Source organism: Cyprinodon tularosa, unplaced genomic scaffold, assembly GCF_016077235.1.
Source record: "Cyprinodon tularosa strain WSP-4 unplaced genomic scaffold, ASM1607723v1 ctg284, whole genome shotgun sequence".
NCBI lineage: Eukaryota > Metazoa > Chordata > Actinopteri > Cyprinodontiformes > Cyprinodontidae > Cyprinodon > Cyprinodon tularosa.
Window position 1 is genome coordinate 174,679 of NW_024038990.1, and position 72,089 is coordinate 246,767.

General features: G+C 40.3%; 1 protein-coding gene across 1 annotated transcript; it reads right to left on the reverse strand.

Moving 5' to 3' along the window:
- Window positions 1-9,296: 9,296 nt before the first annotated feature.
- kpna6 (karyopherin alpha 6 (importin alpha 7)) lies at window positions 9,297-30,811 on the reverse strand. Its single transcript, XM_038290586.1, has 14 exons — window positions 30,661-30,811; window positions 27,210-27,343; window positions 27,016-27,108; window positions 26,784-26,883; window positions 25,743-25,837; window positions 25,497-25,628; window positions 25,296-25,384; window positions 25,099-25,198; window positions 23,594-23,757; window positions 23,436-23,514; window positions 23,127-23,252; window positions 21,661-21,788; window positions 15,507-15,691; window positions 9,297-11,002 (listed from the first exon to the last, which is right to left on the reverse strand). The coding sequence occupies exons 1-14, from the start codon at window positions 30,662-30,664 to the stop codon at window positions 10,815-10,817; spliced, it is 1,617 nt and encodes a 538-aa protein (XP_038146514.1). The 5' UTR covers window positions 30,665-30,811; the 3' UTR covers window positions 9,297-10,814.
- Between the last annotated feature and the right edge of the window lie 41,278 nt (window positions 30,812-72,089).

Consider the following 72,089-nt stretch of genomic DNA (forward strand, 5'->3'; position numbering starts at 1 on the left):
TTGTCATGGGCCAGACTGCATGTATATGCCAGATGTGTCGGCTGTGTGACCCGCAGCAGTGCATCCCTCACTTTATCACAGACTTCATGTACGGCCAAGCTGAGCGGCTCGGGGGAAATACTGACTGTGCAGATGTCCATCAAGTATCCAGTGATGCAGATGATGAATTCATCAACTTTCCTGCATGGCCACTTTCCTGAACTCTGGAATTCTATGCAAATTCATATTCATCAAATTATGAAAATCATATATATATATATATATACTAAATATAAAAAGTTCTGATCCTGATTACAATTGTTGTGGATTGATTAAACTGTCTGGAAATAATCCCGATAGGTTGAGCTGGCTTCGTGGTACGAGCCTCAGACCTCTATAACATAGGTGGTATGATGTGAGGTTAACCATCAAATCTATGAGATCTATAATACATTTTGTAAACCTTCAAGTTTAGAAGATTCCTCTTGGATTTTGGGGTCTGAGTGTTTATGATTTTGTCCAACACAAATCTGGACTCCAATGATACCCAACATGAATGTTTATGAACTATCAGAGGTGGACCCAAAATACCCAAAGAAAACCTAAATTGTGGAGGATTAAATATCTAAAATGTCCAAAGAAACCCTTGAAGACAGTATTTAAATCCAAGTGAGTGCACTCCTCATATTACTGAAAATTTTTTTTATCATATCTTATAAGTATATGATAGATACAATGTCAAATAATAATGTGGTGACCTCTGTCTCTTATTGTCTATATGAGTCTTAAACAATGACCATCACACCGCCATGCTTGACTGCAGCAAAGACGTTCTGCTCTTTACCAAAACGTCGCATCTTTAGTGTTGTCTAACAGAAGCATAATGATTAGAAACATGTTTTTGGTGTGCTCGCTTTAGTGAGACACAGTACCTGCTATAACATTGAACACGCTGTGAAACTATGTATAAACAACACAAAGTAGCACTGTGAGGTAAAAGAATAAAATATGCAGAATTATATTTTTTTTTGTGCAAAAAAAATCTTAAAGAAAGCCTTGTATGTTTTAGATTTCCACAATTATAGCTGCTGTGGTCCCTGAGGTATACTGCGGTATGAAGGTGCAAAATATGCCATGAAATACATAAATGTACCATGAAATATCCAGATGTAAAATGTATTTATTAATGTAAACATTGAATGTACTGTTAAATTGTAAAATGCACAATAAAATAAATAAAATAATATTTAAATTGATGGATTCAATAAATAAATGTCAATAAAATGGTACATTTGTTCCAAAATGAATATAATCACTTTTGTATTTATAAAGACTGAAGTAATTAGCAATGTAACGTCGGTCAGTTGCATTGTTATTTCTTGGGTCACAGGGTTTTGGATCTAGAGAATAAAATAATCTACAAATCTCTTTTGCAAAACATCTCAGTAGCGACACCTGATGGAAAGAGTCAGTTTTCAGCTTTTCACTGCATTCCAATCCATCTTTCTAACAGAGAAGAACTGCATACTCTGATCTGATCTTTAGTGCTCCGAAATCCTCGACCGATCATCTTTTTCAGCCTCTTGCAAACATCAGAGGCTGCAGTGTAAACAGCTCCATCCATCTTTCCTTCAGCTCTGACCAGCTGTCCTGTAACATCTGTGTGACATCCAGCCTTCACACTCTAAAGGTGATGAGGGATGGAAACTGGCTTATATTTTTATTTAGTTTACATATAGATTTCAATTCATATTTTCATTAGCCCGACTCTTTACTAGCTATTTGCAATGCACACATTTCGTTAAGTACATTTGTCAGTTTGCAAACTTTTGGTTAAAATGCAGTGGATTCATTTCTTTTTCTTTAGGTTGCCAGTTTCCTTTTGAGCTCCAGCTTTCCTCTCCTTATATGGTCAATGCAGCTTCATCAGCGAATCACACCACTTGTTGTAATGGAAAGGGGAATTTGTTTATTTGTTTATTTATTCCTTGTTTTGGATGTTTGTGTTATATTCGTTCAATTTAAGGGAAAAAGTCCTTAGTATCTGTCCAGTATTTGTCTGTTTAATTAAGTTTTTATGTTAGTTTGTCAATAAGCAATGGTAGACGAATTACTCAACTATAGTACTTGATTAAAAGCATTGATACTTCATAATCAAATCTTACTCAGCTACAAGTAAAAGTTACCTGGTTAAACATCTACTCAAGTTAAAGTACTACCTTTTGAAAAATACTTAAGTATTCAAAAGTACAGTACTACAGAGAGGAGGTGGAGCAGCTGGGGGGCTGATGCAGAGACAACAACCTGATCCTGAATGTGGAGATGAAGGAGATCATGGTCGACTTCAGGAAGAACCGGCCTAACCACGCTGCACAGCCAATCAACAGCTGTAGATCTGTGGTTAGCAGCACCGAACTCAGAGGAGTGATCATAGCGATCTGCAGCGCTGCGTCTGTCTCCCTGCCAGCTCCCAGATCAGCTTCTCTGATTGGTTGATGTGGCGCGTCGAGCAGCAAAAGTTCAATTTTCCCTACTTTATTAGCTGCTGCTTCTGAAATGCCTCAGATGCTCACAAGCTCATGAGGCTCTGCTTTAAATGAGCTGCAGGACCTTTTCCTGTGCCAGGGTGTGCGTCAAACATTGACTTTGCATGTAAACTAGCAACTTCTGCTGCTTTAGGTGTGAACGTAGCATTAGAAGTTGCTGGATCAGTTTCAATCAAAGAGTGCCCTTAATATGGAGCCAACATTCAAACTGGTAAGAATTCATAACCTGCGTAGGTGACATCACGAAATTTTAATGAATTGTTCCTGGGGATGAGATACACCTCCAGTAAAAATATCCTTAAAATCCAATGATAACGTGTCAAGTAATCCTAATAGCAAACAAACCAACATGCTTCTGTAAGCTGCCCTGAGATTCACAGCTTGTCTGCAGCCTCTGGTGTCTGTTCTGCTCACATTCTGCTTTCTTCTTTGATCAGCAAGCAGGAATCTGAGGAAGGATGGCTCCTGGACCTATCCGAACAATTAGCTCATATGAGCATGTGCAAGTAAATATATTCATCCAGGTCGCCATAAATAATGTGATTGTGGTACTACACACACTTATTTTTATCTTTAAGTCACTTAGAAAAATCATAGAAATTAATTTTTACAGATGTGTATGAGCATTCTTGAGTCAATTTTGATGCTATTTACATTTTTTTTTACATTTTCTGCATCTAATACTGCCAACATAATCGGCCATGCTCAGCGTAGCCCGGCAAAATATGATTAAACCATGTTTATCTGAATTTTAATTGTTTCTTTCTTTAGATTTCGTGCTATATATCACAAGGTTAACAAGAAAGGAAAACATAAAACTAAAAAAAAATAGATTTATATTTGAATCCAAGGATCTAAAAAATTAGCTCCCGGAAGGAGCATAGGATCCAATTTCCAGTGAGATCAGACACCGACGAGTGAAAAAAGAAAAAAAAAAAAGATTTTAAGATATTTATTTTCTCAGGAAATACAATATTAACATTTAACACAATATAGTTTTGTATACTTCCTTAATTCAGGTATTTTTTTTTACGAAGTAAAATGGAGAATGAGCCGGATGGATATCTGGTAGTGCATGCACAAATGAGCTGATTGTACGGATCGGATGGTGACAGCTCCTTTTTTCCATTTTTTTTGCATTTACAATAATACATTCTGGACTTAAGCTCTCAATAGTCTCTGCTGCCACCCTCTGGTTTAGGGTCGAACTGCTTGATCCCCTAAATGTCCTTATCTCACAATATAAGCAAATCTTTTAAAAAAGGTCTTGTATCCAGATTATGATCTGGATCATCACCAAATGGTTAGTTGGCATGAGGTGCACCCCTGGTAAAAATGTCATTAAAATCTATTCCGAACTTTTTAATTAATCCTGCTAACAGACAAACAAACACGACAGAAAAACATAACCTCCTTGGTGTGGGTAATTAGGTAAGAAGTTGTGGCTCTGGATATTATTTTAGGGTGTTGGAGAATTCAAAAATTAAATTCAATAATTTTTTACCTAAAACAATGAGAAAATGGGCAACCCCCCAAACACCAGACGTCATTTAGACGATTTTTACACTTAATCTGGTCGGTCCATCATATTCTTGATTTAGTCCAGAAATGGTTGAAAATCAGGCTGTTTGGTCAGTCTGATTTTGTCCCACTTTAGTCCAATAAAAGACGTTACAAAACCAGTTTTCAACGTCTTTTCAACAATCTGAAGATTACGGCTTTTGACCTTTCACCCAAATGTAGATGTCTTTTGGATGTAAATTGACGTCTTTCCAACCAATTTTTGCTCAATGCACCGCCACTCTGGTAGCCTGACGTAGTCCTACTCAATTCTAGTCAGAATATGAGTCTGATACTGCTCCATAGAGCTGTGATTATTGTTTTCGAACGAACCAGAAAAAAAATGCCTCTGCACTCAATTGGATAGACCTACAACCAATAAGAGCAACGGAATGCGTGACATACGTTAAGCAACGCATAATTGTTGTCAACAAAAATCAAAGTGTGCAGTATAGAATAAGAAGATGAGCCTTGATCGCGTTTCTCTGTTCCTCTTTTAAAATTAATTTGCTGTCGATATCTTGTAGAACAATAATAATACATTTTATTTAAAAAGGCGCCTTTCTGGACACTCAAGGTCACCGTACAAAAGCATAAAAAAGTGTCAGAAAAAATAAAAATAAAGACATTTAAAAACATTTAAAAAATACAGAGGCTGTGACAGTGAAATTGAAATTTAAAGAGAATAAGCAATCTTGAACAGATGGGTTTTGAGTTGCATTTTAAAATGGAGAATTGAGTCTGTGTTTCTAAGTTGGGGTGGTAGAGACTTCCAGAGGCGGGGGGCAGAGCGGCTGAATGCTCTGCTCCTCATGGTGGTGAGACGGGCAGAGCGGACAGACAGGTGCAAAGCAGATGAGGATCTAAGAGCACGGGAGGGGGTGGGAACATGCAGGAGGTCTGACAGATATGGGGGGGCAAGGTGGTGAAGTGCCTTGAATGTCACCATGATAATTTTATATTGAATGCGGAACTGTACGGGGAGCCAGTGGAGCTGTCGGAGGAATGGAGTGATGTGGTGGATAGAGCGAGTTCTTGTTATGATGCGAGCAGCTGAGTTCTGGACCAGTTGTAGTTTGTTGAGTGATTTCTGAGGAAGTCCAAAGTGGAGGGAGTTGCAGTAATCCAGTCGGGAGGTGACAAGGCTGTGCACAAGTATGGCAGTAGTGTGTGGGGTAAGGGAGGGATGGAGGTGGTTGATGTTTCTTAAGTGGAAGTAGGCAGACCGGGTAATGTTATTTATATGGGATTGGAAAAAAAGTGTGCTATCGAGGATGACACCCAGACTCTTAACCTGGGGGGAGGGGGAGATGGAGGAACTATCAATAGTGACTTGGAAACTGTCGGTTTTGGAAAGAGTTGATTTGGTGCCAATGAGGAGAACCTCGGTTTTACTACTGTTTAATTGAAGGAAGTTGTTGGTTAACCAGGCCTTTAATTCACAGATGCAATTTGTGAGGGAGGTGGGCGGAAGAGAGGACGATGGTTGCGTGGTGAGGTAGAGCTGGGTGTCATCGGCATAGCAGTGGAAGTGGATGTTGAATTTACGGAAGATATTGCCAAGGGGAAGGAGGTAGATGATGAAGAGCAGGGGCCCCAGAACAGACCTGATAGCAGAATCTACACACCTCAACTCTCCAGCGGCAGCCATTGTTGTCGTCACCCATGGGTGCTTTGGTCCATCATCATATAAAGCCCGCCCTGACAATTTGATTGGCCCGCCAGATATTGTGCGAGCATACTCACGCTACTATTAAGCAATGCCAGGCCGAACTTCCCGACCTCAAACGTTGTGGGCGGGACTTAGTTCGGAATGGCACCCAGGCTACCACTCTGGCAGATACCGCTGTGGCGCCCTATCTGTAATTGAGGCAATCACAGTGGAAGACAGACCGACTCAAACCCCACATAACATGGATACCAGTATCTGCAGATGAACATTTGCAGACGTGCTTTTTTATCCATACATTTAATTTTGATACCTTGTAAAATACAATAATATATAGTGATATTGTTATATCGTGTCGTGACACGTATCGTATCGCAACACCAATGCCAATACTCACCCCTAATGCCGACTTATCAGATTTGGTCTCCAATGGTTCTATTGGCCTAACCAATTTTGGCCTTTAGTCAGCAAAAATGAAAAACAAAAATCAAAGGGTTGAAACATAACTTTATTTTTTTGTTGGTTTTTCTTACAGTATTTCATCTGAACAATTTTTAAATCCAATACAGTTTCTTTACATCTTTAATATCGTTGCAGTTTCCTGTATGAGTTTTTTTTCTTCCCCCCCTCTCTCCATGTTTATGTTTGTGTGTCATGTTCAGCTGAAGTGTGTAAAGTTTCTCGTCACTCATTCATACCGTCGGTAAAGTCCAGTCGGGTCACAGTACGGCGTTTTATTCGGAGCAACAGAAAAGCATTGATATGGACAAGAGAAAATAAATACGAAGAAAAGTAAAAAGATGCGAGGACCAGAGCAGAGGATGCGTCTGGACCGGTTAGTGATGCTATATAAAGAGGAATTAACAAAAAAATTGTAAACATTTGGAGCAGACGTGATTTGAATGAGCCGAGTTAGGCTTTATATTTCCATTAAAGACACCCACAGCGCTCCGGACGGAAGACAAGTTAGATATGAGACTTTTGCTCACTTATGATAAACAAGACTACTGATCATGCAGCCTGATTAGACATAAGCAAATATCCCTAAAAAAAAATCAGAAGAGAAGCAGAAATGCTTGGGTACTCACCTATTCTTTTCTTTTTTTGCGTTATTCATCCTGTTAAGAGTTCTACCGAGGTTCTTTTTTTTCCCCTCCACTTCTCAGAAGTGATTAGAATTGTGTTTAAATCCCTGTCAATGTATCAGAACATACATAGTTTAAATAACACTTTTTAATGTAAATCGATGCACTTTTTTCTGAATCCTAAACGTTTCAACTCAGAAAAAAATTAAACAAAAAAATAAAAATTAAATCGGAGAATATTTTTTAATCTGAATTTAATTTCCGGACAGAGAAAAAAAAAGAAATAAGAGGGACTGAAATTGAACTTTGGTGGATTAAATTGGCAGTGAGGTTGGTGCCGGTCTCTGAACTGAGACCGCTAAAAGGGGAAAAAATAAAAAAATAAGATTCGTGCCGTCAAGTCAGTCCTCCCACCCCTCCCAGATAATTAGACATCATTGTTAAAGAATGCCACTTATAGAAATAAAAAATGGCAAACGATGTAAATTGAAAGATAAGGAAAATAGAGCAGCAATGGTTTGCACTGAAACATGCGCACATTCAAGTAAATAAAGATATAAAGAAATAATCTACAAGTCAAAGACAGAAACGTAAGATCCTCCAGTCTTTGTTGGTCGGATTGGCACTTTAGTGAGCAGGAGTGCATTTTTCGTGTTAAGAAATATAAACATTTTTTTCCTTGTTGATGCAATGATTTTTTTTATACATCTATTTATATATATATATATTTATATATTGCAATTCTGGCATTATTTTTGTAGGCCAAGCACAGAATTGGCCAAAAAAACCAAAGACTTCTGCTCTACACTTCTGTCAGGTAGAGGTAAGATGTTGCTTTATTCATGGTTTGACTTCTCCTGTCGGCCGGGGCTGCTGGCGCTCTGTGGATAAAGCTCAGGAAATCATCTGCTATTCATTCCTCTGGCAGATATGGTGCAGAACTGGGCTTCATGATAAACCCCGCCGCGGTTGGTCGTCCCACCGTCCGAACGGCGTTAATAATATGGAGCTTTTAATGCCTTTGAAGTCTTTGTTTTTCAGCCTGGATTATTCATAGAAAAAATTTCCTACGTATTTTAAGAGGAACTAGGTGACCAGTTTGGATTCCCTGTGGATTTTCTGTTCATAATTATTCCTACAGACTCACATATACATACACCCTTAAGTGTCTGAAGAACTAGCATATTTCAGCAGGAAATGGTTTAAAAATATGTGATTTTCTCCAACATTAACCTATAAACTAAACTTTAACAGGCAGGATCGTTTTAGATTCCCAGGAGTTGTTTTGAAGAACGTTTAAAGTCATTACTAGGTTTGAAGGTCCCCACTGTGACTGCCTAAATGAAAGGTTAGCGAAGAAAAAAAGGTCCTGATCCAACCTGGATCATCTCAAGCTAGATGGAAGGTGTGCAGCTGGCCAGACTGGAATGAGGGAACCAACCAGCCTCACTTTTTAACTAGTGCTCTCGGAAAACTTTACATCCCCCCGAAAAAAACAAAACAAAAACATGATAATCGCCTTTTAAACATGGCAGTACTGAGGTACTGACCAGGAATACATACCAAAAAAGGGTTTTGGAAGACGTTAAGCTTCAATGTATGGAGTAACATTCTTCCAACCAATTTGCATAAATCTGAACAGTTCAGGTATAAAAAAAAAAAAAAAGGATTTCTACCACTCTGAGTGGGGAGGGGATGTATGGATCTATCTGAGCCTTTAGGTTAATTAGATTCCCCCAAAATTGGCAATAAACTGAAACTTATATTCATGTTTTGAAAGAATCCATAAATCATTTCATCATTTAGTATCTCAAAGGCATTAAAAGCACCAGATTAGTTTGACACCTGCTAGATGGACCTCTACATTTACTGCTTTTTTCCCCCCAAAATAATAACACTACTAATAATGATAAAGTCTAAACGCTCCAAGGCAGGTTTTTTTTTTCCTTTAGAGAAACCCTGATTGTGTTCCACGCCATAGTAATCCACAGACCAGCAGCTCCCCGACTCTGATTGGGACATTTTCTGATAGATTCAATCAGCCTCCTCCCTCACACAGCGCCTGTCAGTCAAAACTCACACAAACACACCTCGGCTTCATCTAGAGGCTCAGCGCTGACCGGCCTGATCAGAAGCCCCGCCCATTCGTGGTCACACGTCCCATGGCTAGAAACAACTACAAGTTTCCATAACACGATTTTTGCTTTAAGCAACATTTTTTCAATTTAGTTCAAATAATTACTGCAAAAAGAAAAAGGAGGAAGAAGAACATTTCCTCTCTTTAAAGGGAAGCTGGTTTTTGCTTCTAGCCACTCATCCATGTGAGGTGTGTTTCAGCTGGTGTTGTATGCAAGTGTGCATGAAGTGTAAGTAAAGATATACATTAATGCAAAAAACCCCAGCAAAATCAAAATATACTTCTATTAGTTACTTGTCATTTTGATGCAGTTAGGCTAGTTACCTCCAGCTGTTTTTTTTTGTTTTTTTTCTTAGTTTTGTTTTTTTTTTTTTTAGACCCACACAGAAGAAGCAGATTGTTCCAAGCTTGGGCGCAGGAGAGGCTATTTACATGAACGACACCCACACGCAGCACGACTGTCTCATGCAAAGTCATCTCCGTTTTCTCAAAGGTATAGTGATGTCGAATGCCGGAGGCTAATTTTAATCAAGTCTACCGCTAAAGAAAACACCACCGTGGTCACTAAACTATCACTATTCACACCACCGAAAGTTACCGTGTTTTAATCCGGCTTCTTTATCCGACCCAAAATGTTCACATGAACGATCCACAGTGATTTGCCGCCACCTCCCTGTACCAGCTGCGTCTGGACAGGGGTCCTATGAGACTGCAGAGGCCCTGCCCTACTGGGCGCCGAGCAGCAAACCCCGCCTCCTCCAGGGGCTCTCTGGAACCGCTAAGCTATGAAACTTTCACTACTTCAAAGAATAGTTTAATGATTCCTTTTTTTTTCTTCACGTTTACAATCCGTTAAACACAGCCGGACATGAAAATAAGTTAGGTTTGCTGCTGCAGAGGGCTCTCAATAATCCTAAACTATGCCTTGCTTAATAGATCACTTCATAATTCAAATGTTATTAACACAGCACACAATGAAAATTTGGATATTCCAATATTCCCGTCATGGAAAAAACTTGGATTTCATTTTAATGGTTAAAGAAAAAAAATGAAACGTCCTTTCCCTAAACTCCAATCGTAGTCCTTCCTTTGTTTACGTTCATCTGTTATAAACATCTTCCCTCCCCTTTAAACTTAAAAGTCCTCCCTTTGCTTCGCTGGAAGCTTTTTAACCAACCCTAAGCTGAACAACCAGGGCATCTTTTTGTAAAAAAACAAAAAAAAAAATTCTATTTCCATTTACAGAAAAGGAAAAACACCTATAAAGAAAAAGATAAATAAGGGTTAGAGGTAAATAACATAAAAAAAAGGGGGGGGGAGTTGTGCCTACAGTGAACTGCACAAACTGGGCGTTTTATGCCTCAAACTCCCCCGTTGGTGGACTGCAAAGGGGCCGGGATAATCCAGACAACAGGAATGTCCCATCGCTAAAGAAATTTAGATAAATGGTTACTGCCGGCAACAGGATCTAAGAGCTATCAAACGGCAGAAACAAGTCCAGGTGTGCACGTTTCAAACCACTTCAGGTTTTTAGGTGATCAGTTCCCCCACTTGGGTATTGAGTTTGTGAGAAATGCCCCAAATGGCCAGAAAAAAAACCCAACTAAGCAAAAAACAGGAAAGAAAAATCAGCCCTGTGAGAATATTTGTCCTCTGCTAGGAAAGCTTGGATGAAGGAGCCACGGTTTCAGCTTTCCTCCATTAGGGCAGGTTGGTTTGTGTGCTTGCAGAGATCAGGCAAGAGAACACAGTGGCATGACTCCGGCGTCATGGGCTGGGTGCCAGGGGGAGGGGGGCGTATACAAATGGACAGGGGTGAGTGGTTCACTGATGAGGACTTAGAGCTGGAAGCCCTCCATTGGAGCTTCTTGCTGAGGGAAAAGGAACTGCTGGTTGGCCTGGTCCACCTGAGGAGCGAGGCTGCTGTCCTCATCCTCCACGCCGAAGTAACGCTCGATGAGGTCAAACGCCTTCTGGTAGATCTCCTGGTTGTCGTGGCTCTGGAGGAACTCAATCTTGTCCAGTCCTGTAAAAAAAACAAATCAATATAAGAACACAGCGAGGAGCTTAAAACCCTTTCCTTAAAACAATAAATGAGGTATTTCTCCCATAAGTTGGGAGTGTCGTTATCTTTGCTTTTTTGTGAAGGGATTTTTTAAAGAACTGCTTCAAAGGCCACCATCTGACTTTCTGGTAGTTCAGCTATAAAACAGTAGGTGGCGCCTTGTCTGTTCATGTCAGCTGTAGGCCTGTAAATTCATTTAACTCTAAGTGGGTTTTTCTCCTAAAGCCGGGCGTATACTGTATGTAGTGTTCAGGAGGTAACGAGGGGCGATCAGCCTCTCACCACCACCTTCCGATCAGGAATCGTGAGGTCGGGAGAGAATCAAACACGTTTGATTTTCAGTCAGCTGCCGTGGGCAAATCGCTCGGTGAGCAAACAAGGATTCTTTTACCTTTTAGACAAAAACACAGAAGCATGGCGGAACTGCAATGAGTGAAATAGAGTTCTTTCTGTAAAATTGACAGACCATAGTAGCCACGTTGGCTCAGCCATGCCTTTGTCCAAGTACGTCCTCGCCTTAACTTTTTAGGGTTTTCAGCACAAAATTGCACAAATTGCCGAGGCAGCACGTTTCTCTCTAGTGAGGTTTGACTTGCGGATAGACTAGTCAGAGTAGCACCACCTCACTGCAGAGCTGAGTCCAAAGTGGTTTTTAGAAACCCTGCGGTTTCCTCGTACAGTGTAAGCTGTAGCTGTCTGCAACGAGTGAACCAATCACACAATGTACAGGTGCTGGTCATAAAATTAGAATATCATGAAAAAGTAGATTGATTTCAGTAATTCCATTTAAAAAGTGAAACTTGTATATTATATTCATACATTACATACAAACTCATATATTTCAGATGTTTATTTTGTTTAATTTTGATGATTACAAATGACAACAAATGAAAATCTCAAATTCATCATATCAGAAAATTAGAATATTGTGAAAAGGTTCAAAATTGATGGCCCCTGGTGCCACACTCTAATCAGCTAATTAACTCAAACCACCTGCAAAAGCCTTTAAATGGTCTTTCAGTCTAGTTCTATAGGCTACACAATCATGGGGAAGACTGCTGACTTGACAGTTGTCCAAAAGACGACCATCGACACCTTGCACAAGGAGGGCAAGACACAAAAGGTCATCGCTAAAGAGGCTGGCTGTTCACAGAGCTCAGTGTCCAAGCACATTAATAGAGAGGCGAAGGGAAGGAAAAGATGTGGTCGAAAAAAGTGTACAAGCAAGAGAGATAACCGCACCCTGGAGAGGATTGTGAAACAATACTCATTCAAAAATGTGGGGGAGATTCACAAAGAGTGGACTGCAGCTGGAGTGAGTGCTTCAAGAACCACCACACACAGACGTATGAAAGACATGGGTTTCTGCTGTCGCATTCCTTGTGTCAAGCCACTCTTGAACCACAGACAGCGTCAGAAGCGTCTTGCCTGGGCTAAAGAGAAACAGGACTGGACTGCTGGTGAGTGGTCCAAAGTCATGTTCTCTGATGAAAGTAAATTTTGCATTTCCTTTGGAAATCAAGGTCCCAGAGTCTGGAGGAAAAGAAGAGAGGCACTTCATCCATGTTGCTTGAAGTCCAGTGTAAAGTTTCCACAGTCAGTGATGGTTTGGGGTGCCATGTCATCTGCTGGTGTTGGTCCATTGTGTTTTCTGAGGTCCAGGGTCAACGCAGCCACATACCAGGAAGTTTTAGAGCACTTCATGCTTCCTGCAGCTGACCAACTTTTTGGAGATGCAGATTTCATTTTCCAACAGGACTTGGCACCTGCACACAGTGCCAAAGCTACCAGTACCTGGTTGAAGGACCATGGTATCCCTGTTCTTAATTGGCCAGCAAACTCTCCTGACCTTAACCCCATAGAAAATCTATGGGGTATTGTGAAGAAGAAGATGCAATACACCAGACCCAACAATTCAGAAGAGCTAAAAGCCACTATTAGAGCAACCTGGGCTATCATAACACCTGAGCAGTGCCACAGACTGATCGACTCCATGCCACGCCGCATTGCTGCAGTAATACAGGCCAAAGGAGGCCCAACTAAATACTGAGTGCTGTACATGCTCATACTTTTCATGTTCATACTTTTCAGTTGGCCAACATTTCTATAAATCCTTTGTTTTTATTGGTCTTCAGTAATATTCTAATTTTCTGATATGATGAATTTGAGATTTTCATTTGTTGTCATTTGTAATCATCAAAATTAAACAAAATAAACATCTGAAATATATGAGTTTGTATGTAATGTATGAATATAATATACAAGTTTCACTTTTTAAATGGAATTACTGAAATCAATCTACTTTTTCATGATATTCTAATTTTATGACCAGCACCTGTATGCCTGGCTTTAGATACAAACCTTTTATACTTATACATAATCAGGGTTCTCGCCAACGTATTTCAACATAGCAGTCCGTTGCGTTAAAAATAAGTCACCTTGGGACCAGGGGTTGCATAGGGGTTGAGCATGTGGCCCATGATATGAGGCTTTGGTCCTCGACATGGGTCGTCACAGGCTCTAGACTCCGCCTGGTGACCTTTGCTGCATTCTTTCTTTCCAATCCCATTTTGCTTACCATCAAAAATGAAAAATAAAGGCCACTAGTGCCTGATAAATAAAAATAAAGTTGCTGTTTTACTGAAAATCAGGCTAATGTACTCATTTTAATATAATGTCCCTTTGACTGATATCTGTGCTTCCACAATGGGCAGAAGTGATCAACCCTTTACTTATGCCCTCTTTAAATCTTATATTTTCAGATTCAAATCAATTTCTTTCGATTTCTTTTTTAATTTCAAAATCCTTTTTCAGTTTCAGGATTTTTTTCTTTTTTTTTTTACATTCAAATTTTGACCCCAATGTGACAGGAGTGGGCAGGGAAACATGATTGACAGCTAGTAGCAGCGCTGGAGAGAAGTCCCTTTCCATGTTGCATTCATGTACTGTTGGTAAGCTGAGGGGAAGAATTTAGATTCAATTCTTATCATTTTATGTTTGCTTTTTAGTTTCTCAGATTATAAGGCAAAAATCTGACATTCAATATAAACTTCTATTTTTCTTCTTTTCTAAATTTTAATTTTTCAGTTTCAACTAAGATTTATTATTAACATTTTGCCCCATTTCTGACTCCATAAAGGACCCTCAGCTGACCAACAATGTAAAGAAAAACGTCCTGGAATACTTGAAAAAGAAGTATTCAGATCTAAACACTGAAAAAGTGGAATTCCTCCCAATGAAAGCAGCCAAAGAAATAAGGGCCGTTTCTTGATTCACAAGAACATGAGTACGGACTCGTGTCCTCACCAAGTAAGGAAAGTATGGACTCAAGGAGAATGGGAGTACATTAAATTATAAATCTGGGTCAGTAACAGAAGTGTACACGTGGCGTCACCATTTTAGAAGCTAGTCTGTAGCTGCATTTCACCTCCGGTTATTAATATTCCTTAAGATAATAATATATTCTTACTTTTTCATTTAGTGGGGGAATTATAATGAACACAGTCAGATAAACACAAATCAAATGAGCATTTTCCCAAACAATCGCCATCAGAGCCAGCGGTACTTCAAACACAGCTATGCGAAGAGAGTGCTGCTGCAGACGGGCTAACGTTAGCCTTGGCGGTCCACTGGTTGCCACAGTCCTTTCAACATCTGAACTTTTGTTTCAAATTAAGCAAAAACGGACTAGTCTGCTCTGATGTGTGCTCAAGCAAAGAGGGAGGGGTGAGAACAACATCCAAGGATTTTGTTCATTATCGGTCTTGTGAATTGGAACAGTGCTGAGGCTAATGTTAGCAGAGAACGCACAAGCATGCATACTGAGGAATGGCCAAGGAGTAAGTCACTGACATGGCAGCAGCAGCAGGAAGTCAATCAGCGGGGATAGTCTCTTTCAGAAGAGGGGAAAAAAAGAAAAAGGTCCTGGTTCAGCTTTTTATTTTTAAGAGACAAAGCAACAACAGCACAGGGTCTGTTAAGACACTGTCAGAGGAGCTTAGAGGTGGACAGCCCTGTCCTGGGGATTTCCTTTTCCTCGTGTTGCTAAACTGGCACAGCAATATTTGAACATCGTCATGGTCCACAGGGCGGCCCTTAAAACTCATGTCTAGAAGGAGTGAAACTCAACATTACCAAGTTTTTCCAAGCTGATGGCCGATTCATTATTTAGGTATCAAAACCCCCTTCACTTAGTATCCATTATTTACGATTTGTAGTTAAACTTGCGTATTATTTTAATTTTAATTTCTAAATGGAAGAAGAGAAAGCAAATATCAGCAGCACATATCATGAATCAGATAGACTGATTTTAAAATATGACCCGCTTTAAAAGAAAATTTCATGACTTGCCTAAAAGAGAATTTACTCTTTTTTCCCCCCCAAAAAGTAAAATAAAACTTTGTTTCTTAATCCAAATCTGTTCAAATGAATGTCAGCAGCTTAGAGGTGATAAACGAGTGAGTACCGTAGGCCTCTTCGATGAGGCTGCAGTAAGGGTTGACGCCGGTGCCGTTGTTCTCCTGCTTGGCCTCCTGCTCGCCGAGCCTCAGGATGTTCTCCAGACCGTTGAGAGCCACCTGGACAATCTTAGAGTCCATCACGGTCAGCAGGTCACACAGAGGCTTGATGCAGCCCAGGTTCACCAGATACCTGAATACAAACAGGAGGAAACATAATAAACTAAAAATAAGCTCTTTTGGGCTTCTGGTTTGGACCACCATCACAATGGCCGCATAGTGAGAGCGCTCCTGGTTGAACCGGAGTAATTAGAGAAATTTCCCCCATATAACCCAAGTAAACATCTCAATATAATAACTTTAAAAGGGGGCAAGTCTGTACCACCACTTCGAGACATAAACGCCGACTAAAGTCGAGAAGGTGAGAGAGAAGAGACGCAGCAACAAATAGCCGCTAACGAGTGAAGCTAGCAAGCCTCGAGAAGCAGCGCCTAAAAATGACCGACACCGAGTTGATCTTGCAGGAACTAAAAGGGTTTCGCCAAGAAAATAAAGAACAATTAGAGACGATAAAAGAAGAAATTGCTAAGATAAACACAAGAATGGAGGAGGTGGAGGGGCGTATGGAGAAGGCAGAAGAAAGGATTCAAAATACGGAGGAGGTCATCACGGCTATGCTAAAGCTACACGCTAAGATGGAGGACAAACTGACGGATCTAGAGAGTAGATCCAGACGCGAAAATATAAGGATGTATGGGGTACCGGAGGGATCCGAGAAGGAATCGACCATGATCTCATTCGTCGAAACCCTGCTACGCCAAGGTCTTGAGTTAAATGAGGACACCCCTGAACTTCACATTGAAAGAGCTCATCGGTCAATGGGACCGCAGCCACCAGCCGACGCGCAACCGCGCTCCATCATTATTAAGTTCTTAAGCTTCAAAACTAAAGAGATGATACTCCGCAAGGCCTGGCAGAGGAAGGGGTTTGAATGGCACGAAAACCACATAAACCTGGACCATGACTATCCACCACTCATACTTAAAAGAAGAAGAGAATATACAGAGATCCGCAAAGTTTTGAAGGAAAACAACATCCACTTCCAGACCCTCTTCCCCGCGAAGCTGCACGTTCGATATGAAGAGGGAACCAAAACTTACGATACGGCAGAGGAGGCATCAGAGGACCTGCTGAGACGAGGCTTCACTGTGTCAATCATCAAACCTCCGGAGACGCTCATGGAGAGGGTGCAGCAACTGTCCTGCACGAGAGTGGAGAGACGAGCGGCGAGAGGCGCATTCAAAGCCGGCCGCGGTGCCGGCTACAAGGAGAAGCTGCGAGCCTTCAGGAGAACGTCTGCGGCTCCCTCCGGGACCTAGCGGATCCTCTCCAAACTAACGACGGCGGGACGAACTGTGAAACATCTTCAACCAGATCCGTAGCTAGTGGTGGAAACTAATTATAGAATAATCCGGTTTGATCGGGACTTTTTCTTTTTTTCCCGACACGCGACTGTGGCAGGTAAGGGCCCCTCCCTCCGGTCGGAGGAGGGGGAGTTTTCCCTTCGAACCCCTTGTGGGGAATCAACAGGGTCAGGTTAATAGACCCCTACCTAGGAAGTTATATGGACACACACTGTTCAGTTTTATGTTTATTATGTTCATTGTTTGTTCCCTGCTGGTTCTCGCGGGGAGGGGGAAATGCACCAGATTTCTGAGTGAGATGGAGGGGAATTCACATAGATGCAAAATGGATCTTTAAAAGTAGCATCTTTTAATATAAATGGAGTACTCAATCCAGTTAAGAGGGAAAGAATCTTATCAAAATTAAAAAAAGATAAAATACAAATTGCTTTTTTGCAAGAGACGCACCTAAACGAATCAGAACATGTTAAACTAAATAAACGAGGATTTAAGCATGTTTACTTCTCCTCACATGGATCAGGGAGGCGAAGAGGAGTGGCGACCCTCATATCCAAAGCTGTAAATTACGAGCACATCTCAGAATATAACGACAATGAAGGAAGATTTGTAATGGTTATAGGAAAAATAGAAGGAATGGTGATAACTCTCCTTAACGTGTATATTCCACCTGGAAGTGACTGGTCCTTTTTATAAAAAAATAGTCGATGTAATGACAACAAAAAGCAAGGGGATTCTGATATGTGGTGGAGATTTTAACATCAGACTAAATCCAAAAGTTGATTCATCAAATGGGAAACCCGATACAAAAAACATTAGCAGGAGATTAAATACCTGGATGAGTGAGCTGGGGCTCGTGGACGTTTGGAGAGAAAGAAACCCAAATAAACGAGATTATTCACACTACTCACACGCTCACAATGTCTACTCCCGCATAGATTACTTCTTTATGTTCAAGGGAGATCTTTTTAGGGTAAACAGCTGTGAAATAGGACCTAACACTCTTTCAGATCATGGGCCTATATACATCTCAATCCAGCTGAATAACAGGAGAAGGTCCACTCTGTGGAGACTGAACTCTAACATTATGAACAAAACTGAAATCAAGGATAAACTAAAACGTGAAATTAACTTATATTTAGAAAAAAACGATAACGATGAAGTGACTCCTCCTATAGTCTGGGATGCTTTAAAAGCAGTGATTAGGGGTAAAATCATATCCATAACATCACATGAGAAAAGAATCAGAGAAAATAAACCGCAGGAGTTAGAAGAGGATCTGAAAAGACTACAGAGAGAACATGCAAAGTCTCCCAAAGGTGACAATACCAAACATAAAATTAAAAAACTAAAAAAAGAAATAGAAGAAATAAACACTCATGAAATCCAAAAAAAGCTTACTTTTATAAATCACCAATACTATGAGACAAATGGAAAATCCCTGAAACTTTTATCATATAGGTTAAGAAAACAACAAGCCAACAGAACAATACACAAAATAAGAAACAATGTAACAAAGAAAATAGAAACTAATCCAGAAGAGATCAAAAACTGCTTCCAAAAATACTATAAAACACTATATACCCAACCAAATACAAGCAGCAACAGCCAGATCAATACCTTTCTGGAAAAGATCAATCTTCCAACGATCACTGACGAACAAAATAAGAAATTAATATCCAAAATTACAAAAGAGGAAATTCAATCAGCAATCAAGAGAACCAAGAAGGGAAAATCTCCAGGGACAGATGGATTCACTACAGAATGGTATAAAGTTATGCAAGACCAATTAATTCCTATATTAGAGAAAACATTCAACTGGGTTTTAGAAAATAAAAACATTCCCCCCTCATGGCGAGAGGCAGTGATTTCAATCATACCAAAGGAAGGGAAAGACAAGTTGGATTGCGGGAGTTATCGCCCTGTAAGTCTCCTAAACAATGACTATAAACTTTTCACCTCCATATTATCAAAAAGAATAGAAGTCATATTACCAGCTCTAATACACAAAGACCAGACTGGCTTTGTCAGAAAAAGACAGACCCAAGATAATATCAGGAAAACATTGCACATTATGAGAGAAATCACACAGCAAAAACTAGAGGCGTTGATATTAAGCCTAGACGCAGAGAAAGCATTTGATTCGGTGGGATGGTCGTTTTTATATAAAGTGCTCTCAAAATTTGGATTTCATACAACAATAATTGACACATTTAAATCATTGTATAGTAAACCAACGGCTAGAATTAAAATTAACGGAGACCTGACAAATTCATTCATCTTGGAAAGGGGAACGAGACAGGGGTGTTGTGCGTCGCCACTTCTCTTCGCCTTGTTTATTGAGCCCATGAGCCAACTGATCAGGCAGAGGCCGGATATAAAAGGGGTTACAATGACATCTGGGGAGCAAAAACTATCCTTGTTTGCTGACGATCTATTGATAAGTATAACACAGCCCACACAGACTATACCAAAACTGATGATGTTGCTCGAAGAGTTCAGTTTAATTTCTGGTTATAGAATAAATATAAATAAAACTCAGGTATTAATATTTAACTATGATCCACCACCTTCAATTAAAACTGTGTACAATTGGAATTGGGAGGCTGAATCTATCAAATATTTGGGTGTTTCACTACCGAAAGACCTCTCAAAACTGTTTGATAAAAATTATGGACCACTAAATTTGAAAATAAAATCAGACTTACATAGATGGAACGTTATTCCTTTTTTAAGTTTAAGCTCCCGGATAGAATCCATCAGGATGAACATCCTTCCACAGATGCTCTACTTATTTCAATGTCTACCAGTCAAAATCCCACCTCAACAGTTTTTAGAATGGGATAGATTAATAGCGAGGTATTTATGGCAGGGTAAAAAGGCCAGAATTAAGTTTAGAACTTTGCAATTAAAAAAAGAAAAGGGTGGGATGGGCCTTCCCTGTTTACAGGAATACTATCATGCAGCCCAGCTGAGACCTTTAGTCTGTCTCTGTTCACCATCATACACCGCAGCCTGGAAAGAAATAGAAGGCACGACAATAACAGGAATCCCAATAACAGCCCTTCTTTATGATTATAAATTACAGGAAGAACAGCAGATCCCAGATGACTCCATAACAGGTAGTTTTTTCAAGTCCTGGCAGGAGTTGGCTAAAATTTGCAGAATAGGAGACGCGTCTAAAATCATGAGGTGGTGTGCCTATGATTCGGATTTTGCACCAAATAGACTGGATGACAGATTCAAACTATGGATCTCTAAAGGATTAACTTCCTACTATTCATTTGTCCACAAAGGGATATTTCAAAGTTTTGAAACCTTACAGAAAGATCATAAACTGGGAAAAGAGGATTTCTTTAGGTACTTGCAGGTGAGACACTATTTCAACAGTAACCTTAAAGAGGTGCTGAAAAAGAGCGAGTCAATTTTCATGGAGGCATTTTTATCACTAATTAAACCCGGATCAGACGGCAAAATCATCTCCAAATTATATAAGGCCATACAGCTGTCTAAACAAGAGAATACAGAATACATTAAGAGGAAGTGGGAAAAAGAAATTAAGGTTAAAATCTCACAAGAGAGCTGGGAGGATGTTTGTCAATTGCAGTGGGTCTCGACCAGATCAAACACATGGCGGGAGTTCGGCTGGAAAAACATTATGCGATTTTTTGTTACACCCACTCAGAAACGATATCAAAACAATGGGGACGCCTACTGGAGACTCTGTGGGTCTGAAGGAGCGAACCACTTTCACATTTTTTGGGACTGTCAGGTAATAAAACCATATTGGGAAGAGTTCCACAAACATATTGAAAATATATTCAATGTAAGTATTCCATTAAAATGTGAAACATTGTACCTGGGAAATCTACAATTGGACACATGGACTAACAAAGACAAAAAACTTCTGGCTACACTACTGGTTGCCAGTAAGAAGGCCATCACGAGGAAATGGATGAAACCAGACCCACCCACTACTGATGAATGGATTGAAATTGTTTACCAGATTTATGTGATGGAAAAGATCTGTTTTTCCCTCCAATTAGAAAAAGAAAAGTTTTATAAGATTTGGTCCAAATGGACTGAGTACGTGAAACCAGTTAGATCCGACTTCATTTGATTGTTATTCTGAAATATGTCTTGCCCTCTAATGTCTTTGTGGTTTTTATTACTCAAGGTGGTGCAATCCCCATTACTGTTTAATTCTGTTCATTTTTTGTTATCTTTACAACTACGTTAGTGATATTCTGTTAAAAATACCAGAAAGGCAACATGGACAAAATCACTTGGACTTTCTGCTTATATCTTTAGTTATAATCTTGAATGCTTGAAGCTGTGATTACTGATGTAATGGAAATCTGTCTTTCTAAATAAAAAATTATAAAAAAAATAAGCTCTTTTAACTTCACTTATAGGACCCCCCCTTTATTTACCATTTTTTATCTGTGAACTAATCATGTAATACCCATGAACCTAGCAGTGCTAAATCAGCATTTAAATTTGAACCTTTTTATTAATTATGGAAATAAATCCTTTAAATCTGGAGTATGATCAAACTTAATTGAATTTTATCAGGTTTTTTAAGAGACTATTTTTATTTTGGTTCTGATCTACATTTAAAACTTGAAATATGGAGATCTTGGTTTGGAGCCTCATTTATTTCTAACCAACTTGTTCATAAATAAAGAACAAAGAGCATTTCCCTTCCTGAACCATGGATTGTTTTTAATCTCAGTCCTACCTGATCTGCTCCGGTGTTCCTCCAGATGTAGCGTTGGTGATAGCCCAGGCTGCTTCTTTCCTGGTTCTGAATTCTGCTTTCTGCAAGATTTCAATCAGCACTGGAAAGATGTTGGCATCAATCACCGTCTAGAAAGGAACAGAAAATCTGGGTTAGGGGTCATGAAGCAGCATCTCAAACCGGTTAACTTTATGTTCTTCAGTCATAAATCAGACAGGAATCATATTGAACAGATAAATTTAGAATATTTAAATTAATTAGTTATATGACTCCCGTTAATGATTTCCTTCACCTGGACTAAAAACGGTCATTCTAAGAGTTTACAAATTATGTGAAAATTCATTTTATTAAAGGTGTGCAGCTGTAGTCGGTCACACCACTACATCTGTAGCTCCTGGAACAAATTGTGAGTCTTTTGGGGCGTATTTACTTCGTCCTGAGACTTGAGTTTTTAACCCTATTAAAAATTCCTATTTGCAGAAACGTTCATGGGTGGAAAAACATCAGGATGGATGGAGCATCCTGTAAGTTCTGCCACTGATTGTTAACTGGATTCTGGGCTGTAGGCCCTTCTGACATGCTGCCAAACTGCGAGCTCATTCTCAATCTGACTTATTTTTAGGATTTGGTATCATTTCAAATTACAATAATCGACTTAGATCCTACTTTCTAGATCCAATCCTTTCTGAAATTGGATTTGTGTTATTAACTATATTTGTTTGTATAGTTAGACAACATATTGAATCTGGTCTTATATTAATATTGACTGTGGTTAAAGGTGGCTAAAAGCAAAGTACAAAATGCATTTTTTCAAATCCATGATTGGTTCTATGAATGGATCTTTAAGAATATATATAAGAATCAATGCAGGATTGGAAACCCCCCCCCCCCCCCCCCTTTTTTTTTTTTAAACACAGACCTACTTCTTTTACCCTTTAACAGGTTTTCTTCCAACTCTGTGCTTTAATTAGCTTCATTCATCTCCCCATCAAGTCTGACCTTCTCCCTGGTCTCTGCTGAAGGACAGCGCAGCGCCGCGCCGCCACCACAGTGTCTCTCAGTGGGGGTCAGACTATTTAGGGAGACTTGAAAGCTTAGTTTTCCACCAAACAACCATGAAAGAAGGGAATTTACATTTCTATCTCATCCACTGCAAACCACATTTTCTTTAGGGTTCTTTGGGGAAAATGTGCAGAACCATAAATCATTTCTCTCCAACTTCCCAGAAAAGCTTCAATCTGTGTTGTTTCCATCCCATAAAACCCCAAACTCCATTTAAACTGTTTAGAGAGGGAATGCTGTGGAAAGGTAGTTTATTTTAGCTGAAGAAATCACCTCCTAGCTGTCATTTTGGGAAAAGTAGCTTTAATAAAAGCAATATGGGTTCTAATATTCATTAAAGAGATAATCAAGACATCCAGCGTCAATCTAAGGCGGGTTTCTGTGTCAGCGTGTGTAAAGGTCACCTGTATTTGTGCTCGGTTTCCAGCTGTGATGTTGGAAATGGTCCAGCATGCTTCCTTACGAATAGACTCCTTAGGGCTGCTGAGGAGGTGCAGCAGGCAGGGTAAAGCTGAGCAGTTCAACACCACCTAAACACAACCAGGAGAACACATTTTTTATTACGATTTAGCCCTCTCATTTTCTGGTACATTAATCACTGACAGTCGCTGAAACTCCTTACAACAAGGCGGTTCTAGCCGGATCTAAAGTGGAACCCACCCCCCCAAAAACAGTTAAGCCTACAGGAAACGTGGGGTATTTATGACTCCAACCTGAGTCTGAATGTCATCTCCAGTGACGATGTTTCCCACAGCTCTCAGGGCAGGAGAGGCCACCTTATAGTCAGTGTGCCTGTAGAGAGGAGAAGTTACAGCCTTTTGCAGCTTCAATTTAAACATGAGCCAACAGGCGGCGTGTAGCCCAAGCTTACATGAGCAGCTCCACCAGCCTCCTGCAGACACCGGAGTCGATGACAGCCTGGATCTTGTCATTGGGGCCGTCTGAGAGGTAGGAAAGAGCCCAGCAGGCATCTGCCAGCAAGTCTGGGTCGCTGCTAAACAACAGCCTGGACAGTACCGGCAGACAGGGAGACACCTACACAGCAAAAAACAGGATCTGATCGGACATGATGCCACCTCTGCACTGTCATTAACACACAGAAAAAGGCTAAGGTAACAGAAGATGAGGGGAACTTTCACTAAAACAGCAGCAGAGATTCCTCTTTATCAGCCTCAACTTTCTGTTCAGGACATAAATGTACCTGCTAGTCATCAAAACAAAGCTAAAAACAGTAAATAAACTGCTTATTCAGCATGCTAAAAAAAAACAACTTTCTATTCAACAGTAGTTTTAAATTGGTCTTAGTTTAAGAATACTAACAGTGGTTCGAATTTAAAGACTATGCTAAACATTCTGTGAGGCAGACACCCTGTCTACTTTCAGGCTTGAAACCTTCCTTTTTGATAAAGCTTATAGTGAGAGTGGTTCAGGTTATCCTATCTCTATAGTTATGCTGCTATAGGCTTAGACTGCTGGAGGACATAGGGACCCCTTTTTCATCATTCTATCTCTATTTTCCCACTCTGCACAATATGTTAGTTCAATCTCTAACATTACGCTCTCTCTGCTTTTGCTCATAGTAGCTTCGCCTCGTCTGTTCCTGTTTGGCTGTGACACCATTCTGGAGAGAAATATCAGCTGTGCTGCTGCCATCAACATCTTTATTTATAGATGTTGGAGATTGGCCTGTTTTTCAGTGTAGTCCTGTTTCTCTGACTGTGACTGGCTGGATGTGCTCTCTTCATCCTCTGACATGGGAGCTGACTCGGAGCTCGTCTGCCTGGCTGTGTGTTTCCTGGATGGGGCCGCCTTTTACAGCTGCTTTTTGTATCTCTGCTTCTGTCTCCTTGAACCCCAGTCGGCATCGGCAGATGGCCGCTCACACTGAGCCTGGTTCAGCTGGAGGTTTCTTCCAGTTAAAAGGGAGTTTTTTCTCTCAACTGTCATTAAGCATGCTTAGTGTGAGGGATTGCATTTGAGTCAATGAGTCGATGCAATCAACTAGTTTTCCTTAGATAGAAAACTTTGAATCAATTTGACTACATGGTGTGCCTTGAGATAACACGTGTTGTGAATTGGTGCTATATAAATAAACTGAAAAAAAAAGCAGCAAAAGGCCGCTTTTAGATTTTATCTGTTATTTACCTCACCAAGAGTTGATTTGTGGGAGAAAAATGAAAGCTATGTTATAATAAAACTTTTAAACGGCTTCATCCAAAAATAAATTTCTGTATAAAGATCCTTAGTCTCCTGCCATCAAACAAGAACAGGAAGCTTTGTTTTTACTAGCGCCTTTTTCTTTCCTAATTAGACAAACATGGAAAATGCTTAAAATCCAATTCTTGTCCCCAACTCCAGCAGGAAGATAAAAGTTACCTTTTCAAAAGCAGGTGGAGGATTTTTGCCTCTACAGAGATTAGACAAAGCCCATACTGCATTCCTAGTCATTGTGAGTCTGGTAGATTTGGTCAAAAGCCTAAAAAAATGAAACAAGCAGTTAAACAAAACAAGAGATAACATCAGGAGAGACATCGGAGGCAGAAACCTGTCTGATCAGTAACGAATGAACTTACAGCAGCAGCGGAGGGAGGATGTTACAGTTCAGCACATAGTCCCTGCATACTGCACTGTCCCCGGCTATATTACCCAGAGCCCACACGGCCTGCAGTCACACATATAAGGCAGGTTATTACTGAGCAGAATATGAATCTGTTTGCTGCACATCAACACCATAACATCCTGCCGGATAGTTTCAGATGAAAAAGATGTTTTACTTGTTCTTGGACATCCTCAAAGTCTGAGTTAAGCAGTTCGATAAAGATGGGCACGGCTCCAGCCTCGATCACCGTCTTCGTCTGCAGGGACGTCCCTGACGCGATGTTGGTCAGGGCCCACGCGGCTTCGAACTGCAGCGGCAACAAAAAAAGAAAAACAACTAAATGGAGAGAAGGAGGTGAATCCTTGCTGATGTGTTCTTTAAAAATAAACAAACTATCATCTGATCAGTTTTATGAACTCACCTGTAGTGTGCAGTTGGTGCTCTTCTGCAGAAACTCTACAAACCTTTCCACCACACCAGATGTGTTTATAACTTCATCAATTGGAGGATTAGGCTCTGAAAAGAACAGAATGATGCTTTAGTTACGATGCAAATTAAAGTCGTAGGGAAATGGCCACTCCAACCGTTTCATTTGTGAATTCTCCCGAGTGGTGCCCGACTTTATATGAGTGAATAAAGTGAATGTGATTGGTTGTTTATCAAGAGGGCGGGTTTGTTGTTGCGGAAGGTTCGCAAGCAAGTTTGATTGTAGCCGGTTTCTTACTAGCAACTTATTGCTAGTAGGTTCCCAATGGGAAATTACATTTGAACCAAGTAGCACTTAATTGGGGACAAAGATGTTGTGGAAGAGGACGCCAGGGTGGCAGAAGCTTGGTTTGGTGTAGAAGGCTTCCAGCCGTACATGTTTGAGTCCTTGCCTCACAGCGCTGCCAGTTCTGTTAGCTCTACGCCTGTTGAAGACACAGACGTCCATCCCCGTGAACACTGGGACGGAACTCGATGGGAAAGAAAATGATTCTTATTTCAACCGTTGCGTATATTAGCTGCAACTTATGAATCAAGACGCTATGACCAAAAAGATTAGATTGATAGATGACCGTTGATATATGATTGGCCAAATTTAGGTGTACAGGCTGACGTATAACTAACTAGCCTGCATAAGATAATGAAAAAACCCCCCCCACAGATTTTAAGACAGGATTTCTCAGAGGGAAGGCGTCCGCTTTGCCCGGGGGGCTAGTCTGAATATGGAGGCTAAGAGATACATACCTCACGTAAGATTATGTGCTTATAACTTTTTTTTTTTTACAGAACTTCGCTTAAATTAATAGGTAAATAAATCTCAAACTGTAATTGAAATGCATTTTATATGTCTGTAAAATGCAAAAAAATGCTCTTTTAAATAAAGAAATTATTTTTTTAAAAAGAACAAGCAAAGGAGAACTAAATATTTCTGCTGGTATTAAAACATTTGGCCCCACGAAGACTTCACTCGGTGTACCTTTGGAAAGTAGTTTTCTGAACTTTTGTGTTGTGGCGAGCTGAAGTTCTGGGTCATCTGAAAAAAGCATCTCCACCATATCTCTGGTAATAACTCCTTCCTAAATGAAAACAAGTAAAAGGATTCTGAGTAGCTGCTACCTTCTGCTCATATACAAATATATATTGTAATCAACAGGAAAAAATAAAGCAGCCTTTGAAAGAATCAAACTAAACCATAAGTAAAAACTCACTGTTGCTGGAGAGTTGAGGTATGAGTCCACCAGCGGACTCTCAAACATGACCTCCTCTTCATTCAGAACGTCCACATTTCTTCTCTTGAAAAGCTGCAAAAAACCACAGAGTCCCAATGTTTAGAACACAACAAGACTTTAACGTCTTTCTTTAAAACTGGATTAAAACAAAGAATCTGTAAAAGCCAACGCACCTGCTGTTCTCGTTTTTGTTTCCTGAGTTGGATGCCTTCCTCTTCTCTCCTACGCCTCATCTCGTCTGGGTTCAGTGCTTTGTTCTTGTAGCGGTTCATCCTGTAGTTGTCCTTGGCCGGACTGGCTGACGGTTCTGATGGCCCACAGAAAACACGGACATGTGATTATGACATGAGCCGGGAACAAACACAAACTGATTCCACATTGGAGGTGAGCTCAATGAGAACACCGTGTGTAAGAAAACACGAGCAAACATGTGACAGGTTAGCATTCATCTTTCCTTCACATCTCTAATATTAGGTTGTGACGGAAGAAACGGCACACACAGAACCCAGTGGAAGCCCTCTTTAAAATAGCTTATTTAAAAAAAAAAAAAACAAACAAAAAAAAACAAGTAGACAGTCAGCAAAGTGAGATTAATTAAACATATCTTTAGGTTTAATTTGACTAAATTGGTGCCTATGCACAACAAAATGACCACAATCGGATATTGTGCACCTGTACAGGACAGAGGGCATATCTGTGTCACCCTGGGTGAGGCACACAGAAAATAAACCACTGCAGGACGCTGCCAAGGGCCTGTGCCAAAAAGCCCTGATAAATACCAGCAGGGGGCTTTGAAGGGAAAACCCTCCAATAAGTGCTTGAAATTGAGACCACATTTTGTATAACCTGGTTTAAAAAGGGTTGGATGTATACAACAGATGGTCACAACGCATGGATAGACAAACACATGCAGCTGGGTGCTCTCATTTTCCTTAGAGTTGGATTGCTATATTTCTGATAACTGCTAAGCCTGTTAGCCGTTTGAGCAAGGTGGAACAAAAATAGCCCAGCGTGTCTGCGCTGGAAATGCCCTCATCCCCACTGACAGTGTGACGCTGTAGAGTGCTCCAAACAGTAGGGTGGAAAACTTTAGGATGTTGACTAGACCAGCGTTTACTCATATGACCAGCTGAAACTTTGACTCATTTTACACATTTAAAGCTTGTGTAAATGTGTTGATACTTGGAGAATTTTTAACAACAACAAGAAAATGAGAAAAGAATGATCAAAATAGCTGAAAGGAATTTAGAGATCCCCACACTGCGACAGAAAAGCAGGCCTTCCGTTTGGGTGATGCATATCTGTTTGCTGTGCAGGGTGTGACAATATTTTTGGTGAGTTGGTAAAGATTCTCAGTCATCCAGGTCAGAGTCACTCCAAAAAAAGAAAGTTAAAAACAATCCACTGGACTTTGTTTCCAAGTTTGAAGACGTTTAACTTCCCATCCAAGAAGCTTTTTCAATTGAAGTGTCAGAATGTTCACATTTTGGATAAAGAAAATAGTTGGTTTGAGAGGGGATGTGAGGGAAGCCTGCTATGTTAAGAAAAAACAACCTTAAACAGAGGAGGTGAACTGAGATTTCAGCTTTCAAAAACCTACAATGCAGCAATTGAGTTAACCCCTTCCCCTTATCGCAGCCCCAATCTCTGTACAGGAGAGCAGACCTCGCCTATTCAGCCAGGCCAACAATTCCCTTTAACGACCCCCCTTTCGTAGACTTAAGACAAATTTATGCTTCTGACTCAGAGCCTCTACAACCATCAAATCCGTCTCTGTGTGCGACCACGCCCCCCATGCAGGGGTTCTGCAACAGTCGTCTCGCAGCTCAAAAAAATCCTGACTATGCTTTGGATGGTCGCAAACCCGCGAAAACCTCAAGCAGAAGTGTGCAGACAAAAAGCAGCGGTGCTTGGTCCTTGGTATGCCTTTCCAGCTGTCTGTGTGGTCGTCCTTCTCGATTCGGGGCCGGGGTCATTTTTAAAAACTAAGGAACAACTACAACGGACAACTACGACGAAAGGTTAACCTATCTTTTTGCCAACTCCCTTAGCAGAATATTTTCTTCTTTGATGTCTAGCAACTCTAGATCCATCTCTGTGACTGATATCTTGCGTCCCTAGAAATTCCAGACCAACGGTGCAGAAGCATAGCAGCAAAACTGGTTCGCGACCAGACCCCATATTTTATTTTGATTTAACCTTTATAGACTTATTTCCAGAATCAAATTTCTTGAAAGCAATTTATACAAATCTGTCTTAAAATAACTATAAAGGTTCCCATTGGATTTTTGGCATTTGGGTCAACTGGTAATGCTTTTTATATGAAGCTGGATAACTAAAGGATAACTAAAAACAGAGATGGATGAAAGGAGAACAGGACTACAGAGATAAAAGATTCATAAATAATACACAAATACAGAATTAAAGAGAAACATAGTCTTGAGACACACTTAAGCATACATTTACAGAAATATAAACTAAATGCAATTTATTTTTCCTTTTTTTAAGAGGGAAAACTGCAGCATGCTTTTTAGGTTCGATGTGAAATATTAGTGGGAGCAACCGGTTTCCCACAGCAGCTTATTTTTAGGTCACTTTAAATTCAGATCACATTGAAATACAATAAACAGCATCAGTACAAATAGTAACCCTAAGCAGAAATTGTGCATAAACAAGCTTAACACATAAGACACCTGACTCCATGCTAGGGATACACTCCGACGTGTAACCATTTAAAATATCAAAATTGTCAATAGAAAAGATATGGCTAGCAGTTTATTGAACATAGAGTAATCTGTGTTCGTTTAACATTATAGGTCTGGAATAAACTAACAGACAAAACGAATAACAAGGTTTTTTTTTTAACACCACCCTCAATGTTGTGTAACTGTGCGGGAATGGGGCTAAATGACAGAGCTAACGGACTTAGCCTAGCCTAGCATGCTATCATAATTCTCTAATTGACTTAACAGTTAAACGGTTTTTGACACTACGCTCAGATACATTAAGGCTTTTATTATTTCCTGTGAACTAAATTGGGCGCAATCCCTGATTAAACATCGTCGTCATGCTGTGGATAACAGACAAAACTAGAAAAAAATATTAATAGCTTAATAACGTGGCTATCTGAGCCAATCTATATATAAAAAAACACAGCAAGGGAGATACATAGAGAAACGACCAAACGAAACGAATTAAGTCGCAACAATAAGGAGGTATCTTAACGAATAACTATAAGGAGAGATTAAAAACTACGTGGGTCTTTATAATAGCAAAGTGCGTTGCTAACGTTACTAACACCTAGCCAAGTTTTCCAAGTTAGCTCCTCTCGTTAGCACTGATACATCGTAGGTAAAATAAAACGTTTGCAACTTAACATGCATATGTTAGCCAATTCAAGAGTGTCACTGGATTGAATACATTAATTGCGTTTGATGAAAGCCCATAATGAAACGGGCAAAACAATTTTCCAACTGCGTGTATAAGCTACATCATTAGCTGCTCGGCTAACACGCTAGCCGAGTAGCTACACAAAAGTCACAGAGCAGTTTTCTTATCACTACTTCCAACTACAGCAAATATACTTGAAATACATTTACACTTTTAGTTATAAAAACGACTTACCCATTGTGGTATTTATATTTTGAGTACAGAAGGCCGTGAAGATGTATATAAAGTTCAAATTCTTTCCCCTACTGCTAGCTTTCCAGAATTTGCTCCAGTAAGCAATATGGCTGCCGGAGACGGAAACGTCAACTAAGAGCGCAGGAGCGACATCCTGCCACCAGGGGGCTCCCCAGTACAACAAATATTACAGCCTATCCCTCAGTGATAAGCACGCTGTTATTTTTTACATAATGAGCTCGTGTTTTTTTTGGCGCGACTTATTAGCTAACAAAAAGTTTAAAAACCAACTGGCAAAAAAGAAAAAGAAATGTTTCCATACAGTGAAACAAGTGCCTTAGATAGATGGATGGATGGACCCGAAAACAGTCAAGAAATGCAGTTATTTCTCCAAAATATTTTTTATTCTGTTCTTATTCAGGTGTGTAAAATACTACAAATTTTTGAGACATGGTTCTTTTTAAATCTCGAATGTCTCTCTCATCAACATCAGATTTTTTAAGAACCAGGAAATTCCTTTTTTTTTTTTTTTAAGGAACACTCAATGCACTGCATTAAAAAGATACATGTTAACATTAGTTATTGCTGGATGTAGCTGTTGAAACCTATTGTATGTAAAAATCATTCAGTATTGTTAATGGTCAGGGTAACTGTAACTGTATTCTATGTAAAGATAATTTTTTTTTTTAAGGCAGATGCTGATGATGATTATTGTCATCAGTTGAACTGATCTCAGATATGTGTTGCCAATATGGTGGGGGGTTCTTTAGGCCAACGTTGCAGCAATTAGCACATTTTTACCCAAGACTCATTTTGAGCAAAACAAAAACAAACATTTAAAAATAATAATTTAACTTTATTGATCTCACACTGGAGAAATTCACACTCCACATTTAAACCATCCTCTTAGGGAGCAGTGGGCTGCCATTGCGAGGCGCCTGCAGAGGAGTGTAGGGTTAAGGGTCTTGCTCAGGGAGCCAGTCTGTGGGGATCGAACCGGGTACTTGCAACCTTCTCAGAGCAAAAGCACACTGCTCTAACCACTAGGAAATCACGTCCCCACCATCACCTCCAAATCGGAGCATGCAGCTAGAGCTCACTCTGTACAGTGTGAGTTCACAGCTCATGATGTATGTTCTCACATTGTGCAGCAAGACGCTCTGATGCGATCTACCTGCAAAAACTGTACATCTAGAAACCATGTGGGACTCAGCTCTGCAGTGAGATGGCGCTACTCTGACTCGTCTATCTGGCACTTGTCTATCTGAAGAGGAAAATATAACTCACTAGAGAGAAGCGCGCTGCCTTGGCAATTTGTGCAATTTTGTGCTTAAAGCCCTAAAAAGAAAAGACGACGACGTATTTTGACAAAGACATGGCTGAGCAACCGTAGCTACTACGGTCTGTCAAATTTATAGAAAGAACTCCATCCTTGTTTACCCACTTTGCACACGACGGCCGACTGAATTTCAGACATGTTTGATTTTCTCCCGACCTCACAATTACTGATCAGGAGGTGGTCGTAAGAGGCTGATCGCCCCTCGTTACCCCCTGAACACTACACGATGCACTATCAGGCTGAAAGTCGGGCCGATTGGAAAAATCCTTGCAGGACTGGAAAGTCGCCCCGAAAAGGGCAAAAAATCGCACAGTGTGCGCCCGGGATTAACAAAAACTAAGAAAAAACAATAGATAACAAATATGTATACGGAGCGGCAATGCATGTGATCTCAAGGCATGGCCACTAAGGAATTGACAAAGGCATGCAGGTATCGGTTGATGTCGATGAAATAAACCAATATATTGGACTATGTCTAATTCTATGTTTCTTGATGCAAAATCAGACAGTTTGGAATCCGTACTAAATGTAGCTTTACAAGCAACACTGGAAAAGCTGTTTCTTAAATGTGTCAAATATGTTGATGCAATAAAAGCCTCTTATTAGATATGTGGGGCCATGGTCCATCATATTTCCTTAAAGCTACAGTGTGTAATTTTTACAGGAATATAAAGTCAGAAATGTAATATATTATACATAACTATGTTATTTATCATCACCTTTGAGCTCAGCCTTTTAACCATAATATTTGCGTTGCCTTAGAATTCGTTATTTATAATTACATAGGAGCGGGTCGCGCAGCCATGGGGGCTGACATCTTTGCTCTACGGCAAGTGCAGAGGCAATGAACTAGCGATTGCGAGATCTCCCATTACGCTCGAAAATAACTACGGCAAGTTGAGAGAGATGAACTGAGATGGTACTGAACAGTAGATGGCAGTATTATGCCTGAGAAGCGTTTAGTCTGCCTGAAACCAAAGAAGAAGAAGAAGCAGGTATACGGCGCTTCAGTAACAACAAAGGTGAACAAGGCGGCAGGCGTGAGTGACTTGGCAAACTGTTTGGCACTGTGTGGCCAAACATCAGACGAATGGAGGATCATGCCTACTCTGTATCACAACGAAAAGCGGCGGACACCGAACCCCCGTCATCTAAGAAGCGGAAACACGACGAGAATAAACTCAAGCGTGACAAGAAACGGCAAAAAACACGGATCAACATTGGCACGGCATTTCCACGATGGAAGTCACTGATGGAGGAAAAAGGTTTTCAAAGTGACGCTCAAGTTGCCAGTTTTCTCTTGGACAGGTAATTAATCCTACACACACAATTGTCTAATATCACTGCAGTTTTTGGAGTACAGGATGCTCAGACCTGTCTAAAACAATAACATGCTGCGTGATGATGCTGTTACTCTCCAGTATACTTATTCAGCAACGTCCCTGACGTTTCACAGGTAATGATTCAGTAATTTTCTGTAAAATAATTTTCTGGATATATACCTCGGTTTCTTCTCTCCGGCTCCTTTGGAGATCTTCAAGCCTTTCCTCCTCTGCTCTAGTCACCCCGCTGGCACCCCTCTCTCGCCTGGCCCTAGCTGCACGCCCTCGCCCTCTTCCTCTCCCTCTTCCTCGCCTTGTAACCCCCGTGCCACAAACAAGACTTGGACTCTGTAAACGGGGAATATATATTCTTCTAGCGAACACAATCTCGCTGTTAAACTAATGACTACCATTACTTCGTCTGTTTATATCACCATGCAAAGCAGCTCACCAAAACGTCACAACGACGTAGAAAAAATAACGGGTATATTTATTATCTAAAGTCTACATGAAATCTATACCCTACACAGACTAATGAAATACTATCTGTAAAATTATCTATGTAAACAAACCTCATCACTTGAGAAGGTAGGTGATTCCGACGTCGTGGAAGACATTTTGTCCCGTAACGCTCGCCGTACTGTTGGGGGGGAGAAGCGGTGGGGGGGAGATGTTCATGTTGCTGCGGTCTGCAGTCTGGACGTTAGATGTCGCTGAAAATTACACACTGTAGCTTTAAAATAAGCATGGCTCTGTACCAATTTAAAAACACACGACCTTTGCAGAATAAAAAAGGAAGTTTAGGGGATTCATTTCTGCTTAGAGGTCATATTTTGAAAAAATTGTGGAAAATGACAGGCACATTTAGACCAAGACAGGCTCTTCAATGTTGACTGGCATTTTGCGATCCTTCTTGTGTCAACAGACGTACTAAAGTGGTGTAAGTGTGCAGGAATCATGATGATGTGTTTTGATTGGGTAAAACAAAGGTTTCAGTTGTTAGTTAGTTTCTCTGTGGGCTAAGGCTTTTCCAAAGCTGACAATAAATGTTATCTTCAAAGGTGACAAATGAAGAATTCTGGAAACCCATCTGAACGAATCCAGAAAAAGACCAAAACAGATGCTTAGATTACTTCCACGTTAGTTCCTGTATCCGTGAATTAATATTGATGGATTTTTTGTATCAGTGGGAAAAGCAATTTTTTATGTGTTTTTGTCCCATAAAAAAAGCAAAATACCACATGGGAGGTTTTTGCTTAAATCTGGTAAGTTTGTCTTCATCCAGAGTGAAATGAGTCCTGTTTCCACATGAATAAGCCATTACTCACAAAGGCAATATGGACATTCAAATTACAATTTGAACATGCTCTTTAGTTTTTTTTAATTAATCATGTTTTTTTTTGGTCTTCTAAAGCCATATTTAACCTCTTTGACCTTAATTAATCTTTTCACATTCGCAGAAAAGAGGTAAAAGCATTACAAAAGCAAATACTATACTTCACAGTAATGTCTGTTTTCAATCTTTCACAGTTTAGGGGGAAAGAAAAGTAATCTGTAAGCAGGACAGATGCAACACAGTTATAACACTTTAATTCTAACAAAATATAATCAAAACTTAACCAGACAAAAATGGACTGAAGTCACACAAATAAAAAGTCAGCCATTTTATGGAAATGTATGTACATTTTCAAAAAATAAAGCTTGTTTAAGTTGGCATTCTAGACAGCATAAGGAAAAAAAGTGTGTCTTTTTTATATTGTATATATATATATATATATCAGCACCTCAAAACTTGTAGATTCAAATTTAGTGAAACAGTTTCTACAGAAAAAACTGATGCAAGGGAGCTGGAATCAAAAGCAACAAAATTCACATTTTCTTTATAATATTTTGGAGAGCTGTTATTTTTCTCTCTGCCTCATAACCATACACTACTTTATTGTTAAAAGCACTGATATGCTAAAGTACAAAAACATGAGAACTAGGTGGATGCATATTTTTATGTGCAACACAGATTTTCCTTTTTAGTGCCCATGTTTCTTTTCGTATAAAAATGAACCACTAGTTAAACAATAACTGATATAAATGAGTTTAAAACACATCGCCACATGATGCAGCATTCTTCCAAAGTCAAATTTCCTTATATCTTCCACCCTCTGTCCTAATTTAGATGCCTCTATTTCAGCTGTATCTGTATATTTCCCCTTGGTTTCAAGAGGCACTGTGAATGGTCACAGATCCCCAGTGTTTTGTGTTTTCCTTAAATTGAAAGTGACAAGGTTATACAGGTGAGGCGCATCTATGGTCGATTTGCTGGGAGCAGGAGGTGGTAAATTACTGCACTATATTGTGATGCACCATCGTCCTGTGACATTGGTCCCTCAGGAAGCCCGATGTGCAGCCAGAGAAAACTTTAGGGGGCAATGTTGCACAAATGAAAGAGAAAACGACTCTTTTCGGACGAGATCTGTCCGCTGCTTCAAAGGGTGTGTGAGGTCAGACCAGCTGTGGCATAACTGAGATAGTTCTTTTGCAGCCATGTGCAAACGTTGTAAAGGATCCCTGATCCCTGACCGTAGCTGGGTTGTGCTTGGCTCAGCAGAGCACTACGGCCTGAGCACTCACTGTCTCCAGTGGGTGTTCTGGCGCAGAGATGAATCAAAAGCTGGATTGCAGCTTTTCTGACTGTATCAAATAACTGATACACGCAGGACCAATTTGTCCTACAGAGTCAGCATTCAAATGCTCTCAGATCCAGACCACGGTGCTTTAACTCAGGGCTTTTCACCTCTGATTTCACAGTCGCTTTTAGAACCTTTTACCTTTTTATTTTTTCATTTCTGGGCCTGCTGAAGCACATCACACAGCAACCGGTTCCACACAGAGATGCAAGGGCTTTCCATTAGTTAATGCCACAGAGTAAAGAGTGTTTTTCGTAATGAGATCATGCAAGCAAAGCAGCTCTTTTGAATAAAGGGTTTAAACTAAAGCTCAGAGGGAAATTGTCATTTCTGCAGCTAATTCCCCCTCATTATCTTCCCTTAACATACAGTAGACCTAGAACAGAACAATCAATACCCTCTGCACCCATCTAAATTCAAAACACTAAATTAAATTATTAAGAAACAAACTTTAGCACGACCACTTATGCCAACCTTATTAGAAGACATTAGCCATTCAAGCTGAGCCAGCTGTATTGATAAAATGCACTGCATTCTCTCCAAGCTCCTTGATGTCGCTGCAACAGAGCAAAGAGTTCAACAAAGAGGTGTCCATCAAGTTAAGTTTAATTATATATAGATTAAAATTTTTCAGCAAAGACAATCATAGGATGTATTTAATCAAGAGTATGGGGGGTTTAAACCTAATGTCTAACAAGGCTTTTAAACATGCAGTGAATGCAAATGGAGGCATGCAGATCAAATGCTAGAATTTCTTCAACTGAGTCCTTCCTTTGTCAAGGATGAGGATCTAGTGAATGCAACCAACGGCAATGAACTTTAGCTCATCACCCAGTTACAGGTTTGCTTTCTAGAGCGTTTTAGTCCTTCTAAGTTCATTATAAGTGCTGAATTGGAGACTTGAAATTCAGATTGTTTCCCCAGAGAAGATGTGTTTGAGTAAACTGTACTGAAATTGAGAAAATTGATATTAGTGTTCTGAAAAAAGAAAAAAAAAAGCTTCTTCATTATGATGTTTAAGGCCAAGATTTTCCCCAATTCATAGGTAGTGTTGGATTATTTAAAAGAAGCAGAGGACAGGTGGTTTGAAAGAGGGGTTGAAGAAGCCATCTTTGAAAAAAGAGAATAGCCATCAGTGAACAGAGGCTGACGATGGTGGTTTCACCCTGCAAGCTGTCCTGGAACTCATTTCAAAGAGGAAATGCAAGCAGTTTTATAATGATTGAATTGGCCAAGCACAAAACCCAAACAAAACAACAGACTCAGACGGTCCTGGAAAATGATGGGTGGGTCAGTGATTTTCAGCTGATGTCAAGACAGACAGACATTTGAGTTGAGAAAGCTTCCTGGAGAGGTGGCGAAACGTCTTCAAATGTTAAAAACCAAGTCCAGTGGATATTTTTTGAACTTTTATGGAATGACTATGACCTGGATGACTGAGAATCTTCATCAGCACGGTTAGGTGGATGGACCTCCCACTACAATCCATCTGCGCTCCAACTACAAATTTTTCTAGTGCGAGCTGAGAGATTTACAAAGCCTGCTAGATAGATGTTGAACTGTTTTAGAAAAAGTGAGTGAAAGTCTGATCACCTCAGATTTAAGCCTGTTTTGTGGATGCTATGATCCCGATGACTTACAATTTACTCTAATGCCTCATTTAAACTATCCCTTGAATCTGAGCACGGTAACCGAGATAACTGTTGAGGGTAAGTGGAATGCAACTGAACTGGACAGTTCCAGACACAACCGAACCGTGCAAAATCTAATACTGGTTCAACAGTAGGGCTTTGGCACGGTTCAGTTAAGTCTCGTTCATTGTTAACAGAGTGCATGAGCAAAACGCATCATCGCCTATCAGCTGACTCTTTTTGCGTGTTTTCCAGCTTGTCCGGCTTTGCAATACACAGATCCCTTCACCTGTTCCCAACACAAACTTCTCAGCCTGTTAACATTAAATGGCATCAAAAGAGCGTGGTGCGACCTGGGATGATGCCGAGATCGAGGCTGTCATTAAAATTTGGGAGGAGGACCCTATCCAGGCACATAAGGTGAATGCTATGAGCTGGCGGCGGCACCATTTTTGTTTGTGTAATTCCCGCCTTTAGAGCTGTAGAAGTGGTTAGACCGCAGATAGGAGGCATGGAACCGTGAGGGCGTGATGTGTAAATGGTCTTAAGAATCAAACTCGGCACGGTTACCTGATCCAAGCTCGGTCTGAACTCGCCACGTATCAGTTTCAGTGGGGTAGCGTAAATGGGGCATAACATAACTCAAAAGGTTTATACTTAAGTATCTACAGGAGTCAGGCTCTTTCGAAACGTGGAGAAAATGGAACTTTACTTTAACTCAAGCTCAATCCATTGTATTGATTTCTTTGAAAATCTTACTCAGAAAATCCCTCCTTCAACTTAAATTTGAGGAAAAACTACTCCTTTGTTAAAGCAATTCTAAATGTGGAGGAAAATGCTCCACCTTTTTTGCTGTGTATACCTTTGTCCATTTGACTGCTATACAATGCATTTGTTTTGTTGTCTGGCTACACAGCTGCCTTAACCACCCCCTCCACGAAGCACCAACCTTAACCATGCTGTGCCTGCAAAGTACACAACATGCACTATCGTCTCTAAACAAAGTTGGGACAAAGTGCGTCTTTTTGCACCTTATCTGGACAATGAAAAACAATCAAAGAAAAAAAAATCCAATAAAAAAGTGTGTTTCTCTCTACTCTGAGGGGGTTGATAAGATGAAATAAGTTGCTTTGGGAACCAGTGGATTTTGATCCTGCTGGTTCTGCTGGCTTCCGTCTGCCCAGGCCTATAGCATACACTATGAGCTTTGCAGGGCAGTGCAAACTGGCCGGGATGAGGATAAGCTCTTTCAGGTCAAAGGCCATGGTTTTCAAGTTAGAGGAGAGTGGAGCTCAATAGACAGATCCATGTGGCTACCACTACAATAAGGACATTGCACCAGTCTGTTCAATTCAATTCAGTTCATTTATATAGTGCCTATTCACAACACATGCCATCTCAAGGCACTTTACAGATCACCAGATCATACAGTCAAATTTATTCAAAGTTTTCTATCTAAGGCAAACCAGTTGATTGCATCGACTCATTGACTCAAATAAAATACCTCACACTAAGCATGCTTGTAGCCACAATGGGGAGAAAAAAACTACCTTTTAACAGGAAGAAACCTCCATCAGAACCAGATTCAGTGTGAGCGGCCATCTGCCAAGGCCAACTCGGGTTAGGGGGAGACAGAAGCAGACACACAGAAAGAAGATGTGATAAAAAAAAAAACAACAACAACTGTAAACCAGCTCCAGAGGTGGCCCCATCCAGGTAACACACAGAAAGTCAGACGAGTTCTGATCCAGCTCCCATGTGAGAGGATGAAAGCGAGCACATACAGTTAGTCAGAGTCAGATAAACAGGAATACATTGAAAAACATGCCGAGCTCCAACATCTGATATTTCTCCTCAGGATGGGGAAAGAGTGAGATAAAGGATACAAACTGCTGAAATTAGCTAAAATTAGGATGAATTTCCACTCCGTTAGAGATAGAGTGAGGTACTCAGTCATCTGGGACAGACTCAAACTACAGCAACTTCTCCTCCATATTGAGACGAGTCATCATAGATGGCTTAGACTCTTTTTTGGATCCCCCCCTGGTGGTGTTCCAGACAAGTAACTGCCCAAGATGGCTGGACGGACTTTGGCCCAGTCCCATTTCTCTCACTTGCACTTACATTGGGCCGTAGTCTCAACTGTCCTGGGAGTGCCTCAGGCTACCCCTAGCAGAACTAGAGGAGATGTCTCTTGGAGTTTCCGCTGAGACTGCAGTGAAAGATGTTGAGTATAAGTACATGTATGAAGAGGTCGATAGACCTATAAAACCTTGTCTACAGCAATGCAGCAATGCTGTAGACAAGGCTTTTATGGTTTAGGGGGCCTGGGGAACAACCATTGTCCTTGTAAATGATGTGCCTTCAAAGACACTTTCAAGTTAAGTGTTTCAGCAGGCCCTACAGCCAAAAGTGAAGTGGCTGGAATAACATTCATTCGTTCAAGTGAAGTTTATCTGGCAACTAGGGAGGTCTTCTTTCCCTTCCACTAATCGTGTCTATTGATTGGAGAAAAGAAGTAAAAGCTGAAGAGTGAAGCTCTCAATTTGCCTGTGCATCTATGTTTTAGCTGCCATCTATGGTCATGTGATATGAAAGCTCACATCTAAATTCAATTCCAAGTACCAGTTTTACCTATGGTGATTTCCTTTGCACCACAGAGAGAAAACTACAAAAACAATCAAGGTATCTGTGTCATGATCTTGGCGCTGGTGACTGGTATAATTACTAATTTCATTCACCTGTCTAACTCTGCCCATTTTCCCATTAAAGATCATCATATCCACCTGTTCCAGCTTCTATTTAAACTTCTTGCTCCCAGTCATCAGGGCCAGATTATTTCTCTCGAGCCTGTGGTGGGAGCGTTTTTAGCATTCCTGAGTGTTTCTGATTACCTGATCCTGACCTGTTCTGCTTCTCAACCACTGAGTCGCCTGTTCTTGTCTAATCTTTTTGCCTGACCTGGATTTGGATTCCTGGACCTCTGAGCCTGCCTGTTCGTGTTCCAATCTGTTTGCCTGAACCGGCCTTTGGACTCCTGCTTGCCCGTCCTCCGGGGCTGAAGTGTCTTGGACACTCTGGGCAGCGCCCGCCGCATCTTGTTGGCAGCTCACCGGCTGGATCCTACCTTGTTCTCTGGGCACGGACTGAACTTGTAAACCAGGTTAGTTACTAACATTTATAATCTTTAGATTGACGTGGTCACTAACCAGTGTTTCCTTTCTGCAGAGTTTCCTGTCATAGACGCCCTAGCAGCTGTTACTCTGATTCGTGAGTTCTTAATAAATGCTTTTTGAGTAATCCAACTGTCTGTCTTGCCTGAATACTGGGTCCTCTGTTCTGAGCCATGGAAATCTGAACACGTTGGCAGAGAAAAGCAGAGACACATAAGGCAAGAACCTATGCAAACTCACAGACGTATGTTCAGGCAATTTAAAGAATTAAGGTAATAAATCATTTATATTTTGACATACCAGCTGGAGGAAGCAGGAAGTATCCAAAGATAAACCATACATTCACAGTAAGAGCATGCAAACTTAATAGATATATAAATAAATACCACAGTTTCTAACTGTAAGGCAACAGTACCAATAACTGCCCCACCAAGCAGCTCATATTTTAATCCCTACAGACCAAATACAAATGAGTTTGCTCAGAGTAAAACATATTTGGCACACAAAGAATCTAATAACATCAAGAGCTTGAAATTCAATTACACAGCATCAAAAGCACTTTACTTTTTATTGTGCTTATCTTGTAGCACAAATATAGCCGATCGGACTGCTGCTTAATTCAATTACACCAAATATGATAATAAGGCCGGTCTGCTGAAACGTGAGAGACTGGCCTGGCCGCCTCTGGGAGAGAGAGAACATCTGCAAGGCTCTGTGGCAAAAGCTGTGTGCAAGAGCAATAAAGAGTGAGAGAGATAACACCGTGGGGAGGATAACGTGTGGAGACAGCAGTGTGTCAGTGCATGTGGGGTGTGAATGGAAAAGAGCAGATATGTCTTTATATTAAAGTGTTGAAAATCAATTCATTCTCGTCCATCCCATCCTATCCTTTTTTTTTATCTGGCGACTGCAGAGGTCTTCATCCCTTCCTGTCTTTTTCTCACTTTCCGACAACTACCAGGTGGCAGGGGCGATAAGTAAGATGCTGAGTAGGTGATTTTTGGACTATTCTTGTGGATCATTCCTTTTGTGTGGAAGAGAGATTTGTGGGAACTACTTGAATACTAATGCTTTATTTCCACCCAGCAGGATAAAAGACTCAGAAAGATAAATGTGTGCCTAACATAAGACAGGTGGATTTCTGTGGGATATCTTTTCACATCTAAGCCTAACCGTTGTGTCCTGGTATAAAAATCTTTCTTTTCTCTTTAACTTTAATCCACTTTTATCGAGGTATGTGCTTTTTTAAAGCTTTCTGGATTCTTTTAGCAATGTTTTCACACTGTGAAACGGGATAGTAGCGATACCATGCTTAGAGGAAGCTTGAAAGATTTGCCTTATTACCATGGACGTCACAGGGTACAGATGAAGCAAAAATTAGCTTTAATTTAGAGCTTCTGACTTCACTATTTGGTCCCTAGCTGGTATTTCAGTTTGAGGTCTTCCCCACACAAATATGCCGCTGTGTGATAATGTTTATGGTGGTTCTCTATGCTTTAAAGTCAATGGTCTTTGCTTGACTTAGATGAAAGGGGCACTGGGCCCAAATGAATGCTACAAATTGTTGTTCCTAACTCCTGTTTATTCACCTTTTGCAGAGTCAACATTAGGAACACTATACTGGGTAAGAAACGAACACTAGACAGCCTTCAGGGCATCATTACATAACATAAATAGACATTGATCATACTTCAACTTCAAAGGTGCATGAAAAGGGTCAAAGTACTGCAAACTGAAAACTTCAGCAACACTTAGGATTTTGTTACACAAGTATTGTTCTAAATATTTTAGTTAATAGTCCTGCTCCTCTGACTGTGACTAACTGTATGTGCTCTCTACACCCTCTGACATGGGGGCTGGCTCGGAGCTCTTCTGCCTGGACATGTGTTTCCTGGACAGGGACGGCTGTGGAGCTGGTTGACAGTTGCCTTTTGTATCTCTGCCTCTGTCTCCTTGAAACCCAGTCGGCCTCGGCAGATGGCCGCGCTTACTGAGCCTGGTTCTGCTAGAGGTTTCTTCCTGTTAAAAGGGAGTTTTTCCTCTCCACTGTTGCTAAAATGCATGCTTAGTGTAAGGGATTGCTTTGAGTCAATGAGCTGATGCAATCAGTTAGTTTGCTTTACATAGAAATCACACTGATCTAGTTTAATCGTCTTTGTAAACTGCCTTGAGATTACATGTGTTGTAGATTGGTGATATATAAATAAACCGAAATGAATTGCTGAAGTTGCCCTGCGACCTGTGCAGATTGTATCCTGCCTCTCGCACATAGACAGCTTGAGAGGCAGCACCTCTCGCAACCCCACTTGGGTTAAATGGTAAAGAAAATGGATGGATGGAAGAATTTTGGGGCTACAACTTACATGCCTACAGCTATAAAGAAACTTATATTTCACAAATGTCAGCTAATGTTTGAAGCCTGTACTTATCGTCTTTTGCCTCATCAGAGACCAGGTCATGGGCCAGCAGTCTCAGCCGAGATTCCCAGTTTTCCCTCTCCCCGGATACCTCATGCAGCTCAGCCAAGAGATATAGTCCCTCCAGCATGTCATCCCCGGGTCTCCTCGACCACCTTGACCTTCTATGCCTTGATCACCTCCCAATAGAGACATCCAGGCGGCATGCAAAGAAGATGTCTGAGCCTACTATGCTGACTGCTCTCGATATGGAAGGTCTCCATTATTAAACCATAACATATGAAGGTGTACAGGTGCTGGTCATAAAATTAGAATATCATGAAAAAGTAGATTGATTTCAGTAATTCCATTTAAAAAGTGAAACTTGTATATTATATTCATACATTACATACAAACTCATATATTTCAGATGTTTATTTTGTTTAATTTTGATGATTACAAATCACAACAAATGAAAATCTCAAATTTATCATATCAGAAAATTAGAATATTACTGAAGACCAATAAAAACAAAGGATTTATAGAAATGTTGGCCAACTGAAAAGTATGAACATGAAAAGTATGAGCATGTACAGCACTCAGTATTTAGTTGGGCCTCCTTTGGCCTGTATTACTGCAGCAATGCGGCGTGGCATGGAGTCGATCAGTCTGTGGCACTGCTCAGGTGTTATGATAGCCCAGGTTGCTCTAATAGTGGCTTTTAGCTCTTCTGAATTGTTGGGTCTGGTGTATTGCATCTTCTTCTTCACAATACCCCGTAGATTTTCTATGGGGTTAAGGTCAGGAGAGTTTGCTGGCCAATTAAGAACAGGGATACCATGGTCCTTCAACCAGGTACTGGTAGCTTTGGCACTGTGTGCAGGTGCCAAGTCCTGTTGGAAAATGAAATCTGCATCTCCAAAAAGTTGGTCAGCTGCAGGAAGCATGAAGTGCTCTAAAACTTCCTGGTATGTGGCTGCGTTGACCCTGGACCTCAGAAAACACAATGGACCAACACCAGCAGATGACATGGCACCCCAAACCATCACTGACTGTGGAAACTTTACACTGGACTTCAAGCAACGTGGATGAAGTGCCTCTCTTCTTTTCCTCCAGACTCTGGGACCTTGATTTCCAAAGGAAATGCAAAATTTACTTTCATCAGAGAACATGACTTTGGACCACTCACCAGCAGTCCAGTCCTGTTTCTCTTTAGACGCTTCTGACGCTGTCTGTGGTTCAAGAGTGGCTTGACACAAGGAATGCGACAGCAGAAACCCATGTCTTTCATACGTCTGTGTGTGGTGGTTCTTGAAGCACTCACTCCAGCTGCAGTCCACTCTTTGTGAATCTCCCCCACTATCTATCTATCTATCTATCTATCTATCTATCTATCTATCTATCTATCTATCTATCTATCTATCTATCTATCTATCTATCTATCTATCTATCTATCTATCTATCTATCTATCTATCTATCTATCTATCTATCTATCTATCTATCTATCTATCTATCTATCTATCTATCTATCTATCTATCTATCTATCTTTCTATCTATCTATCTATCTATCTATCTATCTATCTATCTATCTATCTATCTATCTATCTATCTATCTATCTATCTATCTATCTATCTATCTATCTATCTATCTATCTATCAATCTATCAATCTATCTATCTATCTATCTATCTATCTATCTATCTATCTATCTATCTATCTATCTATCTAGCTTTACAGTGAAAAGACACAGGATCTTTATAATATACTAAATAAAATGAAAAACCATCTAACTTGCTTTTGCAGCTTTAAATCATCTTCTGGTCAACATTTCTTTTAGTATTTTACAAAGATATGAATTATTTATCTTAGTCTCAATAAGGTCACCAATACTGATCTATCCACGCTTCTTGGTATTTCCCATCTAAATAATATGGACAGCACTGAGTAAATTCAATCTTGTGTATTCTAGCTTTGTTTACACTTTGGCTGCCAAATGGCTCCTTCAACACAGACAAGCGACTTGCATCAGGTGAAGCCTGCCTTGCTGATAAATTAAAGAGATCAATACGGTACAATTATTGTACACACAGTGTAATTGATGAGCATGTGGGCTGGCAGGACTTTCTCCAGCCCTGACAAGCAAATTCTGGCCCGATCGAAGCAGCTCAATGCAGCCTATTAACTCAAAGTGCCTTTATTTACCCGTGATACAGCTCAGCTTTGCTTGTGGAGGATATCTCTTTATTTCTGGGTGATCCAACACACCCACACACAGCAGTAGCAAACAACCTTCAAAGGCACTGATAATCAATGGAGTTTCCAACGTGTCTGTTTTATTCCCCCCCTTTTTTTTATATATATAATACAGCACTTTCATTGAATTTCTAAAAAAAAAAAAAAACAACAAAGAAAAACAGAACTCATAGCCCTTAATAATCCTGGGAATTGTCTGTTTCTGCTTAAATGAATGTTGTGAGGTATTCTCTTTATTAAACCTGTTTGATGTGTTTGCTCAAAGAGTCCAAACTGTGGTTGGTTCTGTGAGAGAGTCTGAGGAAAGGATAGCCATAAAGGAGATGTGAGCTGGACGGCCACATCACCTCACGAACGGGCTTTCAAAGCCTCCCTCGGGGGCAGCAATAAATTTACCCTGTGATTGGATGGTGCAGAGGTAATGAGGGTCCCCGGTGAACTCTGTGGCCACACAACGGCGAGACATCTGAGCTCGCACCCACACTTCTCAGTAAATAACATCGGCGTCGACCCTGACAGCCGTCAGATCACCTTCCCGCAGTAAATCTATCTAATTAACTCTGCCACCGAAACCGACGAGCCTCTCCTTCGGTCGGTCACTCCTATCTGCCGCCTAATGGCTCCTGACTGCTCGCAAAATTTAGAGGGTAAAATTAAAAAGCATCGTCGCCTGGCATTCTCCTGTTCCTATTCGCTGCAAATTGTAGTCATCAAAAGTTCTGGACGTGTCGAATTGATGGCCGCAGAATATAATTTGGCTAAAGACAGATAAATAACTTTTGAGTTAGCTTCAAAAATAAGGGAATGCTGTCTGACAGCTCGTCACTTAACTGGATGTATTTCTGCACGCCGCCATTACGCTTCACCGCCTCTCCTTGTTTTTTTGTTTTTTATAGCCGTCTATTATTGATGTTGCACACAGATTGAGTGGAAAATGGGGAAAACACAGAGGAGTGATGATAAGTGGATTAGAAAATTGCCTCCGTGCCCTTTAGCGGGCCTTTAAAGAACCTTTCTGGTTCTTTACTTTTGACTCTGACCACAACAAGCCAACCCCTGCTGACCTTTCTTGTGTAGCGTCGGAGTAATTGAATGAGAACCTGGATAAAGTTAATTGGCTGTTTTTCTTATACTCAGAGTGCCATTGATAATTAATCAGAGAGAACAAAAGCCACTACATCACCACCTAATTATGGAGGAGCGCTTTGGCAGGCTCCACACCCGGCATCCTCGCTGGCGTGAATTTCTCTTTTATCTCCAAGCAGTGTATGTTTGCTACCTTTCCAGTGTATATCACAGAAGCATTTGTTACCTGCCTCATTACATTCCTAACAATGCAGTTTGATTACAGGAAGCCAAACACTCCGCTCTCATATTTCAGATAATTCGAAGTATTAAGAAAAACCATAATTAGCTAATAACATTAAGAGATCATTTGGGAAATAACTGTTCAGTCTTGATATGGATTGAAAGTTTAAAAGCTAGAATTTTCTGATTAGAACCACGGGAGAGGTAAAGGCCAGACTTATCTTTGCTCGCCTGCAGGATTTGAATCTACTTTGTGAATAACTTAAGCTGTAAACTCATGGGTCTCTAATTAGGTAGAGTGGCCTGCTAACATAATTACACTACTTAAGATTTTACCTTTTTTTCCCCCCTATATGTTTAAAAAAAAAAAGAACTGTAATGGATTTTATTAGGATCTGATGTAGCACACCAACATGAAATATTGCATAAATGCAACAAGACTAGAAGTTCATAGAAGTGGAAGCTTTTTCCTTGATATTCTGATGCCCCCAAATCAATCCTACTGTAACCCAGGGTTTTCAGGAGTTGGATAGTAAATAAAAATTTTTTCCCCCCAGCTTTTATTGTCATTATACTTTCAGTGTACAGAGTATCGAAGTTCACTCTCTGCATTTAACTCATCCCATTTGGGGAACAGTGGGCTGCCTTTGTGCGGCGCCTGGGGAGCAGTGTGGGGTTAAGGGTCTTTGCTCAGGGACCCAGAATGGCAGTCAATTGGAGTGGAACTCGAACTCAGAACCTCAGGATTCCAAGCTCTATTCCCTACCCACTAGGTCGCCGTTCCCCCACAATTCACCTTTATATAAATTAACCCAAGTCGTTTAGAGAACAAAGAGGTTTTTTAGTGAAGATTAAGCCAGGCATACACTGTGCGATTATGTCAATCATTGCACGCAGCTACAGCTCACACTGTACGACGAAACCGCAGGGTTTCATTATACAGTGTGAGTTCACAGCTCACGATGCATATTCTCAAACTGTGCAACATGACGCTCTGATGCGATCTAACTGCTCACCCTGTACGTCTAAAAACCAAGTGGGACTCAGCTCCTCAGTGAGATGGCGCTACTCTGACTCATCTATCCGGAAGCCAAACGAGTAGAAGAGGAAGCTCACTAGAGTGAAACGCGCTGCCTTTGCAAATTGCAACCTTCGCTCTACCAGAACTATTACTTTTGTAATGGTTAACATCAGTTTAGATTTCTTCAGTTCTACGCTAGTTTTAGGTTTTAAATTTCGGTTTTTAAATTAATTTATATTGACAGGACCCAAAAAGATTAAAGTATTGTATTAATAAAATTGTAAATATAAGTACTGAAACTAAACAAAAGATTATATTTTCAATAATTGGTTCAATTAAAGCTGATTTTTCCTGTAGAGAAAAACTCAAAATAATTTCTCACCAGTTTACAAAGCTTATAAAACCAACGTATAAGCACCAAAATGAAGAATATATATCTATAATATTACCAAACTAGTTGGTTTCATACAACACTGTGTCAGTCAGAGTATTTCCTAGTTGCTTAGGAGAAATCGATTTTAAAAATTCAAAGTTAGTTTAACCTCAGCAACATATATAGTTAATTTCTGCACGTGAGATTAAAAGTAGAAGTTTGTTATACCTTCCACAAAAATGCAAATACTTTCGGATATGCACCAATTACTTTTTTACAAGTCTCTACTCTTTTGTAACAATATGATTAGCTTATGTCACATAATTTCATCACATTTCATCACACATTTCACTTTGGATCAGAGCATGTGAGCGGAGCGGAGCGGTGGAGCGGAAGAAATATGGTGGAGCGCAGAGCGGTTTTCATTTTAAAGGCCGGAGCGAGGATTTCGCTCCGCTCCAGTTCACTCCGACTTCTATTAAATTCATGTTTGACTTAAACATGGAAACCTAAACGGGATGAGGATCAGTGCCTCCAAATCCGAGACCTTGGTCTTGAGCTGGAAAAGGGTAGAGTGCCTTCTCCGTGTTGGGGAGGATGTATTGCCCCTAGTGGAGGAGTTTAAGTATCTTAGGGTCTTGTTCAAGAATGAGGTGAAGATGGAGCGGGAGATCGATAGGCGGATTGGTGTGGCGTCTGCTGTGAAGCGTGCTCTGTACTGGTCTGTTGTGGCGAAAAGAGAGCTGAGCCAAAAAGCAAAGCTCTCAATTTACTGGTTGATCAATGTTCCTACCCTCATCTATGATCATGAGCTTTGGGTCATGACTGAAAGAACAATATCCCGGATACAAGCGGCTGAAATTAGTTCTCTCTGTAGTGTGTCTGGGCTCTCCCTTAGAGATAGGGTGAGGAGCTCAGTCGTCCGGGGAGGACTCAGAGTAGAGCTGCTGCTCCTCCACATCGAGAGGAGCCAGTTGAAGTGGCTCGGGCATCTGATTAGGATGCCTCCTAGACGTCTCCCTGGTGAGGTGTTCCAGGCACGTCCCACCGGGAGGAGTCCCAAGGGAAGACGCAGGACACGCTGGAGGGACTATGTTTCTCAGTTGGCCTGGGAGCGCCTTGGAATTCCCCCCAGAGGAGCTGGCCTAAGTGGCTGGAGAGAGGGACGTCTGGGATTCCCTACTGAAGCTGCTACCCCCGTAAACTGAACCCGGATAAGCAGAAGAAAATGGATGGATGGATGGATGGATGGATGGATGGATGATTTGTTTGACTTAAAACTTAGGTTAGTGCGTATGCTGTAGACCAAGCATCCCCATCCTCGGTCCTTGAGGCTCGCTGTCCTGCAGGTTTTAGAGGTTTCCTTGCTCCAGCACAGCTGATTTTAATTGAAAGCTGATTAACAGCCTTTTTGTCTACTGCAATCATTATAATTAGCTGTGCTAAAGCAGGGAAAACTCTAAAACCTGCAGGACAGTGGTCCTTGAGGACCAACTTTGGAGATGCCTGCTGTAGTCTGTGCCTATAATCTGTTATAGTATGTTTCAACTTCACCACCGAATCGCCGACACGAGGATTGCATTTGGTGTGATAAAAAGTGGGATAAAATATAATAAAAACATTCACTAACTATACTTAACAATACAGAGTGGGTTTACATAAAGTGGTCGTTGTAGTAAGAGCCTTTTTTTTTAAAAATGGATCGCATACATGCCTTATACACTATTATCTAATTTACAATGGGATGCAAAGTGACCTTATTTAATGTAGTTTGGTAAATTAAATTAATAATTAAATAGGCAACATGAATGATGCGAGGTGTTACGTTTACAGCTGGGAAAGTGCGATAATTTAACAACTATTTAAATAAGACAATAAACATGTATCGGTCACATTAGTAAATCAAGCGCCGTGTGTTCCAGGGCCCTGGCATAATTACATGAAGGAAAAATGTCAGAAAATGTCTTCTCCTGAAAATTTGAACAAAGCGTGGAGAGATTTGCCGGAGCGGCAGGAAAATTAAGGTGAGTATCTTTGTCTACCTCTAAGTCAGCAGTTAAAATGTTAGTTTACTTCTGAATGCTGAATTTTTGTTTCATATAATTGTCCTTATGTTATTGCTTCCTAAATGGAAGCTGTCAGAACTACTATGTTCCTTACTCAGGATCAAAATTTGAGTTTCACCACTTTGATGCAGAGACTAAGACAGCAGTGGAATATGTCCCTCTGTGCTCACCATTCACATATTTTATATTCCTGGAGGTGAAAGGTATAAGGAACCATATACTTCAATTGATTAGAATACAGTATGTGATGACATCACAGCATAATTCTCTAGATAATGGAATTGTATGCCTTTCTTTAATGACAAACATACAAAAATCATATTGATGCTTTGTATCTCCAACCTTTATTAGGCCGCCCTCCCGTAACAATTTCTATTTGTTTTACTAAAATATTGCCTGTGTGGATTGTTTCTGAGGCTGAAAAGAGATTCAGCATATCTTAGTTTGGGTTTAATTAAAAGACAAACATTTTAACTTGATAATTTTGGCCTACGTTGCAAAATATTTGGACATCACACGATCAGGAGGAGCAAAGTGAGACCATAAAATGTAATTTCCTTTAGTAACCGGTAGAATAAAGTGTTCTTAAATCGATGCAGTCTTTTTAATTAAGAACGTTTCAACCATAATCAGTTAATTAATTTCTTTACCATCAGAGAGTTAATTCTAATGTCAGATGCTGTCATTAGATTAATTTTGACTGTTTAATTAATGGAGATCTGGGCTATTATGCAGCTGATAGCAAAGTCATTTTAATAGCGGGTGGGATTTTCAGGCTGTTGCCATTCCCTCCCTTTTTTTTATTTTCCTTTCCCGGCCCTGTGGCATCAGACTTTTATTAAGGGTTGCAATATCTACCACACCACAGGGCCAATATTCCTCAGAGTCTGCCTCCCCCCCCTTCCTCTCTCCCCCTCTCCAGATCCACCTCCCCCTACAGGATGACATACCGACACACACACAGCGTCGCAGGGGCTCCATCTCTGTGAAAATGAGGGACGCTGGGGAGCAATTAAATTCAGCTGGAGACATTTAATGCGAATTCCTCTTGAATGCAATGCACCTACCCTCCGGAGAAATCTTAAAGTCAAATATAGGATCTTAGATCATTTACCACCATATGGTGCATTGGCTTGGACCAACATGGTGTGCACACATATGACTCCAAGGTCAAATGATGGAAAAAATGATAATAATTTGAAATCATAACACACATATAAGATAAAGTTAAAAGGAAGACTTATATGATGTTGTCAAAATAATACAGAAATGATTTGGTTTTAAATTATGTTAAAATAATCTTTTGGTTTCTGATGGTTTAATGGTTAGCCCTGTTTCCTCAAGGTCAAATTCCTGCCTGTCGCCCTCTCATTCAAATTGTGGGTTTTAAAGCAGAGGAGATGGATAAAGAACAATAAAAAAAATATATATAACCATGGGAGGATCTAGGATTCTTAGAGATCAGGGGCTTAGGCCTGAGGGTGAAGATGAGAGAGTAGACTTTTTGTTAAATCCCCTTCTAATGTAAAATATGACAGATTACTGGATTAAAGAAATTTCTAGTATTTCTAGTATTGTTGTCACACATAATGATTCCCACTCCATAATATGGGAAGAAATTAATTTACCTGCTTTAACTGTGTTTATTCCTCTCTTCATCAAACACAAACTCTTTGGATTTGGTGACATTTGATCATTATTTGCCAGAGTTATGAGAGGGGAATTAAATATTTTAGCCACCTGACTTAATCCGTTTGCCCAATAACATGGGGAAAAAAATTAAAAAATCCTATGAATTTTGAAACTGTCATTTTTCTATATTATGTTTGAAACCTTTATTAGTTTATATTATGAAATCCAAAATAGTTAGAGTAAATATGACTGTTGGTTTGATGATCTTTATGAAATGTATTTTCAATTCTGAATTCAAGAGATCTGCAGTAGCATTGCTCCAGACGTTTGGGATTGAGAAATCTTTCTGGATGGAAAGCGAAATATCTTCAAACTTGGAAAACAATGTCCAGTGGTTTTATTTTTAAATTTTTTGGGAACATTTGTAAATTGTTAGATAAACATTTAAACAGAAAATATATTTCATAAAGATCATAAAAGGGGGAACAGATTATATCAGGTGGCTAAAATATATGATTTCCCTCTCATAACTCTGGCAAATAATGATTAAATGTCATGAAATCCCCAGGGTTTGTTGTTGATGAAGAGAGGAATAAAAACACAGTTAAAGACTTGCAGGTGAATTAATTTAATCCCCTGTTATGGAGCGGGAACAGATTATTTCAGGCAGCTGAATTATCCATTCTCTCCTCTCCTCCTCCCATATTTTTGGGAAATAAAGAGCAACTGTTTCCAAATTCTCAAAAAAGGTTATGTGTGATAGCATGTAGTATACTAGAAATGTCCTTAATCCAATAATCTGTCATACAGTATTTTACATTAGAACAGGATTTACCAGAAAGTCTACACTCTCATCTTTTCAGGAACTCTTAATTTCTGTGCCCTGTTATCAGCCAGTTTCCATTCTCTCATATCACCAATGAAAAATGATAAATACTCATTACGTGTTGGAAAACTGTGTTTGATGACTGACTTGATTTCTGTCAGGCTTAAGTGACAGACGTTGGAAAAACACAGATTCTCTTAGTGCTTAAAATAACAACACAAAACAGCTTAAAAAGGACCTTGTCTCTTTATTTATTTTACAATTTTGTAAACAACAGCTGCTGATTAAACTGGATGTTACAACAGTGACATCATTATAGGAGTTTTTAGCGAGAAATTATCAGACCCCCTGTCATGATGTTACAAAGTTCTGACCCAAAATGCAGATAACCGAACAGAGAGACCAGGGAAAAGGTTTAGCGGGTTTTATTGAAGAAGTAAAACAGGGGAAGAAGTGTTGCTCTGTACACTGCTCAACCGGAACTGTAAAGTGAGGGGAAGACACAACGGTTAGTTCAGGCTCAGTGGGGAATTTGACTCGTGAAACTTGGAGAAGAGGTTTTGGTTGCCGACTCATGTTTCCAGAGAAGTTGATATATCCTTGACTCCAGTCTGTGTGCCGTGGTTCCAGTGTTTGTCTGATTCGGTGGAGGGCGGAACAGGTTTTAACCAGAATGCGGTTGAAAGTTGGAGAACGGAGAAACTGACTGCCACTCAGATTTCCTGCGGTACTTGAACAGGTCGTAGTGGAGAATAATCCCTTTCTCAGTGGAAAGCTCAAACGATCTCTTGGGGAAAGTGGATCCAAACCTCTTGTTTGAATCCCAGCTCAGTTTGAAGCTCAGTTGATCCTTCCAGGTTGTGAAGGTCCGAGAGATCCAGTTAGCAGGACAACTTCCTGTCAAGAGGCAAAGACAAAACAAAGTTAAACTCAGGTTGACAAAAACTCGGCTTGGCTAGAGTACCCTAAACTGGCAAACACTCTGGCATCAAAGTAGTGGCAGTCAGCAGCTTAAGGCCCCGTCCACACGAAGACGAACCCTGGCCTAAACGCACAAATTTTTCACCAAACCAGCCTCTCATCCACACGAAGCCGGCGTTTCGGGGGTCTGTAAACGATCTTTTTTTTATTCAGCCTTCAGAGTGGGAAGATTTCGAAACGCCGTTTTCGCGTTTCCATCTTTACGCTCTAACCGCATTTTTTTTTTTACACGCATGCGTCATAGCGTCGCCTCTAAACACGCATGCGCGACCAGTATCACAACAACAATGGCGCCGTACTGTGTTGAATGGTTGCTGCTCATGCTACTCACCCTGCTGTTGGGCTTACAACAGAATCTTCTTCTTCTGGAATATCTCCAGGAAGAACAGAGCAATATCGACGACATAGTTCAGCACCTGAATTTGACTTAACCACGAAAATGGACCCGCAGGGCCACCATGTATAAATATTAGTGCGCATGCCCAACATTTCGTTGCTTATTTTTGCTTTGGCACCACAGCGCCACTTACAGGCCTGGCATACATTTTGCAGCGTTTTCATGCATTCGTGTGGACGCTCACATTTATTTTACGTCTCCGTCTTTACGGCAAACGTTTTGGAAAATATCAGCGTTTCGTGTTCGTTTTGACTTCGTGTGGACGGGGCCTAAGAACACTCCGTTTAATGAGGAAACCATCAGCAGGTGTGTGAGGAGGCGGACCAGAACCAGGCGCCTCCTGGTGGATGAAAGGAGACAAACACAGAAACACAGAAACAAAAACAGGAGTCCTGACAAGTGGCATCTTGCAAGCTGTCCAGTGATCACTCCCTTTTGGATGAGAACAAAAACTTGTATTTTCTCCATAGTGATCAACAAATTTAGATTAGACCAGCAAGTCACTGCTTCAGAGCTTTCAATCGGGGATAGAGTTCTGGTTCAAAACGCCAAGCTACGTGGCAAGCAGAAGCTCAAGCACCAGGGGGAACCTGATATGTATATTATTGAAAAGGTGACCGGCACTCTTCTAGAGTATATAGCTAAACCAGAAGGCAATGATCTGTCTCATTAGGACTTTGCACCGTGATCTGCTGCTGTTTTGGCTATTTGTTGCCAGCCTCTAAAGAAGAACAGTTTAAGCCAAGATCAGTAACACCACTTCCAGTGACTCCAGTACCTGCAGATCTCTCAGATTCGATTCTGAAGAACAAGAACGGTTTGCATTTGACCTAAATAAAATCAGTCCAATCCAAAAGACAACAGAGATTTACTTTTCTGTTTCTGCACCTACGCTTATGCCTGTCTGGCCAGTGTTCACAGAGCCTTGTGGACGAGATTGTTGATGTGAAACAGGAAGGGGAGTTGGGATCTGGATCTATTGCTGAACCTGAGTCAGAATCAATCAAACTGATTAAAGAGCACACAGATTAAACTGACTTAAAGTTTTCGGAGTCTTTAGAGGGAAAAACTTCCTCCAAATCAGACTCTGGAACCTTCATTTGGCCTTCTGCTCAAACACGTAACCCACCAGATCACCTGCAATATTCGAAACTTGGTCATCCAGTACTGCAAAGCATCCACTCCCTTGGTCACTCAGTTCAGTGTTTACCTAAATTTCTCAACCTTTTTAAGGCCCCGCCTCACACTTACCTGGTGATATAGTCTCCACTGAGGCTGTGGCGTGCGCTGTCAGCTTCTCCCAAACAGATTTTCAAATTTGAACTTGATGTAAACTCGATGACATGATTTGGTGCCGACGTATAATTCAACTTCATTGAAATAGCGCTGTTGAACAACCCCTTGGCTGTGTATCAACTTCAGTCACCTTTACGCCACTGAAAAGGTTGGGTGTTTTTTTTGGACCAGATTCTTCACCTGGATACAAAGATCGACGTGCTGCATATTGATGGACTTTGAAAAGAATGTTGTCACTTAATATGTTTTCTTGTTTTCTAAAATTTTGTTATACCTTAAATAAAGGTGAACACCTCCGAAAATGTTTTTAAAAGTTTTTCTTGATTTTATAGAGAAAAAAAAATGTAAGTGCTTTCAGGTTATTGACCATGTTAATCATATTTATGACTGGAACTGTCTAATGAAAAATGTATCTGATCTGGTGAAAACAGCATTTAGAAGAGAAAATGACAGAAATACAGCCAATCATCTCACTAATGCTCTGATTTCTTTAACACTCAGCTGCAAATCTAATTAGCTTTGTCACTGTTTGCATTCAAGTTCAATTTACTTTTTAAAAAAATGTTTTTTGTTTTCAGATCACATCCATATAAAATGCTATTTTTACCTTTGTAAATATAAGTTTATTTTCAATTCTAGAGAAGTCTCGAATAATTTGTTTGAGTGACATTTGAGCAACAAATGTATAAAAACGTTAATATAACTGAATTAATCAAAACCATATTTCTAGAGGAATAACCATCATCTCAAGGTGAGTGGGACACACTTTTGGAGCTCTTTATCAGTGGAATTCAGTTTCACCTTTCCTGTAAAATATCTGTGAAAATCTTTTCCTAATACAGGTGCTGGTCATAAAATTAGAATATCATGAAAAAGTAGATTGATTTCAGTAATTCCATTTAAAAAGTGAAACTTGTATATTATATTCATCCATTACATACAAACTCATATATTTCAGATGTTTATTTTGTTTAATTTTGATGATTACAAATGACAACAAATGAAAATCTCAAATTCATCATATCAGAAAATTAGAATATTACTGAAGACCAATAAAAACAAGGGATTTATAGAAATGTTGGCCAACTGAAAAGTATGAACATGAAAAGTATGAGCATGTACAGCACTCAGTATTTAGTTGGGCCTCCTTTGGCCTGTATTACTGCAGCAATGCGGCGTGGCATGGAGTCGATCAGTCTGTGGCACTGCTCAGGTGTTATGATAGCCCAGGTTGCTCTAATAGTGGCTTTTAGCTCTTCTGAATTGTTGGGTCTGGTGTATTGCATCTTCTTCTTCACAATACCCCATAGATTTTCTATGGGGTTAAGGTCAGGAGAGTTTGCTGGCCAATTAAGAACAGGGATACCATGGTCCTTCAACCAGGTACTGGTAGCTTTGGCACTGTGTGCAGGTGCCAAGTCCTGTTGGAAAATGAAATCTGCATCTCCAAAAAGTTGGTCAGCTGCAGGAAGCATGAAGTGCTCTAAAACTTCCTGGTATGTGGCTGCGTTGACCCTGGACCTCAGAAAACACAATGGACCAACACCAGCAGATGACATGGCACCCCAAACCATCACTGACTGTGGAAACTTTACACTGGACTTCAAGCAACGTGGATGAAGTGCCTCTCTTCTTTTCCTCCAGACTCTGGGACCTTGATTTCCAAAGGAAATGCAAAATTTACTTTCATCAGAGAACATGACTTTGGACCACTCACCAGCAGTCCAGTCCTGTTTCTCTTTAGCCCAGGCAAGACGCTTCTGACGCTGTCTGTGGTTCAAGAGTGGCTTGACACAAGGAATGCGACAGCAGAAACCCATGTCTTTCATACGTCTGTGTGTGGTGGTTCTTGAAGCACTCACTCCAGCTGCAGTCCACTCTTTGTGAATCTCCCCCACATTTTTGAATGGGTTTTGTTTCACAATCCTCTCCAGGGTGCGGTTATCTCTCTTGCTTGTACACTTTTTTCGACCACATCTTTTCCTTCCCTTCGCCTCTCTATTAATGTGCTTGGACACTGAGCTCTGTGAACAGCCAGCCTCTTTAGCGATGACCTTTTGTGTCTTGCCCTCCTTGTGCAAGGTGTCGATGGTCGTCTTTTGGACAACTGTCAAGTCAGCAGTCTTCCCCATGATTGTGTAGCCTATAGAACTAGACTGAAAGACCATTTAAAGGCTTTTGCAGGTGGTTTGAGTTAATTAGCTGATTAGAGTGTGGCACCAGGGGCCATCAATTTTGAACCTTTTCACAATATTCTAATTTTCTGATATGATGAATTTGAGATTTTCATTTGTTGTCATTTGTAATCATCAAAATTAAACAAAATAAACATCTGAAATATATGAGTTTGTATGTAATGTATGAATATAATATACAAGTTTCACTTTTTAAATGGAATTACTGAAATCAATCTACTTTTTCATGATATTCTAATTTTATGACCAGCACCTGTACCTACCTGGCATCTCCCTGCAACAAATATTCCCAGGAAGTTATAATTTCTCCTTAACTTTAAAGACCCTACATCATTCTTACTGCTGCTGGCCTCTGATCTGTCACCTCCCTGAATCTACTCTCTGTTTTAGCAATAAACATGAAAAAAATGTGGAAAGAAATATTTTTAAACAGCATTAGGAAAAGTAAAAATTGAAGTGGAATTCAACCTCAAAATAATATTTATCCCATAGATATGTTTTATATATGTTATTTCTTTTCCACCTGTCGAATATATATATATATATATATATATATATATATATATATATATATATATATATATATATATATATATATATATATATATATATAAATCCAAATAAAGTGACAAGAATGTATTAGTAAAAAAACAGGTTGCGCCTCCTTTTCAGTTTTTAAAGGTTCTTTCTGAGATGGCAACCACCCAGTCCATGCACCATAAAGTGCAGACTTTGGTGTTTCTGCAGGGTCTAGGTTTCCGTTAGATGGAGCTTTTACGCTTCCTTGATTGTTGCTAAACCTATTTTTGTTTCTTCCAATGCAGACATTTTGGGTGAAAACTGCTGCCATTTAGCTGTTTAAACAGGTCAATAATTCCAAAGCCACATTAAAACTAATTTTAAAATGTAAAACGCATGCTAACTTTGATCTTTTGAATGGGGAACTTCATATTTAGGCTAATTCATAAACAAATGAAATGAACCTAAAAGTCAATTTAAATTCTGTTTAACCCGTATTTATACAGTCATGTTGATGTAGAATTAATGTAAACAACGGAGTGAAAATTAATTTAAGATATACCTGTCATTTGAATCAAAATATGCAATAAAAAGGCAACAATCAGAAAAGAAACTTAAAAACTAGAAAACTAGTTTGAATCGAAATGACAGCTAATTAAAACTCTCCAACTTTCTTACAAAGTTCGTCCACACAAAGTTTAACACAGTATAAACTGAAAACCACCCGACCTCTGTCCCAACAGTAAATCTCAGTGTTTGGATAAAAACAAGAACGTTAAACCCTCAAAGGGTGTGTTTTGTACTTTTGCTCTTACTGTGCACAAACATTGGAAACACTCTGGGAAATAGTATATTGAACTTGATAAAAGAATAATTTTCTTCCAAGAAAAGCTTTTCTTTTATGTTATATCAATTTTACCTGAGGTCTTAAGTTGATCCTTTAGCAGTGAATCTTTGTTATTCCAAATGAGCTGCGGCCTGGACCGATGCTTTGAGAAAACTGCTGACTTCGTCTGATTTAAAGCAAAGCACTGAAGAAAACAAACAAGATCTTCAAAAAAAGCCCTGCTGACTCACTACAGACTCCTAATATACATTTACATAGTCCAACACCCTCAGAGCTGCACTGCTCCCTCAGGGAGGCAGGAGGAAGGGAAACAGAAGGATGAGAGATAAAACACATTGTAATCCTTTTTACATGATGGCTTTGTGCCGATATTAGCATTGGCTAATGGGTGTGCAGACTGAGCCTGTATAAAGCAGTTAAAAGATGCATCTACATCCTGCTGTATATTGACATGTATACGCCCACAACATTTAGTTTATTTTTCTCCTTTAAGAGTGAATATCATGGTGAGATCACCTGAGCTGTCTGAAGATTGAAGCAGCTTATGAGTCTGATAGAGAGAGGTCTCAAAAATATTTGAAATAAGCAAAATCAGCTCTAATTTACAAATAGAAAACATTCAAATGTAGTCTCAAGCAGCCGTTTACAACTATCCATCCTTTTATTTTCCATCAATTTTTTCGTCACGCTTATCCCAGCTGGACTCACGAGGGGTTGAGAGGCGGGGTACACCCTGGACGGGTCGCCAGTCTAACTCAGAGCAACACAGAGACAAACAGGCTTAACCACCATTCACACACACACTCACTACTAAGGAGAATATAGAGAAGCCAATTAACCTAACAGTTGTGTTTTTGGACTGTGGGAGGAAGCAGGAGTACCCAGAGAGAACCCATGCATGCACAAGCAGAACATGCAAACCTTCCTGCTGCAGCCCACTATTTGCTACTATACAGGTGCTGGTCATAAAATTAGAATATCATGAAAAAGTAGATTGATTTCAGTAATTCCATTTAAAAAGTGAAACTTGTATATTATATTCATCCATTACATACAAACTCATATATTTCAGATGTTTATTTTGTTTAATTTTGATGATTACAAATGACAACAAATGAAAATCTCAAATTCATCATATCAGAAAATTAGAATATTACTGAAGACCAATAAAAACAAGGGATTTATAGAAATGTTGGCCAACTGAAAAGTATGAACATGAAAAGTATGAGCATGTACAGCACTCAGTATTTAGTTGGGCCTCCTTTGGCCTGTATTACTGCAGCAATGCGGCGTGGCATGGAGTCGATCAGTCTGTGGCACTGCTCAGGTGTTATGATAGCCCAGGTTGCTCTAATAGTGGCTTTTAGCTCTTCTGAATTGTTGGGTCTGGTGTATTGCATCTTCTTCTTCACAATACCCCATAGATTTTCTATGGGGTTAAGGTCAGGAGAGTTTGCTGGCCAATTAAGAACAGGGATACCATGGTCCTTCAACCAGGTACTGGTAGCTTTGGCACTGTGTGCAGGTGCCAAGTCCTGTTGGAAAATGAAATCTGCATCTCCAAAAAGTTGGTCAGCTGCAGGAAGCATGAAGTGCTCTAAAACTTCCTGGTATGTGGCTGCGTTGACCCTGGACCTCAGAAAACACAATGGACCAACACCAGCAGATGACATGGCACCCCAAACCATCACTGACTGTGGAAACTTTACACTGGACTTCAAGCAACGTGGATGAAGTGCCTCTCTTCTTTTCCTCCAGACTCTGGGACCTTGATTTCCAAAGGAAATGCAAAATTTACTTTCATCAGAGAACATGACTTTGGACCACTCACCAGCAGTCCAGTCCTGTTTCTCTTTAGCCCAGGCAAGACGCTTCTGACGCTGTCTGTGGTTCAAGAGTGGCTTGACACAAGGAATGCGACAGCAGAAACCCATGTCTTTCATACGTCTGTGTGTGGTGGTTCTTGAAGCACTCACTCCAGCTGCAGTCCACTCTTTGTGAATCTCCCCCACATTTTTGAATGGGTTTTGTTTCACAATCCTCTCCAGGGTGCGGTTATCTCTCTTGCTTGTACACTTTTTTCGACCACATCTTTTCCTTCCCTTCGCCTCTCTATTAATGTGCTTGGACACTGAGCTCTGTGAACAGCCAGCCTCTTTAGCGATGACCTTTTGTGTCTTGCCCTCCTTGTGCAAGGTGTCGATGGTCGTCTTTTGGACAACTGTCAAGTCAGCAGTCTTCCCCATGATTGTGTAGCCTATAGAACTAGACTGAAAGACCATTTAAAGGCTTTTGCAGGTGGTTTGAGTTAATTAGCTGATTAGAGTGTGGCACCAGGGGCCATCAATTTTGAACCTTTTCACAATATTCTAATTTTCTGATATGATGAATTTGAGATTTTCATTTGTTGTCATTTGTAATCATCAAAATTAAACAAAATAAACATCTGAAATATATGAGTTTGTATGTAATGTATGAATATAATATACAAGTTTCACTTTTTAAATGGAATTACTGAAATCAATCTACTTTTTCATGATATTCTAATTTTATGACCAGCACCTGTAGATGAAAGTGCTCTTTCAATGGGGTGTGCAAAATATTGGTGTGAATAAATCCTTATACTCTATGAAAAAAACACACATTACACAGATGGATGTTTTTTTTCAGTTGAGAGATTAATCTTAAAAAAAGCAAAGTTTTATTATTAAAACCACACTTATTACATTTTTTTCCTCATTATTATTTAATTAGAAAAAAAAAACATGCTCATTATTTTTTAATTGCAATAATGTTTCCAGAAATAAATGAACAAGCCACACATCCATATGAAAAGTGATTTTACTGAATAATGGAATAAAAATAAATGGTTAACATTTTGGTATATTATTATTGTAAAAGCACACTTTTTGACCTTAAAGACACAATAACTGGAAATAAATGTATTAAAATCTAAAGTTCTTTCATAGGATATTGCAAAACAACACAGAGCTGTTTTACTTTGGATTAGTTTCATTTTATTGTCAAAAAGCTGATCCTATTTGTCCCAAAGACATTTTTTTCCTCATCTCTATGTGTGGTCTGAGACATTCAGGTGTGGAGAGTCAACTGAAATAAATCCTGAGGGGGCGCTATTGAGCAACAGACCAAGATGGCGGCTTAGCTTGGATGCTCCGCACAACTTCGCACCAATAACTTTAAAAACTGTAAGTCAACAATCCAAACTGAACCGGAATTATGTCAAAGGGTGCTACAGTCAAAGACAGCGACTTTTTCACTCGAAAACGCGGTTCCCAGAGACCAAAAATCAGCACTTCACCGACCGAACAAAACGAAGAAGATACGACTAGCATGGCGGACCTGTCGGCGGTACTTGCTGAACTTAAGTCACTCCGCTCTGAGTTCGGATCCAAACTAGACAGCATAGATGACCGCCTGGGTAAGATGACCAGCTCTATCACTGCTCTGGAGAACAGTATGGCAGAAGTGAAGCGAAATGTAGCTGCTAACACAACCCGAATGGAAGAAGCCGAAAACCGAATAATGTCGGCTGAGGAACACTTGGAAAAAAATACCACAGAGTTAACTAACGCTATGAAACGGCTCGCCTACCTGGAAACTAAGACCGAGGACCTCGAAAATCGAAGCCGAAGGAATAACCTGCGGCTGTTTGGGCTCCGGGAGGGCGCCGAAGGCAACCAAACGCTACTGGATTATGTGCAGAGCATGCTGCCTCGCTGGCTGCAACTGGACGCTGACAGAACCTTCACCTTAGAGAGAGCCCATCGAACCCTAGCATCGCCGAAACCAAACCAGAATAAAGCGGTTATCATTCGGTTTCTGAAGTTTCAAGACCGGGAGTTTGTTTTCCGCTCCGTTAAACAACGCGACATCACGCATGAGGGAAGCAAGCTTTTCTTCGTCCAGGACCTCTCAGTCGAGACCATGCGGCAACGCTTCGGATTCAACGCCATAAAGAAAACGCTTATTGAGAAGGGAACTTTCCGTGGGTTTCAGCTTAACCCGTGCAAAATGAGGGTCCTCCATAACGGGAAGATACACTTGTTTTCCTCACCTGAAGAAGCGGAGGACTTCCACAGAAAACTTGCCCGAGGGACCGAATGAAGCAAATGGTGAGATGTGAGGTCTGTTTATTTCTCTCACCATGGAAACCGGTTAATGGCGCTTGTTTAAAAAATATGGTGTAACTCTACAATGAGACCCGATTTTTTTTTTGGGGGGGGGGGGGGGGTGGGGGGGGGGGGGGGGGCGTGTTGTTTTGTTTGATTCAACTTGGTGATTAATATTACTTTACGGATTTTTATGGACCTGAATGAGGATTTATAACACTGGCATATTTACTCAGTGTCTACTTTATTTATTTTATTCTTGATCCTTATTTAACTTTAAAGTAGTAGAGTCATTTACTTGTTTACTTTTTTTTTTATTATCATCATTCTAAAATGCAAAGTTGACTACATTGTTGAAACACAAGGTGCGTGGTTGGCGGACTCCTCTAGTCGCCTATGGAGTTAGTTCTGTAGTTTAGCTGCTCCTCTATAGAGTGGATCAGCGCAAGCCCTCCAAGTTCTGTTCTGAGTAAGGGGGGGAGACAAGTTGTGTAAATGTTCATATATGTAAGTATGTATACAGTGTCTTTTTTTTGTTGTTTCTTTTGTTTTGTTTTTTTTGTATGTCCTACACTCAACACAGCAGAAAGTTTCATTACTCCTCTTTCCTGTACAAAGGACTTACCAAATTCTATATGGAACAGACGGCCAATCAGAATATCTCTGATATAAAGATTACGAGTTGGAATGTTAGGGGGCTAAGGAAGTTGACGAAGGTGAAGCAGGTCATCAACAGGATTAAACAACTGAAGTCAAAAATAATTTTTCTTCAAGAAACACATCTGACAGTTTCTGATATCAAACCGATACAGAATAGATGGCCCGGTAAAGTGATACATGCATCATATAATAATTACGCTAGAGGCGTACTTATTTTAATTCATAGAAGTATACCTTTCCAGGCTATAAAAACAATTAAGGATCCATCTGGGAGATTTGTCATCCTGCATGGTAATATCCTCTCCCTCACATTAAACTTGGTTAGTATATATGGCCCAAATGAGGATAACCCTAAATTTTTCGAAAATCTTTTCCTTACTATGTCCACGTTACGGGGTGTTTATATTATTGGAGGGGACTTTAATTGCACGTTAAACCCAGACACGGATCGCTCCACAGGTTGTGATACTTATAAGGTGCAGACTAGAAAGCTGCTAAAGCAATATATAGTGGACTTAAACTTGATTGAAGTTTGGCGAGAGCAGAATCCGAGTAAAATCGAATACTCTTGTCACTCAAGCATGTATAAATCTCGCTCGCGTATTGATTACTTTCTTGTTTCAAGAGATCTCCTCTCAAAAATTAAAGGATGTTGGTATGACAGCATAGTAATAAGTGATCATGCTGCTATTTCATTAAATATGCATATAGAGAGATTAGTCCACAATCCCCCTAATTGGCGATTGCAGGTAAGATGGTTACAGGACCCGGACTTTGTTAAACATGTTGGAACTAAAATAGACACTTATTTTGAATTAAATACAGATCAAAACAGCGCTGGCACGAGGTGGGAAGCATTTAAAGCCTACATTAGAGGAGAAATCATTAGTTACACGAGCTCCAAGGCCAAACAGCAAGGAGTAGCAATGGAAACACTGGAAAAACAAATTAAATCTTTAGAGATAAGTCTAAATGTAAAGGACGATCCAAGGAAACATAGAGAGTTGCTACTCCTGAGAGCTGAGTATAACAAGATATCCGTTGACAAAGCTGTAAAAAGCTTAATGTGGCTAAAACAAACCTATTATGACCAAGGGGAAAAAGCTGGGAAACTTTTGGCATGGCAAATTAAAAAAATACAATCTGAAAGAGCAATTAATAGTATAATGACCTCTTCGGGAAATCTGTCAGTTGACCCTTTGGAAATTAATAATAGTTTCAGAGAATTTTTTCATAACTTATATAGGTCAGAATGCCCTGAAACTACAAAAGAAGAACAGGATATATTTCTTGATCGGTTTGAATTCCAGACACTGACAGAAGATGCTAAAAATGAATTAGATGGTGATTTGACAACTGAAGAAATATCACAGACAATCCAAAATATTAACAGCGGTAAGGTTCCAGGGCCTGATGGTTTACCAATTGAATTCTATAAAACCTTCAAAGAAAAACTATTAATTCCACTCATTAATATGTTCAAAGAATCCTATCAAACAGGAACTTTCCCACCGTCTTTAAGACTAGCAATGATAACATTAATTTTAAAACCAGGAAAACCCCCCACAGAACGTTCCTCATATAGACCTATAAGCCTCATTGGATGTGACACAAAAATACTTTGTAAAACCTTAGCAAGGAGACTTGATACCTATATCCCACACATAGTTCTTAATGATCAGAATGGCTTCGTACAAAAACGACAAGGCTTTCATAACATTAGACGGGTTCTTAACATAATTCATGAAAAATCTGATACAAAAGATACAGCAGTACTATCATTGGATGCTCGGCAGGCTTTTGATAGGATAGAGTGGCGATACCTATTTAATGTTTTACCCAGATATGGATTTGGACAGACATTTCTTAAATGGATCCAGATTTTATATACCAGCCCAACAGCCTGTATCCTGACAAACAGTATAGTTTCTAAATCAATCAACTTGGAGCGATCTACTCGCCAGGGATGCCCACTGTCACCTTTGTTGTTTATATTGGCCATTGAGCCACTAGCTATGGCAATAAGGACGCAGACGAACATATCAGGCATCTGTTTGGGGGAACAGGAGCATAAAATTTCCTTATATGCTGACGACGTGATTGTTTTTTTGACTAAACTATCAATCAGCATCCCAAATCTATTACAACAGATTGAATTGTTCGGACGGTTCTCTGGGTATAGCATTAATAATGCAAAATCTTCTATATTATTTTTAAACAAAGACGAAAGATTAAACCCTGTAATAAAAACCCCCTTCTCTAATGCAAAGGAAGGATTTACCTATCTTGGTGTCAAAATTACCCCTGAAATTAAAATGATCACCCCAGCAAACTATGATCCACTAATTAGTGAAGTGAATGAGACACTGGATCGATTGTTGATGCTGCCCATATCACTGATTGGCCGTATAAATCTGATTAAAATGAATATATTACCAAAATTTTTATACCTGTTTCAATCGCTCCCACTTCCACTCCCAGGTTCATTTTTTGACAAACTTAATAGTACTTTTAGGAAATTCATTTGGAACAACAAAAAACCTAGGTTGAGGCTCAGATTGCTGTACCTGCCATATGAGAGAGGGGGGCTACGGCTCCCAAATCTGAAGTTATATTATTGGTCCGCCCAGTTACGATTGGCAATGTTTTATTTCTCATTGGAAGCTCTTCCAGCCTGGGTGAATATTGAGCAGGCATCAGTTCCGAACCTCCCATTAAGGCTGTATATGTACTCTGCAGGCCCAAAAAAACTAAAGATGTTAACAGAGAACCCTTTCCTTAGAAATACTATTGACGTGTGGTATAAAGCACATCAACATATTGGAGACACTCCTTCCATCTCCCGTTTCTCCCCCATTTGGGGCAATGCATATTTCAAAGCAGGAAGGGCAGATGGTGGATTCAAAATCTGGGCAGGTAATGGTGCACAAAAAATAGAGGACCTTTATATAGACGGTAAACTCCGTACATTTGATCAGATGTGCCAAACATACAACACTCCCAGAAAACATTTTTTTAAATATCTACAGCTGAAACATTTTATTTTATCGAAACATAAGAATGTAATAGATGAACCACCACTGTCACAACTTGAAGAAGTTACGCTTCGACATCTGGAGGGGAGGAAACTGATTTCTTTGTTTTATACAGTTTTGATGTCCCATGATAAAGAGTCCACAGATGACAGGCTAGAGGCATGGAGACTAGATATTAAGGTAGACATACAAAAGGCAGATTGGGAAAAAGCATGCTTTAAAGCCCAAAAACAATCCATCAACTCAAGGATGAAATTATTACAATACAAATGGCTCATGAGAACTTACATTACCCCGGTTAAGATCAATCAGTGGTCTCCTGATGTGCCAGACACATGTGTTAAGTGCTTGGAAGGAAGGGGTACTCTATATCACTGCGTATGGGACTGCCCAGATATACAAAAATACTGGAAAGAAATTGTTCTGACTTTATCTGACATCATTAAAGTGAAGATACCTCACCTGGCAGAAATGTGTATACTCGGTATATATCCAAAAAACTTTGCTGTTACTCCTAACAAGTCAACTTTAATTGATTTTGGCCTCCTACAGGCGAGGAGGATGATTGCTCTGTCCTGGAGGAAAATGGGTGTGCCCTCGATAAATGAGTGGATAAAGGAGATGACATCTTGTGTGATGCTGGAAAGGATGACTTATATCACCAGGGGAAAGGCTACAGAGTTTGAGGCTGTGTGGAATCCCTCAATAGAGTTTCTTGAACGTCAAAGAGCTCAAATAACTTAAATCTGCTGCATTGATATATGTTGTTGAGTGTTTGTGTTTTGTTTTGTTTTATTTAATGTTAAGTGTGTGAAGTATGTGAAATGTTTTGTGGAAATTTTAACTGTTCACTTTTTGGATGCTATTGTTTTGATAACCGTCTTTTTGTACAAGTGAAATATATGTATAAAACTTAATAAAGATATTGTTGGAAAAAAAGAAATAAATCCTGATATAAAACAGTCGCTATGTGAGTGAGAATGAGTGAACTGAAATCGCTAATGATGATTCTTGCACACAAAGTCACACATAAAGCTGTGTATCTCTGAGCTGCAGGGCAAACTAGACCACTGGGAGGCACACAATAAAGTCAAAGCACCACAGCCTCCAGAAACCTTCACTGCTGGAAAACTCTAAGACAAAAAAAAAAAAAAAACCCAAAACCATTTCCCCGGAACCTCCACTGTTATTATCTCCACGTCTTCACCGAAATGGACGGCCATTTCCCCGGGGAAGGACCAAGCAGAGAGGATGGAGAGGCAACCCTCCCCAACCCCCCACCTCCGTTGAAGGCTGAAAGGGCCCACTCCGGTAAATCATACCACTGCAGAGGGCACACACCCAGACACACCCAGACACACCCAGACACACCCACACACACACACACACACACACACACACACACACACACACACACACACACACACACACACACACACACACACACACACACACACACACACACACACACACACACACAAATAGACTACCGGTAGATGGATTCATGCATGAATGCAGCTGAGCACACAGCTCTTCTCTCGCCTCCTACGGTAAAATATTGCTGAATGCTTCCCAGAGGGAAATAATCTGCTTTCTGGGTTTTATCGCCCAAATGGAGCTCACCCCCTTTTTTTCCTCTAACTGAGACATCGCTGACAGCCTCACGCTGAGACAAAGACATACAGTCAGATTAGTCGATATGAAAATATCCAGCTTATGGACAATTGTGATGAAGACAAATTATCATTAGTCCAGTCCTGCTCAAATCCCAACCTTGCGCTCATATTTAGTCGTCTCTGGAACCCTAAAGAGCCCTCCCTCGTGCTTCTTAATCCCCACCTGGCTGACCCTCTACCGTTCCGCCTTAGATCTTCCTCAACCCCCCTCCTTCCACCTCTGAACCTTTGGCGTTCCACAATCTGACTGCTCCACATCTCGTGCCTGTCTGTGATCCGGGTGACATTTCAACAGTCACGCCTGACACCTTGCTTGAAAGGAAGAAGATTGCCCTCGGAGGCACAGCCGAACGAAGAGAAGCCCCATTTACATGTGGGCTGTAATGCTCATACAAATGGAGAGGAGTTCTCATTAATGTACAGCCTTTTTATTCTAGCTCAGAGAGCGAGTGTGAATTTCATTGAATATGCAGGAGCAGATGAGTTGGAGAGAAAACGAGAATGAAAGAGCATCTAATTACATGACAGGCTTGGCCTCTGGATCCCGGTGATTGAATAATACGTCCTTTGCTGATATTACTCTGCAAAGCTTTCATAAAAAGCCCCCCCTTCTGTGTCATATTCCGCTCCACAGCTTGTGAAGCATGCAGGCGTGTGTATGTCTGTGTGTGCGTGTGCTTTCGGCCACTTCGGCCCCATCAGGACTGCCAATTCTGGGACACGCTTCTCGCTCTAGTCCCCAGCGTTCATCGGGCTGTCTGCCTGGGTTAAATTACTCCCAGATATATTGACCCGGCGAACGAGGCAAAGCTTGGGCTTTGCGTCTCCTTATTTATGCGAGTCCTCGGGGGAGATAACTAGACGTTACACGGCTGCTGCTGTTCGTGCGCAGTAGATCTTCCTGTTTCGGCCACTGGATAACAAGGTTGGCTCCTCTGCCGGAGGAACTGTGAGCTTTCTGCTCCGCCTAGCTAAACCGACAGTGCCTCGGATGTAGCAGACTCTGTGGGCGTTCGGCTCCACTCTGCTGATTCTCTCTAGAGAGATCCTTCAACGTGTCAAAGGATGGCCTGGTGGGTGTGAGCAACAAAAAGAAAAAAACAACAACAGGCGTTTGCATACATATGCATGTGAGACTTCTTGGCCTCTGAGAAGTTTGCAGTTATGATAACTTCAGGGTAACAGGTACTTTATATGGAGAAAATTGCACCAAGTCATTATACGCTAATGGATGAAACTTTTATTCTTGTCACAGATGGATTGTATTCTCAAATGATTCACTCAACCTGAAAAAGTATTTGCATTCCTGACAAATTTCTTCTGTCTTCCCTTTTTGTGAGAAAGTTTCAAGTCATTTGATGAAATGTAAAACGTGAGTGAATACATGATACATTGTTACCCTTTTTTATTCATCAAGAAGGAATAAGGAATCTAATCCGACCTGAGCCTATGTGTGTAAATATTCCGTTTTTATAAGCAATTAATTAACTTATTAACCATGTTTTTTGATTATTACATCAACACCACTCAGGCCTGACTGATGCAGAACTACAAAATCATTCAGTACTTTCCTGCAGTAGTGGATTTAAAGGAAAAGTGTGGTCATATTCAGAATTCAAACTTCTGAAAGAAATTATTACATACTGTTCAATAAATGATAATGTGTTTTTGATTAAGTGTAATTTGATTTGAATGTGCTTTACTGGAGGCATCCAAGAGCACTACAGCCACCTACCGGTTTGTCACAAGTCGTCACGGTGCGGTATCGGCTGTTGAGTAAGCCCCAATGCTGTATCTGGTGTTTGTCACTATGCTATAATCCAAGTTAGCTTGAAAACATTCTTGTTTGAAATGTTGGCTACCTATTACGTGTCAGGAATCCAGTTTTTGTGTTTCCTTTTCTCCTCCACCAGGTGGTGCCCCATCCTCATTGGGCCTCCCTGCACACCTACAGCTTGTTGCCTCATTACCTGAGGACTCTTAAGCTGCTGACTACCACTACCTCGAGGCCAGAGTGTTTGCCAGTTTTGGAAAGTCATCCTGCAAACTGGATGTTTTGGACCTTCTCCCCCCTGGAAGGATTCTCTGAGCATCAAACTGAGCTGAGGATTCAAGCTAGTGGTTTGGATCTACTTTTCCCCAAGGATTGTTTGGGTGTCTCTCTGAGCAGGGGACTCCTCTCCACAAGAAACCGTTCAAGTACCGCAGGAAAACTAAGTGGCAGTCAGCTCCTCCCTTCCTCAAGAAAACTATGCAACCTGGGTAAACCCTGTCCGCCCTCCTACGAGCAAGTAATTCACTGGAACAACCCTCACCGACTGGATTCAACAAGAGACACCTTTTTCTGGAAACGTGAGTCCTGTTGCCTTAATTCCCTTCTTCAAATCGAAGACACAAATTTCCCACTGAGCCTGAACTAACCGCTGAATCTTCCCCTTCGCTTTTCAGTCCCAGTTCAACAGTGTTCAGAGTAGCACTGGACTCCTCTCAACCTACTCTCAATAAAACCTGTTAAACTTTTCTCTAGTCTCTCTGTTTGGTCTTTCGCATGTGGGTCAGATCTTTAGATAAAATCGTGACATTACGTGTTTTTTCTCTGGCCAGAAGTTCTCCCTATTCAAGTTGGCAATCCAACGACAAACCCGTAGATCATGAATTGGAAAGGTGAAATTACTGGTTTTTTTTTCACTTTTACATGTTGTATTACAATATCCAATTGCCATGCTCGTGGGAATTGTCAGTTTAACTATAGCTCTTGCAAATTTCAATGGTGAAGTTCTCTGGAAATCTTAAAAAAAATGGTTGTTGATTGCAGATGTGTCTAGTAGTTCCCATTGATTTTGCTTGTGAAGCGGGGAGAATGGCACTAGGCTTACCGCCACGTGATGTCACTGCTGGAATCGGTTAGAAGGGAGGCGTTACTATATTTGGGCAAAATTTGCCCGCTCCCGGACTCAGTGGTCACAGCAAAAAAACATTGTTTTTATTTTTTCACTGATTAACGCTAAATTCATTAACTCACCGTGAATGTATTAATTTCAGGTATAGATGATGACCCATTGATTATTCCTTGCTGACCGGACTTCTCCTTTAAGAAATTGGGACCCAAGATGAAGGCAGGAAAATAAAATAAGTACATGTTAGACACACTAAACCACAGGTATCTTAAAAAGATACTGACGTGTTAAAATAATACACACACAGTATTTGTTGTACCCTTTGTCCCTCTTTTCTTATCAGTTTTTTTCTTCTGTCATCTTGACATATCTTATTGTTCCTTTTTCTCGTTTTTCTTTCCATGTTTCCTCATTTACCACGTCTTTAAAGGAATATGGAAATACTTACTAATATAGAGATAAATGACTTCTGATTCTCACTAGATATTCATCTAAGCACGAACACATCCACTCCAAAAGGTGTCAACACCAGGGGGGGAATTACCATTAGGCATTCTAGGCAGTTGCCTAGTTCCTTGGTGCCCCAAAAAACTCTGTTTACATGTATAGTTGTTACAACTATTCCTTATTTGTGCACATTAATTATGTTTTTGATAAAAATCCTTTTGCTAAAATGCCTATTATTTCATCCAAATGAAAAATGGAAAACAGATAAGCAGATCATGGTTTGTCTACAGTGAAAAGAAGGACTGAGTTATTTACTTTTGCCGTCG

Bases quoted from the DNA above. Each gene is read 5' to 3' on its own strand.
- kpna6 (XM_038290586.1), bottom strand. The intron at 27,109-27,209 runs GTGCGTTGGCTT...GGTTTTTTGCAG, and splicing joins AACAAAAACGAGAACAGCAG to CTTTTCAAGAGAAGAAATGT. The intron at 11,003-15,506 runs GTACTCACTCGT...TTTTTTTTACAG, and splicing joins CCTCATCGAAGAGGCCTACG to GACTGGACAAGATTGAGTTC.